This window comes from Amblyomma mixtum, chromosome 1, assembly GCF_055824585.1.
Source record: "Amblyomma mixtum isolate Tamu chromosome 1, ASM5582458v1, whole genome shotgun sequence".
NCBI classification, from domain to species: Eukaryota; Metazoa; Arthropoda; class Arachnida; order Ixodida; family Ixodidae; genus Amblyomma; species Amblyomma mixtum.
In genome coordinates, this window is record NC_143012.1 from 218,105,181 (window position 1) to 218,170,002 (window position 64,822).

General features: G+C 45.5%; 1 protein-coding gene and 1 long non-coding RNA gene across 10 annotated transcripts; both read left to right on the forward strand.

The window, feature by feature from the left end:
• The first annotated feature begins 7,533 nt into the window (after window positions 1-7,533).
• On the forward strand, window positions 7,534-10,057 carry LOC149370910 (uncharacterized). The gene is made up of 4 exons (XR_016291673.1): window positions 7,534-7,956; window positions 8,280-8,348; window positions 8,852-8,916; window positions 9,912-10,057. It is a non-coding gene; the product is annotated as an uncharacterized LOC149370910 (long non-coding RNA).
• A 2,459-nt stretch (window positions 10,058-12,516) lies between these two features.
• Window positions 12,517-35,504, forward strand: LOC149370911 (uncharacterized). Of its 9 annotated transcripts, XM_089563573.1 has the most exons (10): window positions 12,544-12,596; window positions 12,667-12,769; window positions 16,114-16,180; window positions 25,144-25,340; window positions 28,166-28,246; window positions 29,439-29,622; window positions 29,681-29,783; window positions 29,849-30,001; window positions 31,385-31,581; window positions 34,053-35,504. In XM_089563573.1, exons 4-7 carry the CDS (start codon window positions 25,167-25,169, stop codon window positions 29,734-29,736), a joined length of 495 nt encoding a protein of 164 aa, XP_089419699.1. In that variant the 5' UTR covers window positions 12,544-12,596; window positions 12,667-12,769; window positions 16,114-16,180; window positions 25,144-25,166; the 3' UTR covers window positions 29,737-29,783; window positions 29,849-30,001; window positions 31,385-31,581; window positions 34,053-35,504. The 9 variants fall into 9 exon arrangements, with proteins under 9 accessions (XP_089419677.1, XP_089419699.1, XP_089419702.1 ...); XM_089563576.1 differs by lacking the exon at window positions 25,144-25,340 and having other exon boundaries at window positions 12,549-12,596; XM_089563551.1 differs by lacking the exon at window positions 25,144-25,340 and having other exon boundaries at window positions 12,517-12,769.
• The last annotated feature ends 29,318 nt before the right edge of the window (window positions 35,505-64,822 follow it).

Below are 64,822 nucleotides of genomic sequence, written 5' to 3' on the forward strand. Positions count from 1 at the left end.
AAGCGAACCGCTACCATCTGAGCGAGCTATCACGTCGAAGAATCCAGCGGTGACATGTATTTATTCCGAAGTGGGCGAGCAGGGCGCAACCATCTTGTCAACGTCGCCCGTAGCGCGCGCCGCTCGGCTGCTGACCATGCGGGAGTGAATTCGTCGACGCCGGCGCGGGCGTTGGGCGCGCGACGCGATTTCGCGGGTAAAAAACGCTCCATGCGGGCCAGGCTTCATTCGGAATTTATGGTGGTGACGATGGCTTTTGAAGTAAGGCACAAAAAATATTACTTTTCGCGCTTCAAAGCTTTAATATACAGTTAATGTACAGTAGATTCCAAACTGCAAGCAATTTTTTATGATTATCAAGGAGCTTTGTGCAATATTGGCGATTACAAAAAGGGCTTCGCAAGACGAGACAAGCCAGGAGCAGTGCTTCACTTTTTGAAGCATCATGGCGACCCACGACGATAACGTTTCTGCGCAGCTGACGCCCGCTCTCTTCTTGCATCAGCAGCTGCGCAGAACTCCATGTTGCACACACGCACTGCACTGACAAAGAACCTCGTTGGATTGCAAACACTGCACTGTTGCACCGTCACACCGAAACGGTTGCAGATGGTTGCTGTACGGTCGCCATGCTAGCCGTCATAGCCATACCGCTGCGGCTGCCTAAAAAATTATTGCAGCTGAAAACAAGAATGTCGGAATACGTGCAGTATATATATTTAATGGCAACGCAAATAGGTTTACATGAACAAGAGGGCAAAACAAATTAGCTGCGTTCAATAAAACGCCATTTTTATTGCCGACGTTGTATTCTAATTTCGAAACGCTGCTACCGAGGCTATACACTTCGCCCCTCGGGAAAAGTGAAGTGAGTTCCCCAAACTCACTTCTTGCCGAGTGCGTTCAGCAGCGAGTGTCATTAAAGTTCATCGTGTGACACGATGCGAATGACACTACAGGCGAGTGTCACTCGTTGAAAATGACACTAAACTTGCTCGTCTGACAGGAGTATAATTGACATGGCGAGACCTTCCGTTGTGATCGGATGTGAATCATGGCTGGATGGGGATGTTAGCGATAGCGAAGTTTTTCCGAGTAACTATATCAGCTATCGAAAAGATCGAGACAGGCACGGAGGAGGCGTATTTATACTGGTGGACGTCTTAGTTAGTTCTCGTAAGATGGAAATTGATGTTGGGACATGTGAGGCAGTATGGGCTCAAATTAGACTTTTAAATGGTAAATTACTATCAGTTTGCTCGTTTTACAGGCCACCTGGAAATCAGCTTGAACCCATCAGCGACCTAACTGATATGATTGAAACTGTTAAAACTGACTGTTTAGTTGTTGGAGGTGACTTTAACATTCCTGAATTAGACTGGAGCTCAGGATGTCTTCCGTCTAGAGCCAATTCCGCAGTAGGCAAAGAATTGTTAAATCTGTGCAATTCATTCAGCTTATCCCAATTAGTGCTGCAGCCAACCCGTGGCAACAATGTTTTGGATTTATTATTCACTAACCAACCATCGGCAGCTTGTTCTACCCTTGTAGTGCCCGGTATCAGTGATCACAGTTGTGTTATAGCGGAAATGAACTTTCAGTATGTTAAACTTGAAGACTGTGGCAATCGGCGCATTTACAGTTACCGAAAGGCAAATTTCCCCGAGATAGCCTGGGCACTTGAATCCTATGTCGATGTGTACGAAACATTGTCTGATTCACTCAGCGTTGATGAGCTGTGGCGCACACTGACAGCCAAACTTTTTGATTTGCGTGAGCAGCATGTGCCGTCATGGGTGATGACGAAACGTCGCAGCAAAAGCAAGCCATGGTTCACAAAAGCGCTGCGCAGAGTCGTTGAAAAGAGGCAACAACTATATGCGCGCTTCAAAAGAAATCCGTCGGAAGATAACATGGATCAGTTAAAAAAGATTACAAAGGATATGAATGCTTCGGTCAAAGAGGCTAAATTTACCTACTTTCAGTCTTTCGACATGCGTATCCAGGATCGCCCTAAAGAATTTTGGCAGTACATAAAAAAAAACAGAAAGGATGAATTGTCTATCCCGCCACTCGATCACAACGGAAGTATCGTTCATGATAATCTGGAGAAAGCCAAGTGCTTTAACACGTTTTTCAGCTCAGTTTTTTCTGCTGAGGACAGCAATAGCCCTGCCGATTTTCGCCTTGCCTTGAACTGTACGGAACCCATGGAGAACATTGAATTTGATCAGCGAGGAATTGTGTCGCCACCGGTCCGGACGGCTTACCCACGATCCTGCTCTCTTCTTGCGCTTTTGCGTTGTCAAGGTACCTTCAAATTCTTTTCACAAAGTCATTACAGGAAGGCTCCTTGCCTGATGAATGGAGGCTTGCTAATGTTGTACCTATACATAAATCGGGGCCTAGGAATGTTGTTTCAAATTATCGACCAGTGTCCTTGACCAGTGTATTATGCAAAGTTTTAGAGCATGTGTTTTATACTAGTATTATGAATCATCTTAGTATACATTCATTATTAAATACTAATCAACATGGCTTTCGCAGTGGTTACTCGTGTGTCACCCAGCTTACCGAATTTGTACACGACCTGTCAAGTGCTTTAGATAAGGGATATTCTGTTGACTGTATTTTTCTAGATTTTAAGAAGGCCTTTGACGTTGTATCACATTCCTTATTAATACAAAAATTATACTGGTACAACATAAATGAGAACGTTATTAGGTGGATAAAGGAATATTTGAGCGTTAGGCGTCAATGTGTTGTTGTCAACGGGAAACAATCGCATGAGGTGGCTGTAACATCAGGGGTGCCTCAGGGATCCGTCTTGGGCCCATTGCTGTTCATAATTTACATGAATGACATCTTTTCAGGTATTTCTTCATACATGCGTCTTTTTGCGGACGATTGTGTATTGTATAGAATTATTAACGATCAAAGTGACTGCGATGCATTACAACAGGATTTGTGTAAAGTGGCCCAGTGGTGTGAGAACTGGAGAATGCATATTAACTTACAAAAATCTGTACATATATGTGTTTCACTAAAAAGAAGGTTCCCCATATTTTCACTTATAACATAAATAATAGCAGACTGCTTTCAGTGTTGGAATTTAAATATCTTGGTGTATATTTAACAAGTTCAATGTCTTGGCATCGTCACGTGCATTTCGTTACTGCCAAAGCCTGTCGTGTTTTAGGTTTCCTGCGACGTAACGCTAAACTTTTCCCTTTAAAGACTAAAGAACTGCTGTATACTACAAACGTTAGAAGCATACTTGAGTATGCTTGCACAGTCTGGGATCCGAAAACCTTGCTTGACGTTCAAAAGCTAGAAAGAGTTCAGAATTTGGCCGTTCGTTTTGTTTTCAATAACTATGGGCGATATTTTAGTGTAACGAGCGCGAAAAAATCTTTGGGTTGGGACTCACTTCAAAAACGTAGGAAAGTACTGCGTTTAAAATTATTTCATAATATATTTCATTCTAGAACTGGAATAGACAGAACCAAATATATAGCCAACCCTGATTACGTGTCTTTACGTAGAGATCATTCACTTAAAGTTAAAGAATACAGGTGCCGGACTGACCTTTTTAAAATGTCTTTTTTCCCCAAAACGGTTTCGGAATGGAACAAGCTGCCTGAGGAAGTAGTGTCCATATTATCAAATGATTCATTTTCTTCCATGCTGTGACATTTTTTTTCTGTATAATAATTCCGTGTTCTTTCTATCTCATTGTTATCTTTTTTTTTTGTAACCACCTGCACGCGGTGGCATTTGTGTACTTTTTATTCTACCCCCCCCCCCACTGTAATGCCAGCCAATGGCGCTGTGGGTATGATGATAAATAAATAGATAAATAAACAACTGCATGCACTCTTCCGCTGCGTGTGCGCTAGGTGCGGTTCTGATTGGTAGCGCCTAATCTCGGTGCTGGGTGAGTGAAATGGGCGAGTGAAATGCGTTTTCGTCCGAGCTTTTCATTTCGAATTTTCAGAGTGGAATAACTTTCGTTTGCATGCTCCGATTTCAATAATTCTTTTATGCGAAGCATATTGCTAGAGCTACCACTCACGCCGTCGCCGTGGGACCCCCACGTGACACCGTGACGTCACACCACGTGACACCGTGACGTCATACCACTTGACACCGTGACGTCACACCACGTGACATCGGATGAGAGAGCCGGCCTCCACCTCGCGCCGTCGCCGCGGGACCCCTAGCCGTCACACCACGTGACACCGTGACGTCACACCACGTAACATCGGATGAGAGAGCCGGCCTCCACCTCGCGCCGTCGAACTGTGTTTCAACCAGTGCGGACAGTGGTGTATCGACTCTGGTGCAAGAGTTAAACTGTGCTTCAATCAGTGTGGACGGTAGTGAGTGTAGTAGTATGTCGACTCGTTTGGAGCGTCGGAATGCCTATAGACGACAAAGGCGCGCCATGGAATCCTCCGAAGAACGAGAGCACCGGCTGGAAGAGCGTTGTTTCTAATACAACCACTTGAATGTCCTTGTGTCTCATACTATAAAGAGAAGTTTATTGACTTCCAAACGATCAGGACAAAAATCTCTGCCTCTCCCGTAACCGAGAGTACAGTAAGCATGAAATGTTTACGGGCCTAATGTCATCTCGGAGGACACCCGAACCGCACGGTACAGGAAGGGAGGAACGCCACCACCCGTTCGGCGCGATGCCTTGCCCTTTGAACGCAGCGCTTCTCCCCCGGGCCCCTGTGCGCCTGCGCGGTTTTGCTTCGATGCGCGAAGCCCCTAAGAGATCACGTATGACAACGAAGTGTATCGTGGCATTTATGTGCTTTTATGCGAAGCATATTGCTAGAGCTACCACTCACGCCGTCGCCGTGGGACCCCTAACCGTGAAACCACGTGACACCGTGACGTCACACCACGTGACATCGGATGAGAGAGCCGGCCTCCACCTCGCGCCGTCGTCGTGGGACCCCTAGCCGTCACGCCACGTGACACCGTGACGTCACACCACGTGACATCGGATGAGAGAACCGGCCTCCACCTCGCGCCGTCGCCGTGGGACCCCTAGCCGTAACACCACGTGACACCGTGACGTCACACCACGTGACATCGGATGAGAGAGCCGGCCTCCACCTCGCGCCGTCGCCGTGGGACCCCTAGCCGTCACACCACGTGACACCGTGACGTCACACCACGTGACATCGGATGAGAGAGCCGGCCTCCACCTCGCGCCGTCGCCGTGGGATGCTTCGCATTCCCAAGGCTTAGCCAAGCTGAGCCTCAGCAATTTTTGCTCTGGTCTCTGGAAAGCATGATGAATCTATTTAATGATTATTAACTGGTACGGAGGAAATCATCGCGGTGCCCCTTTAATAACTCCTAGTCCAATTCATAAATCACAAACATATTTAGCAGGATTGTAGATAGTATTCATTTTGTTAATTCTTGAAAATTTCATTGAGCTACATGTCATATTTTTTTAGTTTTTATTGTTCAAAGTTGGTCGTAACCTAGAAACTGCGTTTTTTCAACCGAATTTTAGAAGCAAGTAAACGTCGTATAGGGAACGAATTCGGCACACGAAATATTTAGGAAATATTCCAGACCCTCAAACAGAACGGTAGTACTGCGCCATTCAATTGCGCCATTTTTTGTGTGCCGTAACCTCCGCAAAATACATCCAGCGCTAAAGATCACTGTTATATTCCAGGCTTTTTTCACAGGAACTGAAGTCGCTGGTCTTAATACTACCAGTGATGTAAATTTGGGTCTGATAAACGACTCATGTTAGCTCGCCCCTTTGTTGGTCGACGGGGCTGTTGCATTTGAATCTCGCGGGCGTTTTGACTCAACAATAGAGTTCCGCCGGTCAACGACAGTGGCGCTGTCAAACAGTGGCGCTGTCAAAAGCAGTAGGTGTGTACGCTCTATGCGAGACACATCTGAGGGATCTAGAAGATCCACCTTTCATCGATGGCTATGTCTGGGAAGGGTGCAACAGAACAACAACGGAGAAGAAGGGAGGAGGAGTAGGTATGCTGATACATCAAGGAACAAATTGGCAAAGAATAAAATCAACTTGCAAAGAACATGTCTGGGTATCAGGTACAATTGCTGGCAAAAGGACATGGCTAGGGGTAGTTTATTTAGGGACCGGGGACAAATGCAGGCAAGAAAACAAGGATCTAGTTAAGTGCCTCAATGACGATATAAAGCAGATTGGAGACGGTGTCGATATTATTTTGCTTGGAGACATGAACGGCCACATCGAGGATCTGGATGGATACACAGATTGTAACGGGAAGTTAATGCTAGACTTGTGTGAGCGGCACAACTTAGTTATTGTCAATAGAGAAACTAAATGTGAGGGACAAATCACGTGGGAATCCCGTAACAGGCAAACAACCATTGACTACTGTCTAATGTCGCAGGGCATCTATAGCAAGCTCGCAATAATGGAAATAGACGAAGAGGGGAAGGACAGCCTCGGAAGTGATCATAAACGTATTAGTCTACAGTTGGGAGCCCTAGTCAAAAGAGAAATGCAACGAAGTCCAAAAGACAACGCAAAATTAAATGATGAACAAATAGCGCTAATATCAGCCGATATAGAAGAAATTATTGAGAAACGCCACATGGAAAATTGGGATTATAATCAGTTGGAACTGCTCATCGCTACAAAAATGAAACAAGTGAAAGGAGTTAACCGCTGGAGAGGAAAGAGGAAGCCACGGAGCTGGTGGAATATGGAAATTAAGGAGGCCATCGAACAACGACGGGTGGCTTCAAGGGAACACAGAGAAGCAAAGAGGGCGCAGTTATCTGTAGAGGAAATAGGAAAAAAATGGGAATCTTATCGACAAAAGAAACAGCAAGTTCAGGTCCTAGTCCAGGCTAAAATAAAGCAGTCCTCTGATAAATGGCTGGCTGAAGTTCGCGAGGCAAATAAAGGGGGGCCAAGAAAATTCTGGAACCATATAAGCTGGTTGGGAAAAACAACTCAAAGAAAGCAGGAACAGATTATAGATGCTGAGGGAAAATGTTTGGAGGTTGACGATGCTGTGGACTACATTACGTCATTTATAGCTGCGTCTTTTAGCGACGCCAATGGGGTAATCTACCCAACCCAGTGAACCACGGATATCCGTGGGAGGTCCGAGTAAGGTCCGAATCTCCAGTGCCAGGCTGGGATGTCCGTAGGGCATGCCTACGTATGTCCATATTCGGATATACGCATCGGAGATTCTGTGTATGTCCGAGGGACGTTCGTTATCGGATGGCTGGCGGACATCCGCCGGCGGATGTCCGAGGAGTATCCGTAAACATCCCTCTTGGGATGTGAGCTTACCTGGCATATATATTTTGTTTACCCTCAGACGAACATTTTAAAAGAAATTCTATTTTGGAAATGAAAAAATTCACACAATCACATTTCCACCACCAACTAGTTTAATATTCAGATTTATTAAGATCACTCAGCTATGGTGTTGATGTAAAAGAACTAGAATTAAACTAATTGCTTGGCTTTCAGGCGCCAGTGCTCATAATTAACGCCCTTTTATCCTGCAGCAATCCTTCAAGGTAACCGAGGCATGTAGCCATGCATGCTGCCTTCCATGAAAACAAACCCGAATAAACTCCTACTAGGGGCCGCGGCAGAGCGGTAAGCCTAAAAGTCAATCCAATCCAAGCCAATGTTTGTGGCGCGATGGTCTCGTTGGTTTTCGTCGCGTGGTGCTCCTGTCGACCTTTACTTTTGCTGCAATGTGCGGTTTGTTCGCTCTGTGGTTGCTTGGCTGTGCTACATATGTGATGTGTCACCTACGCGCTCGAAAAGACCTTCGTTTGCCTCTGAAGCTCTCGTGAAAAAGCTCCGGTGTCGTATTGCACCTGACCCCTTGCCGAGACATGCTTCGTTGTTTGGATGAAAGAAGCGGCCATGGTGTTACCACTTGCGAGGTAAGTAACTGTGCTTGAAAATTACTTTCAGGATGTTGCTGTGGGATGAGTGAAGCGCATTAACGCAGTTGTACTCTGTCGCGCAACTTGTTTGCCACGGAGTGGAAGTTACATGCACTATGCATTAGCTGCCGCAAACGTTTCTCGTTTTTGTGAAAAAAAGTTGAGACGGTGTGCAGTTGCATGGTGTGAATCTTAAGGCAATTGCGCGTAGGGTCATAACTGCGATAAAACAGAGCGCAGGAAAAGCATAGTGCCAGAACGGTGTTAGTTTTTCAGTGCTTCGCGACTGAGTTTTTCTTACTTTTCTGTTGCCTTTGCAGTGTGGATGTGGCCCGGCTACCGAGTGTATTGGTGCCTACATTAATTATGCCAAGCCATGGAAAGCACAGGTAGGTTGAAAATGTCATATAAAAGTTGTTCATACTACCACAGCTTATCAATTTGTACATACATTAGGCTTGCCAAATGGAAGTCTCCAACCATCCACTACACAGTACTTTGCACTGTGCAGTAGCATTGTTTAGGACAGCTTAACTGTTGTGTTAAGTTTGCGAGCTTCAGTCACACATTTTTCACTTCTCAATCAATGAGCTCTTGCAGTGCTTTGGTGTAACTTTGCCAAACATGTTATGCCCACAGGGCTCAATGCTGAGCCAGATAGCAGGACCATATATGGTAATCCTAGAGCCACATGTTCCTGGATTGTGACCAGACCTCTCTTCCTTACTCCTGTGCAGCTGTGGATCATCAAATATGCTGTCAGTGCCCTGATGCGTGATTCATCAGTGAACCCTGTGGGCATTGTAGTTTCGACAGAGATTGTGTTTTGCTGCATCGTTGACAACGTGCTGTATAAGTTGCTCTCTCATACTTTATTTTCTTGTCTATACAGTGTGGATGTGACTGACCTAAGCTAGCAGCTATATAGTACCTGCAGCGTACAGCAGCAACCTTCAGGTAAGTTTGAACTACAGTGCAAGTTTGACCCTGTCACATAATGGATACTTTCCTTCTGTTTGCTCTGTGCAGCGGAGGGTATCTGGCTATACTGCAGTGTTCTTGTACAGTAATGGATAAAAATTTGTGGGATAAGAGTTCTTTGTAAAATAATTTCTCTGTGCTGTTAGCCAGAGCAATTTAATCAGAAGCCTAGAATCATGAGAGGACATGGATACTCAATCGTATTGAACAAATTTCAGCTGACTGCCTGGCGAGGCAATGCAAAAATAAATATCTTCAGAAAATCTACATCGAGCAAACTTTTCTCTATGGGTGTACTCAGATTTCTTTTATGAGCAGAAAAGACGACACAATAAGACAAGGTAGACAGGACGGAGCGCAACTTCAACTGATTTTATTCCGGAAAAAGTACATGACATTTATACCAAAAAGAAAGAAAAAGAAAAGAAAAGGAATAAAATCAGTTGAAAGTTGCGCTCCGTCCGTCTACCTTGTCTTATTGTGTCATCTTTCTGTGCGCATAAAAGAAATCTGAGTATGAACCAACTAGCCCCACAACGCATATTACTGGATTATCTATGAGTGTACCTTGTGCCCAACCGAAGTCATTAGCTAGCTTGCAACAGTGTGGTAAGAATCCCTACTCTTACACTTGAATTTTTTTTACCATCAGTGTGGAAGTGACTGCCTGTGGGAGTAGCTGTGGTGTCTTGCAATGTAAACGCATTTTTCATGAACTGGTACAAAGCTCTGCAGTGGGGCATTTGTTTTTGCAGTCTTTTTGGAAAAGCAATATATTTTGTATTGCAAGAAATATTCTCACCTCTTTTGTTTACAACTTACTAGTTGTTCAAGATGTAAACATGCTTTCGGAGCTACAGATGACTAATTTACTTGGCACGGTGGAGTTACTGCATAGAACTTAATGGTGTCTGTCAAATTCGCTTGCTTTAATGACATATTCTGAACTTAGTGTTTACTGTTTTCTGCAGAAGGCGTCCCCGGCTTGGCTACAAATTCATCATGGTCTGTAGAGTATCCTTCCTGCTGCGTTAACTAAATGTATGGCCAGCTTGATGAATTCCTCATGAAGACTGAAGACGGCATTTATGTCATAATAAAATCATCCAGACTTTGATATGCTTTGTCATTTTGGTCGATTGCTTTACAGATTCATGCATATTACATACAGCAAGGTGTATGTCCGATTTCAGACACTCTGCGGGCTTTTAATAAGCCCAGTGGCCCTGCGAGGTGCCCTGATTGGTGGTTGTAGTTCTGGCTTGCCTCATAATGGTGAAGAATGCATTACCTGCAAATATCCTCAAAAGATCCGCCGGCGGATATCCGAGATGGATATCTGTCGGCAGTCTAAATAATTATATTTGTACCTCCGTCGGAGGTCCGTGCGAGAGCCGTTGGACGTCGGCGGATCTCCCACGGATATCCGTACATCCAGTAAAGGACATACTTCGGATGTCCGATGAATGTACACTGGTTGATTGGGAAGTGAGGCGGCAACACAGGACAGCACAAAAGAGAACAGCTTAGAACTGACTAGTCTTAACTGGGAAAAGGCGGAAGCGAATATTCCTAAAACCACATCCGCAGGAATAGACGAAATTCCAATTAAGCTGATTAATGAACTTGGCCCAAGAAGCAAGGACGCGCTGATAAAAGCATTGGAGGCAGTCATAACAAATCAGCAAATTCCGCACAGCTGGAGACAGAGTAAAATGAATTTGATTTATAAAGGGAAAGGAGATAAGATGAACATATAATCCTTCCCTCCGATTACGATAACATCTGTTATGTACAGGCTGGCAATGCAGGCGGTGAAATTAAAAATGCAGTCATGGGTAAAAGGGAATAGGATACTCGGAGAACTTCAGAATGGGTTCAGAAGGGGTAGGCGGTTAGATGATAGCCTGTTCGTGCTTACCCAATGCATAGAAATAGCTAAGGCGGAAAATAGACCTCTGTTTATAGCCTTTCTAGACATAAGCGGTGCATACGGTAACGTGAACAGGGAACTCCTGTGGAGCATATTGAAAGATTTAGGTATTGGTGATGAGGTAATTGATTTTCTACAGGAAATCTACCGAGATAATGAAGTTGAAATTACATGGGAAGGAAAAAAAAGTACCACAACTGTAGGGGTGCACAAAGGATTAAGGCAAGGTTGCCCTCTATCACCGCTGCTGTTCATGCTTTACGTGATAAATATGGAAAGAAGGCTAGAAGAAAGTAATCTGGGTTATAATCTATCGTACAGATTAGGCGGAAATGTAGTTGAGCAGCGACTCCCGGGTTTAATGTATGCGGACGATATTGTACTGTTAGCAGATAGCCAGGAAGATTTACAAACTTTGGTTAATTGCTGTGGAGACGAAGGAGACGCTCTAGGATTCAGTTTTAGCGCAACTAAATCAAGGTGTGATGATTTTTAACGATACAACTGATCAGGTGCTTACAATACAAGGCCACGAAATACCCAAAGTGGCCGAATACAAATACCTCGGGATATGGCTAAACGAAGGGCAGATATACACGGAAAAGCATGAACAGGCTCTTAGGGCAAAAGGACGAAGAGACGCCAGGATAATGAAACATAGGGCATTATGGGGGTACAACAAATATGAAGTACTAAGAGGTATTTGGAAAGGAATAATGGTGCCGGGACTTACTTTCGGCAATGCGGTTCTGTGCTTAAGGGCAGAAGTTCAGTCGAGATTAGACGTAAATCAGAGAGCTGTTGGAAGATTAGCACTAGGTGCCCACGGCAAAACCACAAACGAGGCAGTACAAGGGGATATGGGCTGGGCATCGTTCGAGGCACGGGAAGCTAAGAGTAAAATACTATATGAAGAACGCCTGAGGAAATTGGACGATAACAGATGGGCAGCTAAGGTATTTAAATATTTATACAGAAAGAACGTTGACTCACAGTGGCGGAAAAGAACTAGAAAACTAACCAGTAAGTATGCCGGTCATGAGGACGGAGAAAGAAAGAGCATTAAACGACAGGTTAAAAACGCGGAAGTTAAAAATTGGATGAATTCAATGGAAAAGAAACATAGTGTAGAACTATATCGATTCTGGAAAAGGCAGATCAGGAAAGAATTTTTCTATGATAACTCAAGAGGCAGTGCCCTACTTTTTGAAGCTAGATCAGGGTGTCTTAGAACGCGCAGCTACAAAAAGAAATTTAACGAAGAAGATGACACATGTGCAGTGTGTGGTAGATCTGTGGAAACAATTGAACACCTCATAATCAAATGTGATGGTATCCATCCGGATGTCGATGCAGGCACAGTCACTCTTTCTGAGGCCCTAGGGTTTAAAGATAACAATGGTCATGTAAATAAATCTGCAGTGGAAGTCAGCAAAAAGCGATTGGAGGATTGGTGGCTGAAAAGCAGAGATGTGGCATAAGGTTAGAATAGTAGGAAACCGTAGGCAAAGTTGATGGAGAATCTTAATGAGAATTGCCAACACAGTAAACAAAAAAAATAATAAATAAAGAAAAGCTGAGCATGGTGGCAATTGCCACCACCCCGTTTCAAAGGGGGCGCTCCTATCCATCCATCCATCCATCCATCCATCCATCCGCTGGGCCCTATGGGAGTGTCCGCTCTTTACCAAGGCTGTCATCGGCGTATCGTGCTGTTTTGCTTGTTCGTGTTTTTTTTTACTGTGCTTTTGTATTTGTGTGCAGTGCCGTTTTTTATCTCTTTATTTTGCCAGTTCTTTTGTGTGTAATGGGGAATCGGCGGCGATACCTTCAGCGCAGAAGGTCGACGAAAAGAAAGCAGCGTATGCGCATGGCTGATGTCAGGGCCAAACGCAGGTGAGCCATTCGGACCGCAATTTTGTTATTAGTATGTGCATTGAAGTCCCAACTGTACCTGTGTCGCGTGCGTGAGCTACCTCGTAGTGTATCACGCTTTTGTCACGTGAATAACCTTTATAACAACTATAGTCAGGTGTGGCTGAAGAAGTAGGTTCGACATCCTTGCGCGTGGTTGGTAGATGATGTTATTTTTTCAAAATGTTGATATGATGTGTTTAGACTTATGCCTTCGCTCCACTGTTGTTTCTTTTGGAACAGACATGTTTCTTCAGAAAAATAGTTGCCGCTACGGATATCGAGTATGCTGTTGTGCAGGCCCAAGATGACGCACATGACGTTATAGACTCCGGCGTACCGCGTGTCGCTGCCAAGGCGCAGGGGTTAGCGCATCATGTGGCTGCAACACTTCGCGAAAAAGTAAAAAAAAAAAAAACGTACTGCCAGTCGATGTATTTATTTCTCGCTTCCCGGGTATTTTTTCGCGCAGTTTTTTGAACACGACAGACGAAATAAGTGTTACTGCAAAATTTGCAGTTGGACCCTTGAGGCCTCTTACTCAAGCGCTTTTTTGAACGTACTATCACGATCAAAAGAAATGTGAACAGAGTGCAGGTCGAGCTGAGTATTCGAAAGAGCAACTTTTGAGAAGGAAAACCGAGACTCCTCTACTCTCTTCCTCGATTTTTTTTTCACATTCCCTCAAAATGCGGACTCAACTCGACTTCTGTCGGGCTCATGTATCCACGGGATGAATGGCCTTGTGAATGCCCTGTGTTGGCTGATGCTCTGAGAGAGCTACCGTGCGCTCCATGTTAGAAGGAGCACAGGGAACGCTGTGAGTAGTGAGAGAGGAGGCGGCCAGAGATGATTATCCTAGGGCGAAGACACGATCTTGCACCCCTGCCTCGCGCTATGGCTCATCGGTTGAGAAGTGCTGTCCTGAAACGCCGCCAAATATTTCGAATCGGCTCCTGGACAATGCAGACCACTGGGAGGCCAGATCTGCGAATTTCCGCAACCTATCGCCGAAATTCACTAATTGTGCAAGGATCGATTCGCCCCAGAGCTCAGCGTGTGCACAAAATGTTTTCTTATGCTAGTGCAAACATAACTAAACAGAGCAGCAGAAGCGATTTCAGTTCAAAAGTGACGTGAAAGCAAAAGTCCACTGATTTTTCAGACATCAGCTAGAGGACTACCATGGTGCGTATAGCTCTGACTTCCCGCATTCCCTGGAATGGAGAAAAAATGAGCCTTTTACTATACCAATTTACTACACAAACAGTGCCAGTACAAAATGATGGGGGGGGGGGGGGGGGGGGGTAGTGCAATATCCACATTCGATCGCTTATTTTCTAGACAGATGCTGCCGCACGCTCACATCTGTGTTCACAAGACGGCAGGGAATCAGAACTGTTGGAATTATCACAATTTCGTGCTGATCACTAACGATACCAGAAAAGCGGGAACGTTGCCTCGTTGCCACTGTGGCAACAAAATGCAGTTCCAATGAATGGATGGAAATGCTATGCTAAGGCCACAGTAGGGAGAAACTCGACGCGATTGTAATGAGTACTTATTAGCTCTTGCCAGCTATGTCCCGCAGTCTCCAGTCGAAGTTCACAGCCAGTGTTTCCTTTTCATTTTTCGAACCTTGGTGGTGGTAGTGGTTTATTTGTCAATAAAAAGTGAACGAAAAGAATGTTGCCGGCTGCGGCCGTAAGCGCTTTCGGGATCTTTGTTATGCATGGATGCGTGGGCAGAAAAAAAAAATTCAGCATTACTTGCAACGCATCTCTACATCACAGACTAAAGCACAAAAGAGTTTACCTCTCCCAAGCTATTATCGGGAACAAGTGGGAGATGAAGGGGGCTAACACACTGTGATATTGCTTTCTTTTCCTCTCCGCAGCTACTGACCTAACAACATTAGTACTTGAACGCAATATGTTTGTACCATTCTGATATGCCTTATTCTGCCCATTTTTTCTTATTTACTGTCACCATATCAACTGTCTCTTAGAATTCTACATAGCGCTGGCAGTGTGTGAGTAAACAATAAAAACACTCGCCATGCTTTGAAATCTCAAGTTGATGGTTCACTGCAGGTGATTTTCCTGGAATTGCGAAATAAATGTTTGCATGGCGAACGGGAATCAGTAGCACACAAGTCTTACGCGACACCCGCAGCTGCGTAGCGTCATGCGCCTTTGACGGCAGAAAAGGCTGTGACAACACACATGGCAACCGCCCTTTGAAACCAAGAGGTCATCTACTATTCCGCTGCATCCATTTCAACATCATCCATAGATGTCTTGTGGCCCTTTGTTATGGATGCGAGTGGAACCTACGAAGCTTTATTTTGTAATATTGCTTGCCGTGGCTGCCGCTGCTAGTCATCAAAATATTGTTCAGGGTCGTGAGAAAAGAATAACTATAAAACAACATGTACAACTCTGGAAAATATGGAAACAAAATATGATTTTTGTAAATGTCAAAGATATAGAGACTTTCCACATTCGAAATAGTGCCACAATGCGAGGGAGAGGAGGTCAAGGTAACGCAGAGAGGAGGACCAGACCGTCTGGGAGGAGCGCTTTTTCGCTTCCACGAACAAGTGGAGCCGCCCTGGTGGTTGAACTAGCGTCTTTTCCAAGATGGCCACCGTGGTACCCCCCCCCCCCCCCCCCCCCCCTTAAGACATTTGCAACCTTAAGCTAGAAAAAATGTTTGGAAGCGTGATTTTCAGCTGGATAAAACGTTGGGACGTGCTATATGTTTCCTTGATGTAATAATACCTTATTTCACGATGTTTTCCAACAAGCTTATTTTTAAAAGATATGTGTAGATTTACGGTTAAAAAGGAAGCGTGATATTCTGCTCGAGGAATTCTTCATGCTTGGTTTATCTTTATTAATTACTCAACTACAAAATCTGTACTAACAAGCTTGCTTTCGCAGAATTTCCATCCTCTTAAAACTAATTTCTAGCTTTAAGAAACCCCTCGACAGTCAGCTAGAGAAATCTTTCCTGATTTGTTTTCGCATGGTAATAAAAGAGAAATCACGATCTGTAACAACAAGTCTACTAGCAGGGCATCTCCAGGTGCCCTGCAAATGAATTTGTTGCCTTAAAGTTAAACTGAATATATGGATCAGCTAGACTAATCGTTCTTGTTTTGTTTATTCCTTTTACCAAGGATGTACGAATCACAGTATCTGAAAAATGAAAAGCACGAGTTCAGTCATCCAGCCATATCTGTAGTTGCTTTGTTCTCTTGTACGAATGTTATATCAGTCACAACAGCTTTGCTAACTTCTTTGTTCATGTGGGAATTCCAGACAGAGCATACGGCAAACCAGCAAGCATCATTCAACGATTCAAGCGGGGCAGGAAGAAAGCAACCAGGTACGGATTCATTAAGGCGGAACATTGCTCTAGTTGGCTTGCGTTCATTTTGCATGAACGGAGCAGAAATCGAGCAGCCGCGCTCTTCGATGAAGTGCATTAACTGGCACTGCAACGGTTACGCAAAGGAATGAAGTTGCACTTACTTGCAGGTCCAAATCGTAGCTTGGCATTCAGCTTCGTCTGCGGCATGCACTTACTGAATATGTGCATAACCACTCCTTTTCACTTGCACATGTCGTACATGTGGCTTGCCTCGTAAAGGCACTATCCTTTTTCAAGATTGCCTGATCGGAAAAACTTTGTGCAATTACTTAAGCTTTGAAAGCCACACCGCAGAACGATGGGTAGAGCCGTGCTCGAATACGCCTCACCGAATGCAACCAGCAACGCCACTCTGCTACCTCGGCATTCCTCTGAGGAGCGTTTTGCCACAGGTGGTGCTGTTCCCCTGAGGCGACGGTGGTGCTACATAATGGGCGCCGGGTCCCTATACTGTGTGGTCAGAATGAATTTGGAGCGCTCCACTATTGAGTCTTCTCTCTTCTTTCACTGCCTCCTTTCTCCGTTCCCTCATAGCGTGGTGGTACGATTGAGGTGGCAACTGTGAAGTGAGACAGTTATTATGTCTGTCATTCCCGCAACAACAAATTTAAAGGTGCAGTTTGGGTGTCCGCTGAAAAGTGACAGTTAATGCGCCCTTTCCTTTCTTCAAAAACAATTTTAAAGCAATACCTTTGCTGGCCTAGTCAAGCTAAGGTCATGGGCGCTGCAATTTGACCTTCAAGGGGAGGAGCGGTGGAGGTGTGACAGCCACGTGACATACCATGTCATTCGCCACAGCTACAAACGCGCGACACTGCCGTGCCGACCACTGCGCCGACTGCCGCCTTGGCAGCTGTGGCCACGTAACTTACCACATGATTCACTGTTTGCTGGAAAAAGGAGCCGGCACTGCTCTCGCGGCATTCGAAATTGTAGTTCTCGCTATGGACGGAGCGAGTTGGCCGAAGTCGTCTATGTTGTCGGGACGATTTCGCTAAATCACACTTAGCTGAGCTAAACTGCAACCATTTTTTCACTTCCTCTCAGCCAATGTTTTCAGATCTTCCAAGACATAGAACACAGATTATAGCAAACACTTGGTCATAGACAAACAACGAAAGCATTTTTGTTCACAGCACTGGGCACGGCCAGCCAATTAATGCACTTTCAGCCAACGACATTGCTCTTTTTTATAGGCCATTTAGTTTTTGTGAGTTTCCATTCAGCTGTAAGGCACAGGGAGCACCTATTCGCTGCCAGAACAGTACGGAACATGTGAAGGACCAGGTGCTGTTCCATTATGTCGCGCCATCATGCTATTGGATTGTGTAAATTGAACCTGTAAAATTAAAACAATCAAGGATAGCTAGTGTATATGATCAAGACGCTCCTGCTTTCAAGCATATGGCTGGCCTATGCTCAGCTCCATTGTTCTATTCTTGAAGTCAGTGATTTGGAAAAGAGCCGCCACGGTGGCTCAGTGGTTATGGTGCTCAGCTGCTGACCCAAAAGACACGGTTTCGATCCCTGCTGTGGTGGTCGAATTCTGATGGAGGCGAAATTCTAGAGGCCCTTGTACTGTGCATTGTTAGTGCACGTTAGAACACCAGGTGGTCGAAATTTCTGGAGCCTTTCACTACGGCGTTCCTCATAGCTTGAGTCGCTTTGGGTTGTTAAACCGCATAAACCAAACCAGTCATTTGGAAAAGTGGTGTGCAAGCTCAAAAGGAAAACCATATGGCTGCCACAACTAAGTTGGCTAGTGCAGTGGTTGTACTGAGTTAACATACTCAGTTTTTCTTTCCAAAGGCTTCCCGCAGGGGGCCGTCTAGCATGCAGACGTTGGTGAGTGGCGACACCTCGGGGTATCCCAAGCATCCGCAGGGACATCCCTGCAGGGGGATGATGGTGAGCAATGGGTCACCACGAACCCGAGCATCCGCGCCTAGCCGTGCGTGGCATCGCCGTGTCCGGGGAAAAGGGGATCCTTGTGGTTGAGCCGATGCTGAGAGTTTGGACTCTTAAGGCCCCTCGGTGGAGGCAACACACCACTTTGGCCCCAGCTTCCTGTAGACGGCACCTCCGGCCTGACCCGACCGGAGGAAATCGGCAGTCGCTTTTTCCTGTTCTCCTCTCCATCTTTCACTGTCCTATCTCCTTTCTTACAACTTTCCTGTATCCTCCTCCCTTCTTTGTTTTTTCCTTTTTTTCCTGGCGGTGAGGGTTAATCTTGTGTGGCAAACTACCCTGAGTTGCGTCATATTTGGTTATAGTTAAGGTGTACAGCTGGCGTGGGCAGGACTTGCTTTCAAGTTCCTGTCGCGTCCCCTTGTTGGACTCCATGGTGGGTGGCTGGCACCATGACCGAAGAGACTAAATTTTTTATGGCTCCCCCGCTTCCAAACCTGATCGCTCTCTAAAGAGGGCGGAACGAAGCAGCAGACTTTTTCACGAAAAAGAAACCAACTTTCACAAAGTTTCATGTAATACACAGTAACTGTGAAGAAAAGCAAGCCCGAATCATATCCCCATTTCTTGTCACCAAATGCTTAACAGATAACTTAGGGCCTGGCTACAAGGTATCCAAAATATCCAGGGGTGACCTACTCCTTGAACTACGCGAGAGCATCCAGTGCTCGAAACTCGCAAACGTTGCTTCTATAGGGGACATCTCTGTCTCCGTGACTCCCCACCGATCCCTCAACTCAGTCAAAGGCGTCATCTCAGAGGCTGACTTTATCCACCTAACAGAAACTGAAATGCTTCAAGGACTCTCCAACCAAAATGTAATTGACGTCCACAGGATCAAAATCCGCAAGGATAACAAGGAAATAGACACTAAACACATGGTCCTTACATTTTACACCAGCAGCTTGCCCGAAACAATCGAAGTAGGATACTTGAAAGTCAATGTCAGGCACCCAATCCCCGTCGCTGTTTCAGTTGCCAGAAGTTTGGCCATGGCTCACAGAGCTGCCGTGGCCGCAAAACCTGCGCGAAATGCGCTTCAAAGGACCACCAGTCTGAGGAATGTGACGCAGCACTACGCTGCGCAAACTGCGAAGGAGACCACGCTGCGTACTCCAGGGCGTGTCCGTCCTGGAAAAAGGAGAAAGAAATCATCACCATAAAGACCAAAGAAAACATTTCATTTAAAGAAGCCCGAAGGCGTTTTGCACTTACAGATACATTCTCCTTCACAGCGAAACCAAACTTCGCTGATGTGGTGCGCAGGGGCATAGCACCACACAGCACTCCGGCACCTGCTGAGGCCCGCACCTCTGGCAGGGCCATCCACGCCCCAGGCAGGGACAGCGAAGGCTGCTCTGCCAACCCCAAGCCAGGGAGTGCCGGCCCATGGGTCGGCATCCCGCAGGACTTCCCCCCCGTTGGGGGAGGCCTAAAACCCACACACCCGCGGCTTCCCCGCGGTCGTCCAGCATCTCTGAGGAGGTGATGGACGTAACTCCCAGCCTGCCTGCTTTACAGCGGTGGAATAGCTCTCTTGAGCGGAAAAAAGACAGGGCCGTCATAACGGCCCCACAGCATAAGTAAACTCCGTATCGTTCCTATCCCAAAACATAAACATGGCTTTTCTAGTTCAGTGGAACTGTAGAGGAATGTTGAGAAATTACAATGACATAAAAGATATTCTAGGGTCAATATCGCCCGTAGCTTTATGTCTTCAGGAGACCAATCTAGGTCCACAACATATGAATATCCTGAAACATTATAAAACTTTTAGACGCGATCGTGAGCAGGCAAATAGACTCTCGGGAGGTGTCGCGATTGTCGTACAAAGCAGCGTCCCTGCTCGAGAAATCAAACTTTGAACCAAGCTTGAAGCCGTTGCTGTCAGCGTCATCAGCTATAAAACAATTTCCGTCTGTTCTGTATATATTCCTCCACATTTTACATTAAGAGTCCACGATCTACAAGAACTAATCAATGAACTTCCAGAACCATATCTAGTACTTGGGGATTTTAACGCGCACTCCCCTTTTTGGGGAAGCGAGCGCTGTGACTCTAGGGGTCAAATAATCAAATATTTTATCCTCACAAATAATGTATGTCTCTTAAGTACAGAAAAAGCCACATACTGCTCTCCTACCTCAGGGAAAATGACCTTTTTAGATTTGTCGTTTAGTTCACCTTCTGTTTCTAACGATTATAAATGGGACGTCATTGACAACCCATATGGCAGCGATCACCTCCCTATACTAATCACTTTAACATCCCCACCGGAAATAATCCCCACAAGGCAACAGCGCTGGAAGCTCCACCTCGCCGACTGGTCACTTTTTAGAGCAAAGGCAGCTTTAGAAAATATAGTTTTAGAAAATCTCACCATCGACCAGATAAACGAAAAGTTCACTAATTGTATCATAACTGCCGCGCTCACAGCTATTCCTCAGTCGTCAGCAGTGGCACGACAAAACCATAAAGTATGGTGGACAAAAGACTGTAAAGAAGCTAAAAAACAACAAAATAGAGCTTGGGGTAAATTCCGTAGGTATCCGACGCATGAAAATCTCTTAAATTTTAAAAAGGCAAAAGCTAAAGCTCGGTACGTCCGTCGCAGTGCTGAGAAAGCATCATGGCACAATTATGTTTCATCTATCAACAGTCAAATCCCATCTAAAAAAATGTGGGAGCAGGTTCGAAAATTAAACGGTAACTTTTCACCATTCACAATTCCGTTTTTAACAACATCTGGCACACAAACAAGCATAGAGGAACAGGCAGACATATTGGGGGAACATTTCGCTGCAGTTTCAAGTTCATCACATTACATGCAGTCCTTTTTAAAATAGAAAAACACAGCTGACAAACAGGCTCCCAACAAGTGGAGGTTCAAATGAAAAATACAACAGTCTAATTACCCTCCAAGAAACCAAACAATCTGCCGGCAAAACAACTGCTCCAGGACCCGACAAAATACATTATGAAATGCTTGCCCATCTTTCCGAGCCAGCCGTGGACGCACTTTTAAGATTCTTTAACACAGTTTGGATATCTGGGAAAATACCGGAAGCCTGGAAGAAAGCTATTATTGTACCGTTTCTTAAGCCTAGTAAACTACCAACCTCTCCTAGCAGTTTTAGACCCATAGCTTTAACCAGTTGTCTCACCAAATCCTTTGAATGCGTCCTTAATATAAGATTGACTTTTGTTCTTCAATCCTGTGAACTTCTTGATATCCATCAGTGTGGATTTAAAAAGGGATGCTCCACTACAGATCACCTAGTCTGCCTTGAAAATACTGTCAGAGAAGCTTTTATACACAAACAACACTGTCTTAGTGTCTTTTTTGATTTAGAAAAAGCATGTGATACTACCTGGAGATTTGGGATTCTTCAAGACTTAGCTGAGCTCGGCATCCGTGGCAGAATACTGAACTCCATTAAAGACTTTTTGTCTAACCGCTCATTTAATGTCCGCCTAGGCTCAACCCTTTCGAGGAATTTTATTCAAGAAAATGGAGTGCCTCAAGGGTGCATTTTAAGCACAACTCTCTTCGTTGTAAAAATGAATTCTATTAAGAAAATAATCCCAAGGTCCATTGTATATTCAGTCTATGTTGACGATCTTCAGATAGCTTGCACATCTTCCAATATATCTGCATGCGAAAGACAAATACAGCTTACAATCAACAAAATGACAACATGGGCAGACAAGAATGGTTTCCATTTCTCACCACAGAAAACAGTGGCCTTACTTTTTTCCTTAAACGAGGCCTGCACACAGATCCCACATTAGACCTAAACCAAACCAAACTGCCTTTAACAAAGGAACACAAATTTCTAGGCATCACCTTCGACAAAAAACTTACTTTCCTGCCGCACATAAACGCACTGAAAAAGAAAGCGTCACTATCACTGAACATACTGAAAGTCCTTTCACGCAAACACTGGGGTTATGATCAGGTATGCCTTCTACAGATTTATCGCTCTATGGTACATTCCATTTTAGATTATGGTTGCATAGTGTATGGATCAGCAAGGCCATCGTACTTGAAGCGACTGGACCCTGTGCACAATTTGGGTTTGCGTCTTTCAACTGGTGCTTACAGGACATCACCCATAAAAAGCCTGTGCGTAGAAACCAATGAACCACCACTTGCAGACAGAAGAACAATGCTCACATGCTCATATATTTTAAAGATCCGTTCCCAGCCTAAACACATCTGTTACCCACTCGTTACAAAGTGCCCATCTCGAACACTATTTACCAACAAACCTCTCGCAATCAGGCCACTTCTTCTCCGCTTTGAAGAGAAATGCCAAGAACTAGACATAATGAACACATTGCCTAATATTGCCCGCAAACCTCATCCACTCCCGCCTTGGTACTGCCTACTATCTGTCTGCGACTTCACATGAACACAATTTCGGAAAAAACATACACCACATGAGCAGATATTGCAAGAATATTTAGCACTAAACGAAAAATACGGAGAATACGAAGCATTTTACACCGATGGATCAAAATCAGCGCACTACGTCGGAAGTGCTGTGGTTCAGACTAATTGGTAAAAAATAGTACGCCTGCCTGAGTGCGCATCAATTTTCACCGCCGAGTATTACGCAGTCTCGGTGGTTGTAGAAAAAATAATAAATGAGAACATTCAGAAGAGTATCATTTACACTGATTCGTTGAGCATACTAACCTCACTTCACTATAGAAATGCAGTGACACCACTAATTGGTGACATCATACACAACATAACGATCGCCACAGTACAGGGACAAGACATAAAATTTTGCTGGGTTCCCAGTCACATTGGAATTATTGGCAATGAGAAGGCAGATGAATGTGCTGAAAAAGCTCGGAACAAAGAAATAAAGAAAGTGTACATTCCCTACAAAGATGGTATGAAGTTGGTACAGTGTAAATTAAGAAATAAATGGCAGTTGCAATGGAATATTGAAAGAAATAATAAGCTACATTTAGTAAAACCCATCCTAGACGAATGGAAATCATGCTCACACCAAAAACGATTCATCGAAGTTATTTTATGCCGTCTCCGTATTGGACACACACATCTCACACACAACTTCCTTCTCACAAAAGAAGATAAACCTGTTTGCGAGCAATGCGGACGTGAACTTACCGTAAACCACATACTACTCTCATGCAGAAAACTTGAATCACTAAGGAAAAAATATTTTGCTACATTTTACAAAGAACATACTCCATTTCATCCAGCGTTAATTTTAGCTGAACATGCACCTGTTAGTATGCTTGATGTTTTTAGCTTTTTAAGGGAAGCCGGTTTTCTTCAAAAACTGTAATGTTCTGACCCTGTGCTTCTCTACTTAGAACGATACACCTCAGCCACTTTCTCAGTCCTGAGAAGGAGGCTGAGGTTTTTATCTGAGTTGTTGGGAGCCTCGAGATCCTTGCCAAGCCAAGGATGTCCACTGAGGTTAACCAACTTTTAAAAGCTTCTGCTAACAGCCATTTCGAAAATGTTTGTCTTTTATCAACTAGGTAGTAAAAATAACTTTTAGGCCCTTTACACCACCGTTTTTATACACATTGTTTTCAAACTTTGCTAAACCAGTTTTTCTAAACCTTGTTCTTGGCGCATGATAGCCTTAGCCGCTTATGCGCCATTAAACCCAACACAACAACTTTCCAAAGGCTTGCCTCAGGCACCATATAGCCTAAAGAAGTTAATGAAGTGATTTTGTTAGTTCTCTTTTGTGAATGATGCTGCATAACATTGAGAGCCAGCGGGCTCTCCATGCATAACATGGAGAGCCAGAAAAATTTTTTTCGAAGCTTGTGAAATTATTCATGACGGAGAAGTGGAGTTCCGCGCTTCACTGCTCTGCTGTTTTGGCTTTGGTTATGAATTGCATAAAATGTATTAGGCACCTGAAAATGGTTTAAATAAATATATGGATGTTTTTATTTGTGCTCCGTTATTTTTGTCTGTCTGCGAGCTATAGATGTTCTTATAAAATTTTTCAAAATCCGCCCAAAGAACTTTTTTTATCTAGTTTATCTAGCGGCCACGGCTGAACTTGCGCAGAGCACACAGAGCAGGCCCCGCCTGTGCCCACTAGCGCAGACTTTTTCATCTTTTCATGTTCATAATCATTTGCCAGCAGTAGCCGAACGACGGTAATTTATTGGCATTAAGTCAGCTGGATGCCCCAGCCTGCGAGGAGTTCTTAAAGGTGCACTAAAAGAGCGTTCTGGATAAATTCGTTCTCGCTTTTTTGTTTTGTTTTGGGGGTTTCCATGAACAAGTAATTTCAGCCGCAGAAATTAAAATACGCGTGGACTGTTTGCTTTCACCCCCTCGGGAGGGCCAGTGAAAATACCATAATCCGTGAAGACACCCAAAGTTGTTTTATGCGAAGCATATTAAAATAGCCCAACCCAGCTCCTCGAGCGAGGCGGTGTCGTTACCATTGACCTTTCGTGACCTCCATGTCATACCACGTGATGCGTGACGTCACAGCAGATGAAAAACGGGGGCCCAACTTGCGCCGTCGCGCGAGGCATCGCGACCAAGGAGGACCACGTGATGCGTGACGTAACGACAGGAGAAACGGGGCCCCAGCCAAAGCTCCCCACCCCAGCTCGCGCCGTCGCGCGAGGCGTCGCGACCAATGCGTTTCCTGCTTCTGCCGCTCGGTGCGCAGTAGTGAACACGTGATGCTGGTTGCCTCTGCTAGGCGTACACGGGATAGAGATGCCTCCTGGAAATAGGGCTGCTCGTTGGAATGAGAAGCAAAAGTTGCGGCGTGCTACAGAGACTGATGAAGAGCGTGAAGAACGTCTAGCCAAGCGGCGTGCTCGATATGCGGCTCGGCGACAACGTTCTGAAGTGAATGAGGAATTTGTAGGTGATGTTTCGACTAGTGTGGTCAGTGAGTCTGACAGCACTTCTACCAGTTCAGAACGCTGGAATGCTACCAAACGAATGAGGCGTGCCCAGGAAACTTCTGAAGAGCGACGGCAGCGACTTGACAAAGAACGACCGAGCCGAGAAAGGGAAAAGGAGAAGCGGAGGAAACGACGTGCTGAAGAGGCGGCTAGTCGTCTACAATTCAGCGAGGCAGTTGCAGAAGAACGTCGTGCAGAACATGTCAGGAGAGTAGGTGAATTCGAGTCTGCAACGCGCGAGTTTACCAGACGTTTCGTTAACAATCCGTTTGGTTATGCATGTTCGGGGCATGGATCCGGCTAGCGTAACTTGATGGCCGCCAGTTTAGTACCAATGTTGCCAGACTGCATTTTGGCGACCACAGCTGTTCGGCGCTACGTAATGGGCGCGCCCGACTCACGGACGAGTCCGGCTGGCGTTGCATAATTCTAGAACGCTTCCGACGGCCTTGGGAGCTCAGAATTTCTGCTCAACTGCTCTGCCACGTGCTAGAATTATGCAACGCCAGCCGGACACGTATGCATGCCGACTATAGCGGCCGCGAATAGGCAGTATTTCAGTCGTGACAGAGCAGTTAGCAGAAATTCTGAGCTCCCAAGGCCGTCGGGAGCGTTTTAGAATTATGTAACGCCAGCCGGACACGGCCGTGAGTCGGGCGCGCCCATAGGGGATGGAGAGAGCGAGCCGCGGTATCTCAAAGTGAACGGACTTCATGGGAACCAACGTTTTTTTTAATCTAAAAACGTTGATGGGAACGGAGAAAGCGGGCGGGTGGAGAGGAGGAAGTGGGGGGGGTGGACGTCGCGCAGTCGCTGAAACTCGTCCGCACGCAGTCTGGCAACATTGGTACTGTAGACTGGCGGCCATCTTCAAGTTACGCCAGCCGGATCCATGCCAATGCGGGGTAGTGATGCACCCGACTGCTCCAACGGAAGAGAACGCCTCGCTTCTTTATTTCCTTCTAGTTAGTCGGTCTTCGCGGTTCTGTTTTCTCGAAGATCCCGTCTGCCCCACCCCCCAATTTCGCAATCGTGCGGCAACCAAGGATCTAAACTTTTCGCTGTGATCTGTGGGGTGCCATCGCGTTTCGTTACAAGTGTTGTGTTCGCGAGTGACGGATTCCGCGATGCCGGACGTTTGTGCGGTGAAGACGTGTCCGAATCGGCGTTCAAAAAACTTTCGAAAGGGCTTACGTTTTTTCTCCTTGCCGGCGGACGAACCGCGACGTAGCGTATGGCTACGTCTCTCCGAGCTCGATAACAACGCCAAGAAGCTGCCCAAGTTTCCCCGTTTTTGCGCTGAACACTTTGAGGAACGTGCGTTCTTAAATGACGACCTGAGTCACTCCCGTTTGCGGTGGAACGCTCTTCCCACACTTCGACTTCCCGTCGTCGAGCAACCGGCCCCTGTCTTCGAGCAACCGGCCCCGAAGCGCCAGAGAGCCCTGGTATTTCTGTGAATGGGTTATCTTTTCATAATATGGCGCGAACGTTCGCATCGTTCTGTAAGGTCGCTGACTCGAACACGCGTCAGGCTGAAAATATAGTTTGTTGCAAAAGTTATGTGGCGTTGTATAGACGTAAATATATCATTTGCAGAAAGCTAATAGAAGTAACAAGGTTCCGTGCTTCGCGTTCGTAAGTGTAGGGTAGGTCTTGAGGAGTTTAGAAAATTGTGCGACACACGGCGTGTTCCGCAATTTTATGTGTTACGTATAATGCTTCTGTCAGCGAAAGCGGTGAATTTTTCGTTCTCAAATTTCGCACAGAAATGGCATCTGGCCGGCAGTACTGTTTTGTACCATATTTGTGTGGGGTCATGTCCTGGCTATTCCGAAACCATAGTGACTTGCCTATTCCTGCGGTGGCATTGTGCACTGAGGGTTGGAGGGTCTTACAGTGGATAAGAATATGTTCTATTGTTTCCATGTCCTGCATGCAGCAACAGCAAGTATCATCCGTGGTGTCAAATATTTGCCGGTAACACATTTTTCCTCAAGCACCATGATGTGAGAATATTCTTACATTGTGTCAAGCACCCAGCCCTGTCCTTGGAAAGTAAACCACTCCTTTGGAATTGTCAAAATTTTTCCCTTTTAACTGAAGGTGCGCTGACACATTGTTCTCCGGAATCATGGATTGCCAAGGCTTCCAAGATTTCTCGAGTCAGCTTGTCTCAGTTCTTGTACAGTATCTGCACATGATGTAGATCAGTGGGGTTTGTTAGTTTTTTACATTTTTCACTAACCCTGCAGTGCACCACTAGGGTAGTGCCAGATTTCCCTGCTGTGGCGTTATCGTGCTCTCTTGTTCTGTCGTTGACACATCTCCCCGTCTGTCCTATGTAATGCTTTCCACAGGATACGGGGATGCGATAAACGAGGCGTTGCACGCATTCAGAGTACTTCATTCGGTGTTTGGTCTGACAATCGGATTTTTTCACCTGCCCATTCACACGCGCACACTTGATTATTGCCTTGTTTGGCGCTGTGGAAACGACATCGATGTCGTGCCTCTTCTAGATTTTCGCATGCCTTTTTTACGTCTATGCAGTTTGTCAAAACCACCAGAAATAATTTACGACATCAGAAGAGAAGTATGGCTTGTTCTACTTTCATGCACGAATCATTGAAAGAATAGGTTGCAGTATCATATGTCAACTTTACACAGTTAATGCCACAACACTAATATAGATATTAATACTGTATCAAAGAAGCAGCTAAACATTTGGTTAATATTAATTTCAAGATATAGAATGAAGACTATAAAAATTATATAAAATTCATGCTCACGATATACTAGCAGATATGTAACAACCTCAGCTCGACTGTTGCTGTTGACGCCTCGATGATAAGTTTCTGTGTACCACCTGTGCACCTTCCACCCAATTTGGCTTCAACTGCACTGATGATCTGGCAACAAGGAAGCGCGAGGCGCATTATCTTCGAGGGGCGGATATTTATTCGCCAGTTTCAAGGCAGCCAGCTGGTGCACGACGTTCCATATGCAGTGCGCTTACCACTGTTTTTCGCCCAGGTGCTGTCCTGCGCCCCTTTATCTTGGTCTTCCCCGGGACTGTCATCGCTGGATGAAGCATTCAAGCATGTGCCTATGAAGGTCAGCCTCAGTTCGACTGTTGCTGATGATGCCTCCATGTCAAGTTGCTGCGTACTGCCTGTGCACCTGCCTCCCAGTTTGGCTTTACCTGCGCTGATGATCTGGCGACACTCTTCCAAACCCATTTAGACAGGGGGAAAACTCCATTACTCTTGGCTACGCTTGGTTAAGGCCGTCATACGATCGTTTTATGGGTGGATTCCGCAAGCATGCAAACCGCACGTTTTCAGCCTCCGCCTGGGCAAGGGGTGCAAAGACGTTGTACGATCACTGCGCTGCTTGCAGACGAACTGGACGGTTCGAGTGTTCTGATTGACGCTCCCGTCTAATCGCATGCGGTGGTACAGTGAAACACGCAGATATCTTGCGGTAGAAATTGCGCGTATTAATTTCACCTTATTCGAGACGTATCCATTGCATCAAAGTTTCTTTTGCTGCGGGATTTTCGTCCAAGGTAAAATTGCGGTCGGCTGTGATGGCACGGATCTCTGTTCAGCCGACCCTGACGGCGGCGAGGCAATTCGCGACAAAACTTTGCTACGTCGAAGGCGAGTCCAATCATCCAAAGCGATGTCGTGGGAAACGATACTTATTTGGACCATTTCTACCCAAGAGACTGAAAAATGCGTCGCATCGAAATCGAGTACTCCTCCTCGTTTGACGCTACGTTCTCACAACAGTCTATGATTTCTGCCCCAAAATAACAGAATGCTGCCTGCTCTGAAAGTTATGTTACCCCGACGATTTCTGAATGACGAAGTGGTTCGTACTGGGAATTCTCAACCGGGCCAGGCTACAGTACAGGCTGCTAACAACCATCCATAATTGCAATTGGGATAATCACATTTTTTAAATAGTTAAGATTACATACTTAAAATTTTTAGTTGGTTATTCAAAATAGTGCTCTGCGCTGTTTTTGCATTCCTGACAGAGAAAAGAATAATTCCATTTGCAGCCATTCCCAAGCATTTGTACAGTAGTCATCACTGTAATATGCACAGTATGCAAGTGTTTCATTGCCCTAATTCAACTATCTTCACTACACCGCATTATATGCATTGTGTATCAGAATAGCTACAAACATAAGGTTCTATTCAGTGGAAGAGAAAATGGGCTTATAACAGCTTGTAGTTCTCTAATTTAAGACTCTCATTGATTACCAACCTACCTTTTCTGTTTTCATCTATTTTAGCTGCAAGATATTTCACTGGCAGTTGGGACTCCGCAGTCTTCTGGTGACAATGGAGAGCATAACCTAGGCCTCTCGAGAGGCGAGCACCTTGACGCAGTGGCGAGTGCGTGTGCGGCCTGCGGTTGTTCCCTGACTGTTCTTCCAGTGCATGGAGTCAGCACGCAGACAGAAACGAAGCAGGAAGGTAAGCATGGCAATTCCTTGCGTTGACCGTGACCCTTAATCATGTCACACTTTTGCAGCAACGCAGACACCAGCATTTATGCACTCAAGAGGCACCCAAACTTGCAATCTATAGGAGAAGATGTCGGAGACCAAGCTCGCAGATCTCGACTGCATTTTCAGGTATTCACAGAGTTCTTATGTTTCACTGCTTCTCGGTCACTAATTGTGCTTACTTCTGGTTGCAGGCTTGCACTCGTCGCAGCTGCCTTGGCCCCGTGTTAGGCCTGGGATGTGGCCGACCTCTGTGCTAGCTGGGCTGCATATCGTACTTCCCAATCTCATCTCCACCTGAGTTGGGGAGTCGGGAGGCCTGGTACAATCCGTCCGGTGCTAGCAAGGTATGCTCATCTTGCACATTTTAGCCTGGAATGTGTAGTTGTTATGTTCATTTTATTTGAACCTGTATTTGCTAAATTTGGAAGACGCAGTGCAGTTTACACCTTCTTTCCTACGGATATTTGCTAGATCACGGTAGTCCTTGAGCCTACCTGAGGCTTGGGTCTGAGTGTTCGTCTCCTGAAAAGCACTTCTTTTGTTGTATCAAAGTATGAGAAAGGAGACTATCAGAAAATAGTGGAACATGGCAGACTGTTCTCTCTGGCCAGGTGGCCCTAGATAGTGGCATGTGTGGGGAGCCACTCCGGTATGCTGGCTGTTACCATTGGACTGACTCCACAAGTGCCAGGCACATACCCAAGGCGGGAGGGGAGGACCGAGCCCCCCCCCCCCCCCCCCCCGCCCACACACGGTACAAAAAAAAATTGTCTTGGGCCCCTCCCAAAAAAATTTCTGGATATGTGCCTGATAAGTGCACAATGGACACTCCAAGGATGTAGTTCAGGGTCTCTGAGAGTCAAAGGAGAAGCTGAAATATGATTTGGGGGGAAGGGAAGGCTTGCAGAGAATCCAGACTGTGTGACCAAAGGGGCAGCTGAATGGTAAGAGCGGGAAGCTCAGAACCAGGTGCATTGATAAGGTCGGAGGCCTTAGGCACAGTTTCTGAGAGGGAGCCTACCAAAGAATCAAGGGTGTGCATTGGGGGACTTGAAGTTTGGCATGCATCAAAGGCCAAGTGGACGTGGTATTTGTTAAATTGACCAGTTCCGTGCAAAGAACATTGAAAGTGTCATGCAGCATTTGCATTGTGTGGCGTCTGTAGCCTTGGGGTAGCTTGCACTGAACTGTTTTTATTTTTGCCTGAAAGGAAGGTTATCTGAATTGTTGTGGTTCGTTGGTAGATAGGGTTTAATGTCCTAAAGCGACTTTGGCTATGAGGGACACTGTAGTGGAGGGGTCCGGGTAATTTAACTACCTGGTGTTCTTTAACGTGCACTGACATCAAGTACAGTACTCGCGGATTGAAATAGGACACTCGGAGCGCGTGGCCACGCGCTCAGAGTATCCTATTTCAATCCGTGAGTACTGTACATGGGCTTCTAGCATTTCGCCTCCATTGAAATGCGACCTCCATGGCCAGGATCGAATGCACGTTTTTTTTGGGGGGGTCATCAGCCAAACACCATAACAACTGAGCCACCACGGTGGCACTTACCTGAATCTATCTTAATGCTGCATGAATATCATTTTGCGTTTTTGCTGGAGTAGGACAGACATTGTTCTGTGCAGACAGATGACATCATTATGTTCTAGAGGTGCTGTAAGGCAGTCGTATGACAGGTAAATAAGCCATGTTCGCCTACAGAAATGTCGGTGATCTGCAGGTGTGCATTACAGGATGATGTGCCAAGTGCCGAAGGCCTTCACCTGCACGAAGCCAGTCATGTACAGCAAGCTGATTAGTGCAACGAGCCATACCAGACCCCAGGCAACACAAGTGAAAGAAGAGCATGATGCCTGCACTGTCTAGCCCACTGTGCAATCAGTGCGGCCCATTCACATCCGTTCTCTACTGTCTCGTGTGAGTGAAAATTTAGCATTAGTAGTCACTGCAGCTAAGATGCTTGGACCTAAACTGAAAAAAAAAAAAATGGTTTTGAGGGAAGGAAATGATACAGCAACTGTCTCGCATATCTCGGCGGACACCCGATCAGCGCTGTAAGGGAAGGGGTAAAGGAGGGATTGAAAAAGAAATGAAAAAAAAAGAGGTGCTGTAGTGGAGGTCCCCCGAATAATTTTGACCATCTGGATATCTTTAACGTGCACTGAAATCACTCAGCGCAAGGGTGCCTTTTGCATTTCGCCTCCATCAAAACACGGCCACCGCGGTCTGGTTCGAACCCAGGTACTCCGGCTCACCTAAACTGGCTGCTTATGTCCAAAAATGTTTGTTTGTTAAAGTGCATGTTCAACTCCAAGAGCAGTTTTCGTTTGGTGGCAGTATGGCGTCCGTTGGCTGCTGTGACTGGTGCCTGGTAAGTGCTGCTGTCACCAAAAGGTGTACGTGTAGCCTTGCTGTTATTTGCTTTCTCTACAGGAACTGTGAACATTATGCGCAAAAAGGCAATGTGCTTCCAATTTTATCCACTGACCCATTGCTGTTCTGGCTGCGGTATGAAAAATTGACTCGGCATGCGAGCCGTTATGTCGATGTGGGCACAGAATGTGTAAAAGTAATGTCAAAACTGTGAGGAACAAGTTACGCTTTCATTTGCATGTTTTATTAGTAGTACACGTCAGATTTGCGTTGGTTGAAACGTTGTTATTGACAGGACTTTAAAAGGGTCTTGGTGGCTCTCTAGTCAAGAATTTATTGTACTCCAGTAATTGCAAGGCAGCATTCAAGGAAGACTTTACCATAAAAATTTTTTTATTAGAGCTGCCACAGTCAGGTACTTTTGCCATGCTTCTCTCAGATGCATCATCTGCAAGACGATTGTCTCGTTCACCAGGATAAGTAGCCTTTTCAACCAAAATTTGTCCTTTCGTGTCATATCTAATCTGCGGCAGGAATCTATCTGCTTTGTAATTCAACATCACATGCTCCATTTTATGTGCAGTAGCGGGTGAGGTCTGTCACTTGTCGCTTGGATGTTGAGGATCACATTGGCATGCTAAAAAACGATCATCACTGCAGAGCTGTAAGGTATGGTGACTCTGGAGCAGCAGATTTCTAATGCGCGTTCTGCAGCGACCATCTGTGGGCTAGTGTGATAAAGCAGTGACAAAGGAAGCAAAAGGAAATGAAAGGAGTTGAAAATGTGACATAACAGGCAGTCCATAAAAAAAAATTCAAAGTGGCTGTCTCAAAACTTGCTTGCAGTGAAGTGGAAGCTACAGGTGTGAGGCGAATGGCTTCCCGAGGTGTGCTGCTCTCTTGTGACCTACAGGCTTGGAAGATGGTGCCTTGCTTTGTTGCTTCCGCTCCGCTGCCTTCAGGTTGTGAGATGGAGTGTGGAGACTGAGGCTAACACGATTACCTCCTTTTGCTTGAAAGCAAATGGCGCACGAATATCTTGTGCATTTTATCTTTGGCAGTAGTTAGTGGCCTTTTGTTGCGTCTTGTCTCTGAGCATCTTAGTAGTTGCTCTTGTCATTTCATTTTATTTTATTTAACCAGACAGTGTCCATTTTCACTACACGCAAGATTGGTATCGAAGGAATTGGTATCAATTTTTTCCTCGTTTTCTTCTTTGGAATGGTGCGTGAGACATCAGTAGGTTTGGATTGCCACTTGCAATTTGTGTATAGCCAGTAAATAATTCATAATTTAATTTCTTCTGCCGCCGCGGTGGCTCAGTGGTTATGGTTCTCGGCTGCTCACCCGAAGGACATGGGTTCATTCCAGTGGAGGAGAAATTGTAGAGGCCCGTGTACTGTGCGATTTCAGTGCACGTGAAAGAACCCCAGGTGGTCGAAATTTCCGGAGCCCTCCACTATGGCGTCCCTCATAGCCTGAGGTTCTTCCCCGTAGAAGAAAATTTCTTCACTCATGCTGTCTTTGTTTCGGTTTCGACAGCCAAACAGTGGCTGTGTCATGTGAGTAAATTTCAGGCCACGGGAGGCACACAAAAAATGATATAATTGCTGTTGCTGTTGCAGTATTATTACCAGTGCCGCTTGTGTCACAACAAAGAACGAACATGTGGCCAAAGTTTGGTGTCTGTATTTACCCATTTAAGGAAGTGAGCGTATAGATGTGGTGTGGATCACAGTTCATTTGTTTGTGGTTCTGTAATAACACGGTGGTTTTGGCCAGTTAGTTCCTATCCATGGTGTGTCCTCTCTTGTTTGTTCCTTCTCTTGTGTCTGTGTTTTATTTGTGCTATGAATTTTTTCTGCACCTGTGGTCCTATGCTTGGTACATAGTTTTGGTAGTAAAAATTTGGGACATGAGTTCCCAGTCCATGCTAAGTTTTGGAATGTTCTGAATGGCCATTTGAGGCAATCTGTGTTTACCACTGCCTTTGTTGTGGTTCCTTGTATGTGCAGCTATCATCGCTCTGGATTGCCTGGATGTCGCACTCCTGAAGAGAGAGAGCATAATGGAAGGAAACAGCTTCCCCTGTCACACCACTGCACATGCCCTGCCTAACCGGAATCGTGATCCTTGGCTTTGGCCTGTGACATGTGTTGCACGTGTCATCCTGTGTCACAGTGGCCGACCCTCTCAGCCCAGAACATGTCAGTAGGCCCAGCAACAACGCCATACTTGTGTCTGCTCTCCATCCATGCAGAACTGTAATTACAGTGTATATATCTTGTAGATACTTATCAGCTGGTCATATCACTTCACACTGGTTTGCACATTTACTTGTTGTCAGTTTTTTTGTTGCGGTTGTAGTGAAAATTTGTGGTTATGCAAGACGTGTGCTGTGACTTGTTCATTAAGAAGGAGTGTTCAAAGATGTTGCCTTGTTTCTAGTTTGTTCCTGGTGGATCAGGGTCCTTGACATTAGTCATTTCTATTCACTTTGACCAGCCGCCGCGGTGGCTCAGCGGTTATGGTGCTCGGCTGCTGACCCAAAAGACGCGGGTTCGATCCCGGCCGCGGCGGCTAGAATTTCTTTGGAGGAGAAATTCTAGAGGCCCGTGTTCTGTGCGATGTCAGTGCACGTTAAAGAACCCCAGGTGGTCGAAATTTCCGGAGCCCTCCACTACGGCGTCTCTCATAGCCTTAGTCGCTTTGGGACGTTAAACCCCATAAACCAAACCAAACCTATTCACTTTGACCAGTTTCCTCTTCTGAGGTATGCTGTGATTAAAGTAGTTTAGTTTATTTGTTATTACCTAAGTGTGGATGTGGAGAATTTTTGAATCTCTGTGGTTATCGCATTGTAGTCACCTTAGCATGTTCTCACAGATTCAGATAAACATTATTGGAGGTTAATCATTTTCAATAAAATCTTACGGTTGTATGTTGAACAAAGCTAGACAGGAAAGAAAAGCACAGCACTTCCACCAAATTTAGCCAGCTTGCTGGGTTTCATGTCACAGCAAAAGCACTTGCCCTCAGTGTAGGCTGTGTATTTGTGAAAAAGCATCATAGCATGTCTAGTTTTGTAAAGTTGATTCATGTTTCCAGGCGGATGTTATCTAGTGTTACATAATGAGTGGAGAGAAAATTTTGTGTACGTTCTTGTCATTTTCTCCAAACAAAGATGTGACCCAACTTGTGTGCTGTTTTATTTCGCTGCATCAATTTCTGAATGCTTGATGTGAGTACAGTGGCCGTGTGAAGAACAGATTTTTATTGCCGTTCATACTGGCTGACAAGCATGTTCTAGTTTTCTTTGGTAGTTCTCTCGGCTGGACTTGAAGGGAGATGGCAGAAATCATCGTTAGGAGTTGCCATTATCCCTCAGGCTATTTTGCTTACACACAAGACACGCTTGTATTTGGTCACTTTGCTGCAAAGTAAAACTGTGCATTAATTGCAAGGATCCCACTGTCTGCCGCAACTTACTGTATCTACATGAATTTAAGACTTGTTTTTTTTTTTTTTTCATGCCAAAAATAGAAGTAGAAAGTCAACCTTGCATTACGATCAAATATTATGCAACTCACATATTGGTTGATGCACTGTGTCGGTTGGCCCTGAAGTTTGGGGAATGGAAAAAGAGCAAAAATAGCAAGTTCGAATGTTTTACAGGTCGGCCAACGGAAGCTCCAAGATGTAAACATTGAGCCAAGCAACACGGAGCAACTTTGCCCACCCCTCTCTCCTGGGATCAGTCACTCGGTGCTAGCTTTGCGTGAGCAACTTTTGAAAGGAGTGGAGGCTTCTCTAAGTGTGAACACCCCCTAAGCTTGTAATTCTTCAGACATTCGTGCTGGACTACAAGGGTGCTTCTCCCATCTGTTTTAACTTTATAGCAGGTCTTCTTTTTTTCCCCTCATTTCAAAGGCTGCGCTGCTCGAGCAAGCAGGGACGTACATGTTAGAGAGACAAACAGAGACGTTAAGCGCAATTTCTACCAACTGAGGTTTTATTCCAGAAGATTGGAACGAAGAAAACAAATACATGCGACTATGGTGCGACGATAAACAAAAAAAAAACAATAAACCACAGAAACACACGGCGATGATAGCAAGAACCGAACAAACTCTCCGACCAAAGGTTTTGTTCCCCTGCGCCCCCAACATATGCACAGGCTTAGGTGACACTCATGTTAGTCGTGTATCAGTCGTGTATTATTTGTCTCTCTAACACGTCCCTGTTTGCTCAAGCAGCGCAGCCTTTGAAATGAGGATATTCCATCGAGGCCAATCCCGAGCACTTCTTTTTTTTCCATTCTCTTGCTGTGACCCTTACGTCACGTCAAGTTTAGGAGTCACACTTTGCTGCCTCTCGGTGGCCTTGTTCGCCACTGTCAGTAGCAAGCAAGGTCATTACATCCCTTTCCCATCTCGCTCTTTTATCCTTCATTTACAAGTTGCAATATCTGCTTTGTCTGGAGCGCTTAAAGTGTTCTCTCCGTGCTCACGATTGCTTTGGGCCGCCGCGGTGGCTCAGTGGCTATGGTGCTCGGCTGCTGACCCAAAAGACGCGGGTTCGATCCCGGCCGCGGCAGCTAGAATTTCTTTGGAGGAGAAATTCTAGAGGCCCGTGTACTGTGCGATGTCAGTGCACGTTAAAGAAGCCCAGGTGGTCGAAATTTCCGGAGCCCTCCACTACGGCGTCTCTCATAGCCTTGGTCTCTTTGGGACGTTAAACCCCGTAAACCAAACCAAATTATTGCTTTGGGATGGTCAGCTGCGTGGGACCTTCCGAGTGTGAACTGGAGTGGCATCGTTTCCGATTCCATATACAAGCCAAATTCAGGTTTGGAATCTGATAGCTTCTTATTCGAGGAAAAGGTGAGTTTCACCGCATCAGATTTTGATCCTGAAACAGCTGGGACATCACCGCACAAGCCAAAGCAGAACTGGGGGGGGGGAATATTTTTTTTTGCACATAATCTGGACATGCGCCTCATCTAAATGCCTCCATTCTGCTCCGCAAAAATGGTGGCCAGCAGGCATTTGGTGAATTGTGCAAAAATGTCATGTATCAGCTGACACAACAGTTGGAGGCAAATTACATTTACTGTGGTAGTGATGAAACTTGTCTTCACAGGCCAGGACTATTGCAACCATCAAAGAAAACTTGTTATTTGTGTATACACGCCATACCAGTGTGTTGCTGCCACCTAGTATAGTTGAGACCAAAAGCCTCTTCAGAAAATGACGACAAAAATTCACAGACTATCAATGCAATTCATGCGGCATGCAGAGTATGCATTAGCACTAGTGTTCCCTCGAATGGAACAGCCGATGCTACTGACTGCTTCAGATTGTGCAAGCAGGTGGAATGGCCCTGTCCATCAATCGCTATGTGACATGCTGTACTGTAGCTCCACTCTCTCAATCCAGTTCAGCAATCTAACGCCCTCTGCCACTCGTCGCCTACCACCCTCTTTTCATCTTGTGCATATGCCTTTCACCCCATGTTCTACTCTGGCATGCCCTTTTTGTGGCACACACAAAAAAAAATGATTGCCATGGTAGTAGCATACATTCAGAAATCCTGTGAAGGTTGAAGCACTCTTTTAATGTATTTTGTCCTGCTTTCAACAAGGTGTAGAAGAGAAGGAAATTGCAGAAACAAAAAAAGTTGTTTAAAGTGTAATACTGAAATTTTGTACAGAGGCTTTCAAGCATTTCTAGCATGCAAAATAATTTTAATCAAAGTTAATAAAAAAAATAAGTGTGTTGAAGGCCGTGTCACCCTTTAGGTAATATTCATGTTAATTAATTCTGTATTTTTCTCGGAGGTTATGAAAAAAGCTATGTCTTAGAAGCCAACGAAAGTGTCAGGGAGTAATCATAATGATAGTAGTATTATAATGCCTAGAATCCAGTATATTCTAGGCACTATAGTAGTATTTACCAGCACTAAAACACTGTCTTGGGTGTCCCAGTGCTAAAGTGAGTAGGGAAGAGGCAAAAGCCCTAACACAAGAGTCTGCTCTCCCAACCCCCAGGCAATTAAAAATAACTTTTTCCATACCATGCCCATTGAGTATGGTGCAGTGGTCGCCAATAGATATTCCACGCTACTTCAATGCTACATATGAACTTTCAGGCTCTTTGTGCTGTCAGTTATGTAGTCCAAAAAGTCAACCTTAAATTCCGAAGTAATTTGCAGCTTAGCTATGAAGGAGTGAATTTTGGTGCAGGATTGACATAACTTTTCTTAACATGAAAAACTCCCTGCTATCTGGACAGTCTTGCAAACCACTTCAGTTTTGACGTTTTTGGTCTGCACTGTAATATATTTGAATGCTAGTAGTTGAAGTGAGCCTCAGGACGATGTCAGATAGCCTGGTGTTAGTTTTGATAAATGAATACCTCGTGAAACCAGCCCAACACAACAAGTGCTGTGCATCAGGCAGCAATGTTTTTTGCCTGCTACCACTGCGTAACTTTTTAATTGCCCCAAGATGTAATAGGAATGTTCGTAGTACTATGGCCAGTATTTGCTATCTGTCTGCATCTCTACAGATACTGCTGTCTTGCTCGAAAAAGTGTCTTTCAACATTGAGCAGCTGTTTCGAGCAGTGACACATGAGCCTCAGTTAGTGAAGGTTTTCTTTTGTAGCTGTGAACATTATCAGAGTGCTTCATTTTTATGAGCAACCTTTAGTCATTTCAAATCGAAATATTTCTCTACACAAGATACATATGAGGCAAATTTTCCTTTTATGAGATTTGCATTTCTTTCCAAGTTTTGCTTTCATCCTCACTAGATTTTTTTCATTTTGCAATTTTTCTCATGGACTACAATTCCACATTTACTCTTTTAATGTCTATCACTCAGAACAACATTGATGGTAGTAGGTGAGCTAGTGCTTTATAGAATTTTCAAATCGGAATATTTTGAGAAAAAAATTGTTTTTTCAACATCTACAGAAAATATCTTGTTTTCTATGAGGCAGCGAGCATTTTTTTTTTCTAGCCTAAGATATTTGTCAGTCGGTGCACTGAAACTATAGAGGCTAGAAGGTTTGACTAGTGTCGTGAACGCGCCAGCGGAGAGGAAATGATTTGCAATGACGGCTCACAGATGGCGCTGCCGCTAGCAGGTGTGTTATGTACAGGCTGGCAATGCAGGCGGTGAAATTAAAAATGCAGTCATGGGTAGAAGGGAATAGGATACTCGGAGAACTTCAGAATGGGTTCAGAAGGGGTAGGCGGTTAGATGATAGCCTGTTCGTGCTTACCCAATGCATAGAAATAGCTAAGGCGGAAAATAGACCTCTGTTTATAGCCTTTCTAGACATAAGCGGTGCATACGATAACGTGAACAGGGAACTCCTGTGGAGCATATTGAAAGATTTAGGTATTGGTGATGAGGTAATTGATTTTCTACAGGAAATCTACCGAGATAATGAAGTTGAAATTACATGGGAAGGGAAAAAAAGTACCACAACTGTAGGGGTGCACAAAGGATTAAGGCAAGGTTGCCCTCTATCACCGCTGCTGTTCATGCTTTACGTGATAAATATGGAAAGAAGGCTAGAAGAAAGTAATCTGGGTTATAATCTATCGTACAGATTAGGCGAAAATGTAGTTGAGCAGCGACTCCCGGGTTTAATGTATGCGGACGATATTGTACTGTTAGCAGATAGCCAGGAAGATTTACAAACTTTGGTTAATTGCTGTGGAGACGAAGGAGACGCTCTAGGATTCAGTTTTAGCGCAACTAAATCAGGTGTGATGATTTTTAACGATACAACTGATCAGGTGCTTACAATACAAGGCCACGAAATACCCAAAGTGGCCGAATACAAATACCTCGGGATATGGCTAAACGAAGGGCAGATATACACGGAAAAGCATGAACAGGCTCTTAGGGCAAAAGGACGAAGAGACGCCGGGATAATGAAACATAGGGCATTATGGGGGTACAACAAATATGAAGTACTAAGAGGTATTTGGAAAGGAATAATGGTGCCGGGACTTACTTTCGGCAATGCGGTTCTTTGCTTAAGGGCAGAAGTTCAGTCGAGATTAGACGTAAATCAGAGAGCTGTTGGAAGATTAGCACTAGGTGCCCACGGCAAAACCACAAACGAGGCAGTACAAGGGGATATGGGCTGGGCATCATTCGAGGCACGGGAAGCTAAGAGTAAAATACTATATGAAGAACGCCTGAGGAAATTGGACGATAACAGATGGGCAGCTAAGGTATTTAAATATTTATACAGAAAGAACGTTGACTCACTGTTACGTCCTTTATTGCTGGTGGCAGGGTACAGACTCGCGGGAAAGCCGCCAACACGTGACACATGGTAGCTCAGGGTTGCTTGGCCCTAAAGATTGTCCCGCTATAACACTCCTCCCCCCTACGTCACGAAGTCCTTCAGATACGCAGGGCGGCTGCGTTGGCGCTGTGGTCGCTGGACTTGAAGGGAAGCACTCGCTTCACGGTCCTCACCACAGGAAGCAGATTCGGTACTGGGCGCTGCAGCCTCCTCCAGTCTTTCTCCTTGGTCCCGTCTTCCAGGGTCCTCTAGGCTTGAAGGAATGCCAAGCCCGGAACACCCTGCCGGGGAAGCAACCAGCGGTTCCTCCTCTTCACACATCCCAGAAGCGAAACTGTCCAATGCGTAGCTGGCAGAACGACTTCTGAGTTGGTCAACATGACGTCTCCATCGACGACCGTCCTTGGTGACGACCAAGTACGACACTGGTCCTGTGACAGCATCCACAATGCCCGGCAACCACTTGGGCCCATAGAGATAGTTGCGCACAAACACTCGATCCCCCACATCAAACAGTCGCACTGCCTGGCTACGGCGCTGCATCACCTGCTCTTGTTTCTGCTGCACACTGGACTGCAGGTCAGGATGCAGACGCTCTAACACAGTTGAAAGTTTCCTGCCCATTAGCAATTCGGCCGGGCTCTTGCCTGTTGTAGCATGAGGCAGGATATGCTGGGTCATTAAAAACCTAGCCAGACGTGTGTCGATATCGCCTCCAACCATTCGCTTGAGTACTCCCTTGGTTTCGCGCACCATGCGTTCTGCTTGACCATTCGAAGAAGGGTGATATGGGGCAACGGTCACATGTCGGATTTGATTCCGGCACATGAAGTCTCTGAACTCCTCCGAACAAAAGGCAGTGCCATTATCAGAAACAACAGTTTCTGGAATGCCATGGGTAGCAAAAAGGAAACGAAGCTTCGCACAAACTGTAGCTGTCGACATGGAATTCATCCGGCACACTTCCAACCACTTTGAGTGAGAGTCCACCACAATGAGGAAAACTTTGCCTTGGAAGGGCCCAGCAAAATCGATGTGTAGTCTTGTCCAAGGACGCTTGGTGAATTCCCAAGGGTGAATCTTTGCAGCTGCTGGCGCAGACCTGGATTCCTGACAACGTGCACAGTCTCTCACCTTCTGCTCAACATCTCTGTCGATTCCTGGCCACCACACGGCTCCTCTGGCAAGCCCCTTCATCTTGACAATTCCTGGATGAGCTGTGTGAAGAATGTCCATGACATACGGTCGAGCTGGCTCTGGAATGACCACACGACTGCCCCACAGCAAACAACCTTGGTACACCGACAGTTCATGCTTGCGGCTCACAAACGCTGCAAACTCTTCTGGCAGCTTACCCTCTGGCCACCCATGCTGCACCCAATTGCAGACTCTAGCCAACAGCTTATCCCTTGACGTGAATCTTGCCACCTTCCTAGAGTTCCATGCTACTTCCGGCGCCATTTCCAGCATCCCTACTTCCCAAAGACGCTGCTCCTCTTCCTCTGCCCTACTGGCTCTCAGTGGTAAACGACTGAATGCATCAGCATTGGAAAGCTTCTCCGCTGGTCGATACTCAATTTCATAGTCATAAGCCGATAACATGAGGGTCCAACGCAGCATCCGTGGTGATAGCACCTGGGGAATGGGCTTGGCATGGTGCAACAGTCCTAAGAGGGGTTTGTGGTCTGTCACAATTTTGAAATGTCTCCCATATAGAAACTGATGATACTTCTTTATGCCAAAGCCGATGGCGAGCGCTTCTCGGTCTGTCTGGGCATAATTCCGTTCTGCCGCACTCATAGTTCTCGACGCATATGCAACCGGTCTCTCGCTGCCATCTTCGCACACATGACTCAACACAGCACCCAGTCCGTACGGGGATGCGTCACAGGCCAGCACTAGGGGTTTGTTGACATCATAGTGCACCAGAACATGTGATGACTGCAGCAGATCTTTCGCCTGGCGAAATGCTTCCGCCTCAGCTTCCATCCAACGCCACTCGCGACCCTTGTCCAACAGCCGGTACAGTGGCTCCAAGGCATGAGCTGCTCCTTTAAGAAACTTGTTGTAAAAGTTCAGAGCTCCTAAAAAGGCTTGAAGTTCCTTTTTGCATGTCGGCTCTGGGGCCTTGTGAATAGCACGCACCTTGTCTTCTGTCGGCTGCACACCTGCAGAGTTCACACGGAATCCCAAGTAACACACTTCCTCAACACCAAATTGACATTTGTCAAACTTTAGTCGCAGACCGTCTTCATGAATTCTTTTGAGCACTTCTTGTAAACGAGCATTGTGCTGCACCTCATCCTTTCCACCGATCAAGATGTCATCCAAGAACACAAGAACACCATCAATTCCATGCAACAGTTCTTCCATGTACCTCTGAAAGATAGCCACTGCCACTGCCACGCCAAATTGAAGACGGGTTACGCGGAACAGTCCCCGATGTGTTGTAACCGTCAACAAGTCAGCTGTTTCTTCATCAACAGTCTTCTGTTGATACGCCTGTCCGAGGTCTAGCCTTGAAAACTTCGAGCAACCTGCCAGCCTGGCAAACAGCTGCTCCGGTGTCGGCAGGGGATACGTCTCCCACTGCACTACACGATTGACTGTGCTCTTGTAGTCCCCACAGATCCTTATCGATCCATCTTTTTTGACAACTGGAACGACAGGTGTTGCCCACTTCGAGTGCCGCACAGGCTGGAAAATGCCTTGGCTCACCAACTTGTCCAGTGCTTCGTCCACCTTCGGTCTCAATGCAAACGGTACTTGTCGTGGCTTCAGAAATCGCGGCGGAGCTGCCGGGTTCACCTCTATGCGTACAGGAGGCCCTTTACTTGTCCCAAGTCCAGGCTCAAAGACTGAAGAATACTTCTTGAGCAAGGCTGTTGTTCCCCTACTGCCAGTTCGACTCGGCTCGTACACACTGTGAACACCACTCAGACTTATTCCCAAAGACTTGAACCAGTCCCGACCGAGAAGTCCGATACTAGCACCCTTAACCACCACCAATCGCAGGCGATGTTCCTGCCCCTTGAATTCCACCTTCACGGTCAGTTCACCCAACACTCGTAGTTCCTTGTTATTGTAAGCTCGGAGATGAAGATTACTTGGGCGCAACGCCCTTTTCGATATTCGCAGCTTCTGCATAGTCCGGTCGTTGATGACTGAACACACTGCACCAGAGTCCACCTCCATCTCTAGGGGACTTCCGTTGACGCGCACTTCCACTCTCACGGCTGGCTCTTCACCAGACAGCACGAACACGTCGTAAACGTCCGACGCAGCATTCTTGTGACGGCCTCCACTGGCCCGTTTTTTGTTCTGAGAGTTGGGTTCAGCCGAAGCGCGAGCTGCCGCCTTCCTCCTGCATGCTCTCACTATGTGCCCTCGTTGCTTGCAGAAGTGGCACTGCATATTCATGAATGGGCAACTGCTTGGCGAATGCGCACCCTTGCAGCGGAAACATACGCTTGTGCTTCCAGGCGAACCAGCCTGCTTATGGGTACCCTCCTTGGCTGTCACTGGCGCAGAGACCTTCGCAACACACGGGTCGAAACGCTGCCCGCTCACGCTGCCAACTTCACACGATGCGGCACTGCCGCGAATTTGCTCGGTCTGTCGCTGCGCAGATTCCATTGCAATGGCTTTCTCCCGAGCTGTAGCAAACGTAAGCTCCGGCTCCGCCAGCAACCGACGCTGAAGGGTCTCGCTTCGCACCCCGCACACTAGCCGGTCGCGCAACATGTCATCGAGCGACGCACCGAAATCGCAGTGTTCCGAGAGACGTCGCAATTCTGCGATGTAGTCGGCAATTGACTCACCGGGCTGCTGTTGACGTGTGCCAAACTTGAAACGCTGTACTGTCACCGACGGTCGCGGCGAGAAGTGGTTTGAGAGACGCCTGACGATCTCATCGTAGGCCACGGCCGACGGCGCATCCGGAGAACAAAGGGAGCGAACGATGGCATACGTTGCTGGGCCGCAAACGCTGCAGAGCGTTGCTCGCTTCTTCTCGTTACCGTCGATGTCGTTTGCTTGAAAGAAAAATTCGAGGCGCTCCAAATACAAGGGCCAAGACGTCGCCTCTGTTGGAACGAATTCCTCAATCGTGCCCAGCGCAGTTGCCATTTTTACCTCGTCGCCAATTATATGTTACGTCCTTTATTGCTGGTGGCAGGGTACAGACTCGCGGGAAAGCCGCCAACACGTGACACATGGTAGCTCAGGGTTGCTTGGCCCTAAAGATTGTCCCGCTATAACACTCACAGTGGCGGAAAAGAACTAGAAAACTAACCAGTAAGTATGCCGGTCATGAGGACGGAGAAAGAAAGAGCATTAAACGACAGGTTAAAAACGCGGAAGTTAAAAATTGGATGAATTCAATGGAAAAGAAACATAGTGTAGAACTATATCGATTCTGGAAAAGGCAGATCAGGAAAGAATTTTTCTATGATAACTCAAGAGGCAGTGCCCTACTTTTTGAAGCTAGATCAGGGTGTCTTAGAACGCGCAGCTACAAAAAGAAATTTAACGAAGAAGATGACACATGTGCAGTGTGTGGTAGATCTGTGGAAACAATTGAACACCTCATAATCAAATGTGATGGTATCCATCCGGATGTCGATGCAGGCACAGTCACTCTTTCTGAGGCCCTAGGGTTTAAAGATAACAATGGTCATGTAAATAAATCTGCAGTGGAAGTCAGCAAAAAGCGATTGGAGGATTGGTGGCTGAAAAGCAGAGATGTGGCATAAGGTTAGAATAGTAGGAAACCGTAAGTTGATGGAGAATCTTAATGAGAATTGCCAACACAGTAAACAAAAAAAATAATAAATAAAGAAAAGCTGAGCATGGTGGCAATTGCCACCACCCCGTTTCAAAGGGGGCGCTCCTATCCATCCATCCATCCATCCATCGTGTTGCGCGCGCGCTCGGCAGCAATGCCGGGAAACGCGTTTGGCTGCGCGCATCTCGCTGTAACGGCTGCGATATTCGTCCGGCGAAAGCATAAAATTTAATACGAGTGTCGATATATGTTCTGCGGTGCATGCGGCGTCGGTCAGCAGCGGTATTCTCAGCAAACCACTTTCGAAGCTACTGCTTCAGGTGGACACAGAGTGTTGAAGCCGCGAGCAGTTATATTTTTGGTTTTTTATGCTTTGGTTGACCCATTTTCGCGGAAAAAGGAACAAAGAAAAGCTGTGCAAGAAGACAGCAACGAAGGGAAAGGAACGAGCACAACACGGCATGCGCAAAAGCAAGAAAGGCTCGTCATCCAAGAGATTGAGCTTGTCTCGTATAACGACCGAGCGAAATTCCGGCCTCACGTGTGGAAGGCACCACTCGCGGATGGTCGTTACAGCCCTAAATGCGATAATGTAATCACATAAATAAGGGAACAGAACACATTAACGCAATGTTTGTTTACAGGAACATTTCACTGATGCAGTTTCACCGGAACCGCCTCAGTTTGAGCAGCTTTTGCTTCTTGCGATTGGACGCCTTATCTTTGCTCATTACCTTAGTAAAAAAATGTCACCTCGTCAATACATATATAACTTAATCACATCCCTTGTAAGAGTGCGGGAGTGCTCGCTGCAGCCAACTTCTTGGAGTTCATGCCCTTGTAGAAAATGTAAAAAAGACATCATGCTACCAGCATGCAGCTCGATCGTTTCTGCTGAAAAAGGCACTGAATGCATTTTCTAGTGTAGTTATTAACAGTTCAATGCGTTTTGAAGCGTTCAACAAACCTCCATGGTCAGCCTGCCTCGTCAGTGAGGCATTCTCATTTTTATCAGCCTGTAGGGGCAAAATAGCCAAGGCAGATGTACATGCGCGGGGCATATAGTAATATATTCAGTGATTTCCTGACAACGCAGCCAGCGACATATAAAAAATGAGTCGGCTGTCGCTTTTCTTTTCTACACTGCAGCCATGGTCAAACATGCTGTCCTGCTCTTGCAGCACTGCTGAAGCATGTGCGAGATTTACCCATCTCTGCCACCTTCTCTTTCCTGCTGCAGAAGACGACTCACGACCTCAGCTGGGGAATTTCCATTCTTTGGCGACTTTGTTGTAGAAGGCAAGGTTATTTACTGTAAGCAAAAACTGCTCTGGAGAGAGGTGGTCATTGCAGCCGAATGATTGTCTTACAATTCCAAATAAATTCTCCAATTTGTCTTGGCTCAACTTGGCTGTCAGGAGAAATTTGTATTTTATACTGATGACATGTCGCATAATTCACAAGTGACAGTGTGCTTTTCAGCGTCACACGAAGTACGAAGGCAGTCAATGTCTTTGTCAAAAGTAACCAGGCTCCATGGTTTGCTTCTCATTCGTATAACAGAGCCCTCACGGCTTCCCTAAAGATCAAGAAGTTCTTTGAAGGTGAGAACAGGGGTTCTTCTTACCACACAGAGATTTAGAGCTTGAGGGCTGGCATAATATCTTTAATATAGGACTGAGAAGAAAAAACATGCAGCCTGGTTACTTTTGACAAAGACTGTACATCGCTGTGCTGAGCGGCGTGCCGTTCCCATTCATTCAAAAAGGCTAGAAATTCTTCTAGAAAGCTCGCACTTGCTGACTCTGGGCGAAGGCCTTTGGAGGGCACCCTTGATGTCATGACAAATATCAAGCGTTCCATGAGCTTCAGAAATACGGAAAATTTTGTCTAGCTTATCCTTGTAAAAAAAAGTCCTTTCAAAACCTCATCACTGAACTGCTGGAAGGCTAAGTAGACACGAATTTTATGAAAAGCGTGGTCATTGTTGAATCGCTGCGCACAAACATGCCAGGCAATCAGGGGCGAAGTGAGCGAAGCAGAAACGCACGAGAAAGACGCCCTTTCACTCGACGAGCGACACGGGTAGCTGCGGCGGCGGCATCGGTCTTCTCGGCTCGCCTAACTCGCCTGCCGCGAACAGCGCCACCTACGCTAGCATCGAAACAGGTTTCGGCGCGGCGGCTGGCGAGGGCGCCTGCTCACGACAATATAGTCAAACCTTCTAGCCTCTATACTGAAACTTTGAGGTGCTGCGTTCATTAACACATGCAACATTGTGTGTATTTTAGAATTTCTGGAATACTATTTTTGCATTATAAACCTTATTGGCAATAATATTTACAATAATTCTCACCAAAGTTTATATTATGCAAGTAAAATTCATATTGCTAATATTTCTGCTTGAAATGCATAATTCAAACTAGTAAATTTATTTGTCTTCATTTTGATGTGCTGCATGCTTATGTAATATAAGTTTCTCAGTCGAAAATAATAAAAGGTTGTATTTACACGAATGTAAGTCGACCTATTTTTTTTTTTTTTTAATGCGAAGTGTGTGGGGGGGGGGGGGGGGGTCGACTTAATTACTATCGAAACCAAAGTACGGCATTGCCAATAAAAGAAAGACGATGTATCAGGGACGCTAGGGCAGGGTTACGAGTTTGTTCTACGGCTCTAGGCGTAGCATTCAGTTCTTCCGCGCGCTTCTTAGGAAGAATTGTTAATTTTTTTTTAACTTTTCCTGCGCGCAGCCAGCACAACACACTGCACTCAGCTCCGGGGAGTGTCGATGGTTGGTGGAAAAGCCAACGCCGATCACTCGTTTTGGAGTTGGCGTATTTGACGTGACTGCCGCGCACGTGCGTCTTCATGGGCTCTCCAGGTCCGAAAAACATTCGGCGCTCATTCACTGCAGCGTTCAAGAGGGCGGCCATAATTTACGCCGAAGAAACGAACAACTGCGCGGCGGGCCGCAAGTTCGACGTTTGTGAACGAGTGGTGCGGGAGTGGCGGCGGCAGCGGGATAAAATTTTCAGCTGTGACGCCAAGCAAAGGGGTTTCCGCGGGCCAAAGTCTGGACGCTTTCCGGAGCTGGAGGCCAGGCTTGCAGCGTATGTCACCGAAGTACGTGATCGGTCCCTGCCAGTGACATGCGAATTGATCATGCAACAGGCCCGAGTCTTTGCTTCGGAAGCTGGGATATCCCGAAAAGACTTCAAAGCCAGCAGCGCTTGGGCTTCGAAATTTATGAAGAGGGCTGGCTTCTCTCTTCGTCGACATTCTAGTGTAAGCCAGAAGCTTCCTGCCGCTTACGAAAAGGAAGTTCTCGCCTTCTGTAGGCACTACCTCAAACTCCGCGACTCGCGGCAATACTTGCTCGACCAAATAGGCAACGCCGATTTAACTCCTGTCAACTTTGACATGACGAGCAAGACGGCGGTGAACGTGGGGGGAACTCACTAGGTGAAAGTTCTCACAATTGGAAGTGAAAAAAAAAAAAATACCTAAGCAATTCTTATGATGTGTAAATTCGAGAGCAAGTGTAGCTGGTTCAGTGGACACCTCAGTCGCGCTGCGAGTCGGCGGTGGCATCCACTTACAAAATGAGGCAGTTATGTGCCTTTCCTTTTCTCAAAACCAGCAGAAGAGAGAGAGAAACAACTTTATTGTCATGGAATGTCGAGATTTAGGTCAGGTGGGCGTGGTGTGTGTCGACCTCAGGTGGGGGCGACTTCCTGAGCCCACGAAACCAGTGCCAGTTGGGTGGTCGTGTCTGGTTTTGTGAGGAGTTGGTTCCATACCCCCTGGGAGGGAGCTGGCAGGTTGACTCGGTTGATTTTGTGGAAAGGAAATGTGCATAGCTGTCTTCCTGGGTCAGTAGACACCTCAGTCGCGCTTTGAGGTGTCAGTGAGTCAGTCATTTATTCAACAAAACTCAAATTATACATCAGAATCTGTTGGGCCCATAGCCGTAGCTAGTTTGAGCCCATAGTTACGCACACTTGGCATCACAAGTACGAATAGTGGAAATGCATCCCAGACATCGTACAAAAAAGAATAAGAAACATACAAAATTGGAAACACTACATGTAATTACTACATACTGCTAAGAACATTTTACTGAGTATTCAAAGTTTGTGGTATTTTCACCTCCAACGGGATATCATTCCAAATTTTTGAACCATAAAACTGCAGCAGTTGCTTTCCATAAATGTGGCGTGTTACAGGGAGATTGAAGCTGCGATGGCTAGCATTCCTGGTGTTACTGGTAGGCATAGTAAAAATATGGATTGGGAGTGGGTAGTTGTTCGATATAATGTTGTGCACTGTACAGAACACCTTAACCTGAGACACAAGCATGAACGGAAGTATTTTAAGTTCTTGATAAAGCGGACGGCTTGGCTTGGCTGGTGTCAGTTGCAGAATGTCACAATACGTATCGCCCGTTTTTGAAGGTGACAATGAAATATGGAGTAGTAAATGATTTTCAGGACAGTCTTGTAAAGTGCACTCTACTTCTGAGTAGAGCATAACATGATGACGCTAATTTGGAACACACATGCGCAATGTGTGGTTTCCAGTTCAGGTTGTAATCCAAAACGATGCCTAAATATTTTGTAGTGCCAACTTCTTCCAACAGAAAATTGTTGAAAGAAATTTTTAGAAAATGCGTGTCAATATGCCTGTACGCAGAGCGAAACACTATGTACTTTGTTTTGGAGGTGTTAAGTGTTAAGCTATTTGCCCTTAGCCACACTGACAAGTTTACTAGCTCTTCGTTCACGAGGTTGCCTATCTGTTCCAGTGTTTTCCCAGAAAAAACGAGTGCAGTATCATTGGCATGCATGGCTGTTCTAGATTCCCGCATAATTGAGGGTAACTCGTTAACATAAAGAGAAAACAGAATTGGCCCTAGAGCGGAACCCTGAGGTACTCCTGTTCGAACTGTTAGGCGTGAAGATGAAATTTCATTTATACGAACGCACTGTTGATGGTTCTTTAAATAGCTAGTGAAGAAACCAAGAGTTCTTCCTCTAAACCCGTACTGCTGTAATTTGTTTAATGAAATTGAATGCGCTATGGTGTCAAAAGCCTTCTTAAGGTCCAAAAATATAACTACTGCTATGTTACCGTTGTGTAATGAGGAGCAAATAGTCTGCGTAAGTTCCATCACTGCAGTCGCTGTTGGCCTTTGAGCTCTGAAACCATTTTGTGAAACCATAATTATATTATTTTCATGCAGAAATTTTTGTAGCCACACTGATATTACTTTCTCAAATACAGTGTTGACAATGCTTAACACCGATATGGGTCGGTAGCTGCATGGGTCGTTATGATCTCCATCTTTATAAACTGGGGTAACTTTTGCCAATTTTAAAACATCCGGGTATTCACCATGTTGCATAGCGAAATTGAACAACTCTGCCGTTATCGGTGCCAGAACGTCAGCACTGTCTTTGAGAGCCTTTACGCCTATGCCATCAGATCCTGGAGCTTTATGATTGGAAAAGCTAGAAACTATTGTGGTGATGTCCAAAGAATCTGTTGCATCAAGGTCAAAATTGTATGCTACTGTATCAGTAAATGGGATGCCCCTGTGTGGCGGTGGGGACACCAACTGCCTATACTGCCTACTGACCACTCCCTGTTTGCAAACAATGCGACCTCAGGGAAGCACGGGGCAAGGGGGCATGCTGAAAGGCTGCTTGGTTGACAAAAGCAGCCTTTCCAGTCCAGTCTTCCTGCTCTGCCGAGCTGTACGGCGATGTGTGTTTTCTAAGTACCCTGCCCTCCCATGCCCAGACCTGTCAGCGGTTGGCAACTGGAAAAATGACCAAGTGTTCACCACACGTACACTTCGGATATATTTTCGTGTACCTTGCCGGACAAGCCTGGTCCGTACAGTGCTGAAGCACTGAAATCCTACCAGCTACTTAAAAAGTATAGGGCCTCGCAATAGATGGCTCATTGACAAGCGGGCCATGTCAGACCTTGGCACCGGGTTTCTGCATTCTAAAAGCCCTTCACGAAATCATGGCTAGAGGGAGCAGCGCAAGAAGACAAGGACAAACACAGGACAGGCGCCTGTCCTGTTAGCTTCTGTGCTTGTCCTCTTCTTTTCGCACTGCTCGCTCTAGCTATGCAACAAGACCAACAAGCCCAAGCCACAACTATAGTTCACAAAAGCGACTGTCGAGTCCTATGAAGTGTATGTGCTCGTGAGCGAATACAGCAACCTATGGACGAGCACCGTGCTGATTTATTTTATTTATTTATACATACTGGAGTGCTATGACAGGAGTGGTTTGGTTTTTATGGTGGTTTAATGTCCCAATGCGACTTGGGCTATGAGGGACGCTGTAGTGAAGGGCTTCGGAAATTTCGACCACTTGGGGTTCTTCAACGTGCACTGACATCGCACAGTACACGGGCCTCTAGAATTTTGCCTCCATCGAAATTCGACCGCCGGTGAGCGAAAACTATACATATATGAAAACATACTGTGCAGTGTTCAACATGGGAATGCTGCTCAAAATAAACAAAATACATCTACAAAATAAATACAAGTAATGATGTGCAGGGAACAAGAAAAAGTGAAGAGCGGAGTTAAAGAATATCGTTTGGTTACAGGAATGAATACAAATGATTACACATCTTCAATGGCTGTTACGAAACTTTTAAAACCAAAGGAGTGAATGTTCCCATTTAATGCATTCCAAGATTCAATGGTGCCTGGAAAGAAACTGGATTTGAACATGTTAGTATGTGCGTAGAAAGGTGTCAAATTAAGTTCATGATGCTTCTGGTTGATGTTTCTGAAGCAAAAGTACAGTAGTTCGATGAAAGTGTGTCTGAAATATTGATTATGCAATGCAAGAACTTTGATGATTCGATATGGCGACCTGCAGAAAGAGCTGTTAGTTTCAGGGAAGGAAGTGCAGCAGAGGGTGAGAAATAGCAAAAAATAAACCGCACGTCCTTTTTTTTGGAAGTATACTCTAAGGCTGGATGTATTAGTGATTTGTATTTTATGCCATACTCTAAAGCTGGATGTATTAGTGATTTGTACATTAATAGTTTTATATCTACTGGGGGTAAATGTTCACCACAGAAAGCCCAACTTTTCAACTGCATTATTACAAATGTAATCAATGTGATTAGTCCCATGACAAGTTATGCTTGAAACTCGCACCAAGATATTTATACTTGCATGCACTGCTTAAGGTACGGCCATTGAATGAGGACAGTTTTATCAAAGTTAATGCTGCTCTGCCATGTATTGCACGTAGTACAAAACATAGCACACGACTTGTAGGTGAAAATGATCATCAGAGCAATCACCACTTCACATAAAATTCCTACGTCAGCGTAAAGATGAACGCTAGAAAAAAATTTGTTAGGTAAATCGTTTATGTATATTAAAAAAAGGAACGGGCTGAGGACGGAGCCTCGAGGAACTCCTGATGTGACATTAACTGAAGTATTCAGTAGAGCTGTATGAAACGAACTTGGAGCGATGTGATAGGAAACTGGAAATCGAATTAACTAGGGGGGGTTATTTAGTATAGCATTAAGCTTAGCAAGAAGTTTAGAATGCAATATGGTGTCAAATGCCTTCGAGAAGTCAATAAAAATGGAACCAACCTTTTCACCAAGATCAAGAATATATGAAGTGTCATCCGTTAATTCAGCCAACTGTGAAACTGTACTAAAACGGTGCCTAAACCTGTACTCAATATTAGACAGTAAATTATTAGATTCCAAAAAAAAGCATGAGATGCTTACGAATGATGTGTTCCAGCATTTTGCATGGTGGTGATGGTGATATCGGCCTGTAGTTCGACGAAAACTGTTTATCACGAGATTTATGAAGAGAAAGCATTTGTCTACCTTCCATGAAGAGGGAACTGTAGCAGATGTTAAGTACTTTTTGAATATGACTGATAGATACTTTGGTGACCACACTGAGTAGCAAACCAGGAATGCGTTATGAATGCTATCCGGACCAGTGCATTTGTTTGTATTCAAGGTTACGATAAGGTTTAAAATGCCAGAACTACTTATCTCGATGCCACTATCACTTCAGAAGAAGCTATATCGGTAAGTGGTGATTTTTCTCTCATGTATGGACATTTCTGGTTTGCCTCAGTTAGATTATGTTCTGCTTGACAAACACATGATATCATTGCTGGAACGTATGTACTATGTATGTTAAGTATAGTGCGGAACAACAAATTCGATGCGCATGCAAAATAAGCAGGACAGTTGCAGGACAATATTGTGTACTATTCATAGAGAGTGCAATAATTTTCAGAGTTCACTTAAATGAGAGCACTTGAACGCGGTGTTATAATTCCAGGTTGAAATGCAGATGCGTACGTGAGCAGCCAGGGTGCTGGCATGCCCTTACGAGCCATCCTGTGACAGAACCGAGCTTCTTGAACACAATTTGCTGCACTGGAATAATTGCATACCTAACAAGTTCTTGGAGTACTTCCAGTGATCACATGCCATGCGGGACATTGAGCGATCGATCGGTCATGATTCCAGCACGATTTGTTCAAGAGTGCAATAAAACAAATTCAGTGCTTGCTTGTTGACCCAAAAATACATGGCATCATGTTAACACAAGTACTATACAAGGATAATCTGCTTACAATCAAGTGCCCGTCACAGATTCTGACAGTGCTTGACGTCTGTCTCTTTGTTCTTTGTGCAGCTCCAAAACTAATTTTTCCCTGCTTTTCCCTATTTGGGAAGCGGAAGAAATATATGCGGCTGGTCTTCTTCCATCGATTAATGCATTCTGCCATGCAACGACTCAATGGCATCGAGAAAAACACAGCTTTTCACCACATGAGATCCAACCCACTACATGCCGCCAGAACCAAAATGTTTTGCCAACCACGCCAAGCCGCGCCCTTTGCGCTTCCCTTGAAATGTCATCCATGACCTAGGCTGGGAGAGGTCTTTCGCTCCAGGAGAGGTGATGACGTTATTTGCATGCCGCATTTCGGCCACAGTGTTTTGCACAGTAAGTCAAGTAATGCTCTCGTATTAAAACTTCAGTTCACTGTCATGCTTGGCAGATGGCATAAAGTTCTGCCCATACATCGTCTTCAAGCGAAAGACAATGCCATAGGAAGTGTTCCCTAAGGGTGTAGTTGCGCAAGCGAACGAGAGGGGCTACATAACGGATGACATGGTGGTCAGATGGTACCGTCTGGTGAGGCTTCTGAGACTGGGGGCGTGCCTCATAGATTGCATTCCCGAACTCCTCATGTTGAACTCCTTTCAAGGCCATCTGACAGCCAAACTGAAAGCGGAGCTGCGGAAAGAGTATATGGACATGCTCATGATTCTTGGCAGTCTGACAGGGCAGAGTCAACCTCTAGACGATGTAAACGAGCCTTTCAAGATCCTACTCTGCCGTCAATGCAGTGAGTAGTTGGCAGCGGAAGACCGTGAACTTACCCCAACAGGGCGTGTGCAAAGAGCCTGCCTGGCGGCTGTGTGCAGTTGGATACTTTTGGCATGGCTGGCTGTTCCACGCGATGTTGTGGTGTGCTCCTTTGCAAAGTGCGGGATTTTGCTGGAGGACGATGTGCTGTTGGACCACAGCAGCAATGACAGCAGCTCAACCAAGGACAATGACATAAGTGGGGACTAGTAGTCAAGCTAGGCAATAAATTTTCATCATGGAACACATACAGCAGTGTGCCTTTTTGACACAAGAGCGTTAAAGGCCCCGTTCTGAAAATCCGGTGTCGGTGTTGTCGGCATCCTCGTTGTGAGCAAAAAACCACAGGCAGGAGTTTGGCAGGTGGCCACCAGAGAGCAACCTAGGAGCCAGGTGAGCCACCCAGGTCACGTGACCTTGCGATGTCATCGCAAGTGGCTGTTAAATTGATGATTGGTCGCTTGGGAAGAGCAACATGGGCTACACAAGGCCTATCACTGGGAGTACCTGCCATCACGAGACAGTAGCGCGTCTCTTAACCACTTCGCCACTGCGCCAGGAGGGGTATGAGGGCCCCCAGGGATCTATGAATGTAAAGTAGAGAATGACCTCACACATATATGGGAATTAACCCATTACGCTAACGCATCATACCCTTAAGGCGGAGCTTAAGTGTCCCTTCCAATTTTTTTTCCAGACATGCGATTTGAAGGGGGGGGATTTACATTCGAGTTGATTTACAATCATGTAAATGTGGTATAAAAAAATGCCAATTTTTCCCATAGTAGAGCAAGAGCTGAGAGATTGTTGAAGCAAATGGAGGCGATAAAGATAGTGATAGGCAGAGGTACCAAAGGTGGTCATGGAAAATATGTAGACAGTCACTGATTAAAGACAGATAAAAGCATTTAAAGTTTCAGGTTCCATACGGAATCCTTATTCACAATAAAAGCATTTTGGGCAGCAATGGCTTATATAGTCTTTAGAATCTGTCACAGTGATCTGGTGTAGATGCAGTTAAGATTTCTGCTGTTCCAGTTCAGGAAGCGGGCCATTGTCTGGATCACTATTGACTGAAAATGAGGCATCCTGATGCGTTGCATTCTATTGCAATTTTGCCATTCTGTTTCATATTTCGTTTTTTTGACCCTCATAGCCGAAGTCGCTTTAGTACGTTAAAGCCCCATACACTCTATTTCTCATTTGGTGGCTGGCATGTGCTTTGCGATTTCATTCAACATTATGCGGGCTTTCAGTACATCATTCTGGTGTTCATAAATTCTTATGAAATTGCTTGTTTCTCCTGCTTCGCAGTCGGCATGCGGATCTGTTATATTTATGGCTACTCTGCTACAAACTGCAAATTGTGGGTGTACGCCAGGTGAATGTAAGATCTTTGCCTACGTAATGCAGTTAGGACCCTGGCAAGCCGAAGGCACAGCCAGCATTCACCACACACCTGCCCCCTCTCTTTCCGTATGAAAGGAAATGTGCCTTTACGGGAACACGAGTGTTTATTACACAGAAAGCTGCATATAAATGCTGCACCCTGGCCCCAATGTAGCCCACATAGCCCCGCTGCAATGGCTCAATTGTTATGGCGCTCGGCTACTGACTGGAAAAACGTGAGTAGGACCCCTCCATGAGGTCTGTGCGATTATAATGGGAAACAGTCATGATGATTCTTCCCGTCCCAAGGGAATCTTTTTTTGAGAGCCCATGTCAGTCAGCCTCCCATCCTTATTTCTGGTCTCGACCTCACGTCCTGTTGGGCCACTCCTAGCAACATACTGGAGCATTGTTTTGACGTGAGCTCATAAGTGGAAAGTGAACAGCGAGACTGCCACTGACCCGAAAGCAGTAAGGTGTGTAGTGTTTGCATCACATCACAGTGCCCTGGTCTTTGGCAGAGGACCATGAGTGCAGTTGATGAACATACACACCCTATATGTTTGCTCGAGGAACTACCCACACATAGTTCTGTTGCTCGCCAATGCGGGCACAGACATTTGAGTTGGGAGGGCTTGATATGGCTAGTTCTTCGTCCTCATCGGCCATCATCCATCATGTCAACATGAGTTGAGCATTGACTTGAGACCTGTGTTGTCTTGATGGGCTTCATGCATTCCCTGTCCTCCTATGTGTTGTCTGGTGATTTAACCCTTTGTTTGGCCATGTGGACCACGAGAACCTCCAGCATCACTGCGAATGCGTGCAGTCTTGGATTTGTGCATGCGGCTCCAATCAACGGTATTTTTGTGCTACTGCAGGGCTATGCGGGTTATATTGGGGCCAGGGTGCAGTGTTTGCAATGCAGCTTTGTGTAATAAACACCTGTGTTCCCGAAAAGGTACATTTCCTTTCATATGAAAAGAGGGGGCAGGTGTGCCGTGAATGCTGGCTGTGCCTTCGGCTTGTAAGGGTTCTAACTGTGTTATGTTATGTAGGCAAAGAACTTGCATTCACCTAACATGCACCCACACCTTGCAGTTCGTAGCTGAATAGCCACAGATATAAAAAGCTAATTAGTGCAATAGAAAATGTGGTAAGACCAGCATGTACTCCTCCTTGGCTTAAAAATTTGAACTTATTGTAAACCCTTTTTTTTTTTCATTTATTTCAGATTCAAGATAGTGCACTGGCAGCTGGGACTCCACAGTCTTCTGGCAATAACTGGGAGCATGGCCCAGGCTTCACCAAAGAAGGGGACCTTGGCGCAGTGGTGGGCGCCTGTGCTGCCTGCGGCTGTTCCCTGGCAACTCTGCCAATGCTTGGAGTCAGCACGCAGACAGAAATGAAACAGGAAGGTAAGCGTGTGGTATTTCTCAATTTTGGCCGTGGTTCTCAACTCCCATTCATGTCGCACTTTTGCAGCAACACAGACACCAGCATTGATGCTCACAAGAAGCACCCAAACTTGAAACCAGTAGTGGAAGATGTCTGCATTTAATTTCGCTGATCACAACCACACTTTCAGGTACTGACAGGTTCTTGCATTTCACAGCAGCTTGGTTTCTAAATGTGCCTACTTCTGGCTGCAGACTTACACTCATCGCAGATGCTTTGGGCCCATGTCAGGTCTGGGACGTGGCCTACCTCTGCACTAGCTGACTGCTGCATGCTGCACTTCCATGTCTCATCTCCATCTGAGTCACAATGCCTGGTATACAGTCCGTCCAGTGGTAGCTCTCAAAAGGTATGCTTAGTTTGTGCACTTTAGCCTAAAACATAGTGGCATGTTCATTTTATTTGAACTTTAAACTTAGAAGCTGCAATTCAATTTACACTTGCTTTTGGAGGAATAAAAATTTGTGACATATAGTCCCAGCCCATTTTGAGTTTCGGAATGTTCTGAATGGCCAGTTAAGACAAATTTTATTTACCACTGCCTTTGTCATGGTTCCCTGTATGTGCAGCCATCATCGCTCGGGAGTGGCTTGTTGTCGGACCCCCACGAGTGGAAGACAGGATTGAAGGGGAGAAACCACCTGTCACACCAGTGTTCATGCCCTGACACGCCTGAATCTCCATCCACGACTGTGGCTTGCGACATCTGTTACATGTGTCATCCAGTGTCACAGTGGCCAACCCCTAATTGGGCCTGAACATGTCATTAGGCCAAGCAACGATGGCGTACTGGTGTGCGCTCAATGTCCAAGCAGGATAGTAATTGCAGTATATACATATTTTGTTGATAGGTCTGAACTGATCATATTACTCTGTGCTAGTTTTCTCATTTACTTGTTGTCACAGTTCTTCGTTGTGGCTTTAGTGCTAGCTTATGGTGGAGTAAGATGTGATATAGCCTGCTCACAAAGGTATGTTCAAAGCTGCTCATTTGTTTCTAGTTTGTTTCTCGCGCATCAAGACGTGTGACAGTGTCAAGAACGGCACTGTACTGGAACTCTTGATTGTGACTGGTTTTCTCGTAACTTGGGCTCTGAGGTACGCTGAAGTTAAAAGACTTCAGAAAAAGCCTATCTGTCATATTGAATTTACTTGTTATCACCCAAGTGTTGGCTTAGACATTCTTGCATCTCTGTGCTCATTGCATTGTAGTCACCATAGCATGTTCTCACAGATTCAGAAAAGCTTTATCGGGGACTAATCATACTTTAATGAAATCCGATGGTTGTATGTTCAGCAAAGCAAGGCAAGGAAGCAAAGCGTGCACTTTCATCTGCTTTAGCCAGATGGCTTGGTTTCGTGTCATAGGAAAAGCACTTGCCTTTAGAGTGGGTCAGTGCTTGTGACAAAGCGCCACAGCATGTCTAGTTCGTACGGTCACCTGAGGCTCCCAAGTGGAAATTATCTAGTCTCTTACTTAATGAGCAGAGTGAGAAGTTTTGTGTATGTTCTTGTCATTTTCCACAAACAGAGATGTGGCCCAACCTGCGCGCTGTTTCACCACTTCAATTGCAGAATGCTTAATATGAGAGTACAGCACTACCATGAAGGACAGTCAGACGTGCAGTCCAGTGTTTTTTGTAACCGTGGTGCTTAGTTGATGTGTTGGAGGCGTGGTACCTTTTTTGAGCTGACTGCTCGTGTATATACTAGGCTGTGAACTTTTTGCTTGATGGCAGGAACTAATGAAACACATCAGTCTTTGTGTGCAGCTGTGATTTTTAACGGTCTGAAGTGAATTTTGACTGCCATTCGTGTTGGCTTATGTTTATGTTCTAATTTTCTTCGGTAATTGTCTCAGCTCATCTTAAAAGAGATGGCAGAAATCATTGTTAGGATTTGGCATTATTCGTCTGTCTATACTGCTTGCTTAGATGACTCACTGGTGTTAGATCACTTTGTTGCAGAGCAAAGGGGAACAGCAATCACAGGATACTAATTTCATGACATAGCTTAATCGCAAGGTGCCCAGTTTTTCACATAGCTTATTTGTTAATGTGCACTTTGAGGCACTGCAAGCTTTTTTTTAAAATTTTCTTGAACTGATTTTTCATTATGGCACTCCTCCGTGGCACCCCACTTTGCCTACTGAAAAGTGGGGTCCATCCTTGCAAGTGCTGTTTGTACATTCATATGTTGTTACGCACCTTCTTCATTTGCCTCTGTAGTTTTTAATGAGCTAAAATGGCGGCCACTTTGTCGTGCCTAGCACAACTGTGGTGTTCATCACCACCTGTCACTCGCCCTTGCACTCTGTCAGCAATGACTCGCAGCGGACACCAAGGCCTCAACTCCGGATCCTTCAAAAGCAACTTCAGAGGATTTTCAAACATTTTTGCTTCAGTATCGCTTGATATTCTATTGACCTTTGTGTCTTAGCTGCAGTGAAATAGTGTTTTAAAACGAGGGAAAGAATTGCGAAACAGCGGGAACCAGGCAACCAAAACTGGGTTTTGACCAAAGTATGAAGTAGACCAGCAAATGGTGTCATGGACACTGGCACAAAAACTCTCATGTCTGCATTGGATGACTAAACAAGCTCGAGCTGCCGCGGTGGCTCAGTGGTTATGGTGCTTGGCTGCTGACCCGAAAGACGCGGGTTCGATCCCGGCCGCGGCGGTTGAATTTCTTTGGAGGAGAAATTCTAGAGGCCTGTGTACTGTGCGATGTCAGTGCACGTTAAAGAACCCCAGGTGGTCGAAATTTCCGGAGCCCTCCACTACGGCGTCCCTCATAGCCTTAGTCGCTTTGGGATGTTAAACCCCATAAACCAACCAACCTAAACAAGCTCGAAATTTTCTCCTTCAACAAATGCAGAACAAATGCTGTGCAGTTTATGACGATGGACATGCAAGGTTGCCCATATAAGTCATCCTGATTGAGGCCATGAGATGGGAAAGTTTAAAATTAATTTGCATAGAAACGAAACTTCGCCTGGCTGCGAGATTAGGTGCATAACATAGGAAGATACAGGAGAGCGTACCACAAAATTTCAGTAAAATGCATGGGCATCAAAAAAACTCCGGCACTGCCCTTTCTCGGTCGCAGGTTTGAAGGTCAACCTCAGCGTGTGCAGAGCCACACACATAGTGCTTCTTTCCTGCTGGCCAAGGCTGCTTTTTCCTCCCAGATTTTCACTGCTGGTGTGGATGCCTCCAAAATAGAGACACCAAAACACATGAGCTTTGTCTAGGCCATGACTGCTGCATAAACCGAGCAAATGCATTCATTCTTTGAAGCACTGTGGGCTTCCTTCATTACAGTTCACTTCATGCTGGCAAAGAGAGCAAGGCCCTCCTCCCTGTTGTCTGTGGCTTGCCTTAATAGAAACCTGTCCCTGTATCACCGGTGTCACACTTGATTACAAATTCCTGTGGTGTAGATTGGTGTACCTAACATGGGTACTCGGTGCCTACCTGCCTCGCATCCTTCAAAGGACTAGTCAGATGTGAAAAGATCAAAATGTGCCTTAATACCCTGCAAGCCCTAGAAAAGAATGTACACCTGCTTTTGTTAGAGGCTGAGAGAATTCAGCTTTGGGTGCTATCATGCTGCAATATCTGAGACTTTTTTGTGTAGTCTTTGAGTGGTTCACTTGTTTCTGCTATGCAAGCAAATGTCATGAAGACGTCATTCATTGAATTGACAGTTGGGTATGCCCATGAGGATTCCACTAACAACTTGTTGGCACACATCGCAGGCCGTTGTAGTGCCAAGTGGGACTCTTGAAGCAGTGTTGTGCCTGTGAAATGCTGATGGCTAGTTATTTCTTCACGCACTCTGGCAGCGTTATCTGCCAGAATCTTTGCTCCTTTGGTGTGAGTGACAACTCTTTCCAGTGTCTTGAGTAGGTAATTCCTTCAAATAGCATACCGAGGCCAATGACATTTGATGCTGGCATATCTAATGGCTTCCTGTGAAGTTGTACCACTATGGCATATCACAGGCAATGTTGCAACCAGTCTTCCCATACAACAGCAGTATTTTGAGTGCTTTTGGAGTCTTCAGACCGCCTTCCACCGTTGTTTTCAAATCTATACTAGTACACATTTCTTGCATTTCTTTTGACTTCTGGTTGTTCTTTGTGTACTGCGCATCATCATCTTGCCATCTATTTTGACCTTGTAAGATCCCACTTTTGATGGCATGTAGATGGAGATGTTTATTGATTGAGAAAGCATGCTTGGCACTTTGAGGCAGCTGTATCTTTGGTGAGGCTCCCTCTCTCGTTCCTGCTCACAATCATCTTGTCTTCTTGGCTCTCGTTGACTGTGCAGTGTCATTTGGGCTTCCTTGATAGTCATCAGTCTCCTACAGCAAAACAAGAGGAAGGTGCTCCAAAGTGATTTTTTTTTCTTCACTGCAAAACCTGCCAAAGCCTGCATGGCCATTTCCACCTCTGTGAATACAAAATATCTTAATATAATATAATATAACGTGATAAAAATAATATAATATATTTACACATAGATGGGAAGGTTTGTCTTTTACATACGCACTGGCAACTAAAGCAGCTTGTATGTAATGTATAAATTGAATGCTAGGTTTTGCAATTTCCAATGTCTGTGTAGCCCCTGAACTGATGACAGTCCCATTATGGTCTCCACATTGTTACGACACGTCTGTGTTATATCATTGAAGCTGGCTGGTCTAATACACGATTTTTGACCCTTATGTTCTTTTTTTTTTTTTCACTTTCTTTGATTGGCTGAAGCAGTGCCATGTTCCCTTCATCGTCATTGGTTCAAACCTACAAGTGCAGAACCATACCATCGCTGGAGCCACCTGCAAGCAGTGAGAAAGGAAAAATGGAGTAGAATTGTTGTATTTATAGTGGCCCTGATCTCACTCACCTTGCTTGCTGTGGTGCATTATTGAGCGCATTCATCGTGTGAATGATAGGAAATCCTTTGAGATGGACCGTTATTTTTCATAAGCAGGACTTGTACGCACGTTTTGTGTAATAAATGCCCTGCATTATTCTAGTCTTGAGTTCTATCCTGACTTTTAACTTTGCCACCCTGAAGGGTAGGCATGATAGCTGATCTATATTTAGCAGTGATTGCATGAACATGGCCCTGAGCTGGGCCAGCTGGTGAAGTGGTTCCATTTCGAGGACATTGGGCTACATTTCATGTCTCGCCCTTCAGGCTAGCGTTCTTTTCCCTGTGATCACCTTTCCCACGTGTCATGCTTGATCTGCACGCCGATATTTCAGAGCATTTATTTTATCAAGAGCAGGATAGTAAAAGCAGCGGAAGTAACGCACTCAAAGTGATGCATGTGTGAGCATGCGTTCATTTGACAAGTTTTTTTCGGGTAGGTTAAGCTCTTCTACATTTATTTTAGGGCATAAACCTTACTTGCCCCGTTGAGCAAGAAACCTCAAAACCTTTCTCTGTGTGTGTGTGTGCGTGTGTGTGCGTGCGTGCACGTGCATGAGTGTGAGTGAGTGAGAGAGAGAGAGATAACACTTGACGGTACCCATAAAAGATGGCGTCCTCATGCAACCTGGCAGGTGATGGTTAAATTAATCATTGGTCGCACGAGAACCACATGTGGGAAGAACCACGAGTCACCACCAGTGGCAACATCTGCCATCTCAGGGTGGTGGCGCACGCTTAACAGATGCACCTCTGCACCAGGAGTAGTATGAGGACTCCCAGGGATCTGCGAATTTTAACTAGAGAAAGATAGATTTTGCATATGTGGGCATTAATCCATTAACACTATCGCATCATACCCTTAAGGCAGAGCTTAAGTGTCCTCTCCAGCTTTAGTGCAATAGCACTGAGGCGCCCACGTACAGATTTCGCCAATTTTTGTCTGAAGCCTGCTTGACATAGAACACCGAGCCTCGAACCGAAACCGAAGTGAAAATCAAAGTGCTCAAACGCACCTTATTCATGTTTGACCTAACCACACTAAACCGTTATCATTTTTTTTAATCACTTTTTAATGCACCTGCCTTTTCAGATTCTAATCCTCTAGGAATTTTCAAAGTTGTAAGTTGGAGCGTTATAGTATCCCTGCAGGTGGTGCAATAAAAATTCAATTCAATTCAATTCAATTGGCACAAAAGTTGAGGCTAATGGAGCTGCCATAGATGCTGGTGTCTGTTTCTGTACCTGCACTCGTTGGGGTCAAATCTTCCACAAAGATATCTTCGCCTACTGAAATATTAATTGGTTTTATGAAGCACTTATTGATGCGCTCTTTGTCTGCATTCTGACTGCCACCATTCCACATGGATAGCTTTACTTGCTAGACTGGTTGTGGCAGAAATGTTGCACGCTTGCTTGTAATGCGGTAGCTTTGAAGGTGGCCCCATTGTCCAGAAATTCTGGTGTTGGCATTGTGAGTGAACAATCACGAGCATGACTCTAGCGGGTGGTCGCCAGAGAGCAACCTAAGAGGCAGGTTGGCCAGCTAGGTCACGTGACCTAGCTGGTCATCGCTGGAGCCACCTGCAAGCTGTGAGAAAGGAAAAATGGAGTAGAATTGTTGTAATTATAGTGGCCCTGATCTCACTCACCTTGCTTGCTGTGGTGCATTATTGAGCGTATTCATCGTGTGAATGATAGGAAATCCTTTGAGATGGACCGTTATTTTTCATAAGCAGGACTTGTACGCACGTTTTGTGTAATAAACGCCCTGCATTATTCTAGTCTTGAGTTCTATCCTGACTTTTAACTTTGCCACCCTGAAGGGTAGGCATGACAGCTGATCTATATTTAGCAGTGCTTGCATGAACGTGGCCCTGACCTGGGCCATCTGGTGAACTGGTTCCATTTCGAGAACATTGGGCTACATTTCATGTCTCACCCTTCAGGCTAGCGTTCTTTTCCCTATGATCACCTTTCCCACGTGTCATGCTTGAGCTGCACTTAGATATTTCAGAGCATTTACTTTATCAAGAGCGGGATCATAAAAGCAGCAGAAGTAACGCACTGAAGTGATGCATGTGTGAGCATGCGTTCATTTGACAAGTTTTTTTTCGGGTAGGTTAAGCTCTTCTACACTATTTTAAGGCGTAAGCCTTACTTGCCCCGTTGAGCAAGAAACCTCAAAACCTTTCTCTGTGTGTGTGTGTGTGCGTGTGTGTGCATGCGTGCACGTGCATGAGTGTGAGTGAGTGAGAGAGAGAGAGATAACACTTGACGGTACCCATAAAAGATGGCGTCCTCGTGCAACCTGGCAGGTGATGGTTAAATTAATCATTGGTCGCACGAGGTTGCTTGGGAAGAACCACATGAGTCACCACCAGTGGCAACATCTGCCATCTCAGGGTGGTGGC

Bases quoted from the DNA above. Each gene is read 5' to 3' on its own strand.
- LOC149370911 (XM_089563528.1), top strand. From the start codon at position 24,936: ATGCCTCCTGGAAATAGGGCTGCTCGTTGGAATGAGAAGCAAAAGTTG. The intron at 25,341-28,165 runs GTAGGTGAATTC...TTTTTCGCCCAG, and splicing joins GTGCAGAACATGTCAGGAGA to GTGCTGTCCTGCGCCCCTTT. The intron at 28,247-29,438 runs GTCAGCCTCAGT...CATCTATTTTAG, and splicing joins TCAAGCATGTGCCTATGAAG to CTGCAAGATATTTCACTGGC.